The sequence below is a fragment of the Rhinolophus sinicus genome, linkage group LG17 (assembly GCF_036562045.2).
Source record: "Rhinolophus sinicus isolate RSC01 linkage group LG17, ASM3656204v1, whole genome shotgun sequence".
Classification (NCBI taxonomy): Eukaryota; Metazoa; Chordata; class Mammalia; order Chiroptera; family Rhinolophidae; genus Rhinolophus; species Rhinolophus sinicus.
The window spans coordinates 22,803,923-22,864,870 of NC_133766.1; the positions used below are offsets into that span (position 1 = coordinate 22,803,923).

Here is a 60,948-nt window from a genome sequence, read left to right on the forward strand (position 1 = left end):
ATGGCTTGGCTACTAGTCAGTAGGGACAACAGGACTTGGCTGGACTCAGCCAATTCTTAGTCCTCCTCTGAATAAATCCAGACCATTGTTTTCCAGGGGTTTATGGGAAGTGGGGATGAGTAGGAGAAAAATGTCATGTACCTGATACCAGGGTGATTCCACTTTATCACTGCACCAAGCATCACATCCTCTCTTTACTATTTGTGCCAAGTATGCAGGCATGTGTGTACTCATGCATGTATGTACACACACACACACACACACACACACACACACAACATGCATGACCACTCCAGACCTCAGGGGGCCAACAGCTGCATTTCCAGAAGGTTCTGGGACAAGATGGGCTCATAAACAGAGTCAGCCAATCACAGCCTTGTTGACCTTAGCAACCACCAAACCAATTAGAACCCCACCCCTGCATCCAGCAGTACTTCCCAAACATAATACACACACACACACACACACACACACACACACACACAACCTTTGCTGCATTGCCATGGCAATGAAACCACAACACAGAGCGGAAAAAATGGGAAAATGGCCCTTAGCAACAAGGCTGGACCAGTCATTGGGGTGAGGATGCACGCAACCCTGGCTGGGTTAGGTCACTGAGAGGGTCCCCACGCAGGCTGGGGGAGAAGAGAGTGAGCTGGTTCACCTGAGTTTTCTAAGTCCATTTTCTAGCCCTGGGCCTCAGTTTACTCACCAACACATGGGGCCAAAGACTCCTACTTGTATTATAGTATGTGCTCAGAGTATACAATTACTTTTCAACTAATAAATAAGGATAGGAACTCTAGATTTTCTTTTCAGAAAACCTTAAGAATTCTGAGACTTCTGGGTAAAAGAGAGTTGATTGATCCCCAGAAAGACCTAAAATCAAAGCCTAAAATCCAGCTCCTGAGTTCATTGTAGAGCTGGACCTCAGTTCAATTTGAAAACATTTACTTGGTTGGTATCTACCGTGTGCCAGAAACAGACACTGGTTTCAGTTGTGGCCAGGTGGACTGAGGGGCCTTTGGAACATGTTATGGAGACATCTGGAAATGTCCAGGATGCCTGTTGAGCAGGCCTGGAGGCCAGTGTTTATAGAGATGGCACACTGCCTCGGGGAGACTTTGCTCAGGGCCAAGGAAGAGTTCTGAAGCTTGAACCACGTGGGCCCCACTGGTGAACTAGCTTCAAGTTTCCATACCTCCTCATCCTCCCTTCAATCAGCTACCAGAGAGATCTTCATTTAAAATGAAAACCTGACAATGGGCTCCGCTGCCCAGCTGCTTCAGATATCTTCCCAACAGTGGACCTTTGGGGCCCCAAGACCTCCCTTCAGAATCTGAGGAAACCTGAGGAAGTCACTCACTAGTATCAAATATATATGCACAGTTCCCATTCCTTTTCAAGACCCATGGGCCTCTTCAAGCTCATTCATGGACTCACTTGTGGAGACAGGGCATATGAGGCCCTTGGGACCTGGCCTCAGCCTCCCTCATCAGCTGGTCTTGATTCCTGCCCCCGGTTGGTATATGCCTGGCCACATCAAACCACATGTACTGCCCTCATAAACACCAATGTATTTCACTGCTTCGTGCCTTTCACATGTTTTTCTAACCAACTGAAGAGGCTTCCTCCCTCACTTGGTAGGTGGTAAGCTCCTAGTCATTCTTCAAAGCCCAGCTCAGAAGGACAGACTCGATCACTCTGCAGCTGAAGCACCTCTGTTCTATCTACACACTTCTTTCGTGTCTCCCAATAAGTGTCTGCCTTCTGTACTGGGCTCTGAGTTTTCTGAGGCCAGAGACCACATCTTTAGCCTTTGTATCCACAGTACCCAGCATATAATAGGTCTGGAGAACCAAAATGGCAGAACTGAATTGGCAGAAGAAAGAACTGACAAGGAAGGAGGCCAACGAACAGACTGGAATACAGGACAGGAGCCAGGAGATGAGAGGGTATCAAGAAGGAAAGAGGCACCAGGAGGAGCCTAGAAGTCAAGATGGTTAAGTACTGAAAGACATCATTGAATCTGGCAACTAGGAAGCCATTGGTAGAGTGACCAACGGCTCCGGTTTTCCTGGGACTCTCCCAGTTCTAGAATTGAAAGTCCTAGGCAAACAGAGATGATGGGGCAGCTGAGATTGGTAGGCTTAACAAGGGCAGTTCTGGAGGTGGGGCTGGGGGCAGAAGCCTGGCTGTGTGGGGCTGAGGGCGGGGAACGTGGGAAAGGTGACTGGGAGTACCGGGCACCGCTGAGCGGTGTCGGCAAAAGGCAGAGCAGGCAGGAGCTTCAGGATTGTGCCAGCCTCCCAGATAGTCCTTCCTGCCCCCGCTGCCCTGGAGAGGAAGTGAACAAAGCTGGCATCAGTCACCTTGGTGACTTCTTCCTAAAGGCCTCCAAGCCTGCCACCTCTGTCACCTGCCTGGTCCTCTCACCACCCCAATCCCCGCGGCACCACTGGCCTTTCGTCCTCTGTGTATCTTGTCCAGTAAGCACAATGGGTTCTGCTCAAACTGGCAGCCGCTCTTCTCTTCTTTTGAGCTATTATTTAAGAGTCTTTTAGGGGCAGCCAGTTAGTTCAGTTGGTTCGAGCGTGGTGCTGGTAGCACCAAGGTTGCTGGTTCGATCCCCGCGTGGGCCACCTGTGAGCTGCTCCCTCCTTAAAAAAAAGTTTTTTAGCTTGCATATCTTGTCCAATTAATTAGATTCTGAACTTCTTGAAGGCAGGGATCATGTCCTGTCTCCCTCTTTCCCCATGCTTTCCTGGTCTTTTCGTCAGTAAACACGAATTAAGTGCTATTTATTCAGTGGTCATGATGGCAGGCACATTTCCTGCCCTCAGGTATCTCAGGTCTGGGTTCAGGCCTCTTAAACATGCGGGGGTTTATGCCCCTGAGCAGAGAGAGGGATTCAGCGAATCTGTGAAAACCCATAACATTATATGCCAATATTGACTCTGTGTGTGTGTGTGTGTGTGTGTGTGTGTGTGTGTGTGTGTGTGTGTGTGTGTGTGTGTGTGTGTGTGTGTGTGTGAGAGAGAGAGAGAGAGAGAGAGAGAGAGCATGTTTCTAAAGACAGAATCTCTACAAATGACAATGTTCAAGGGGCGTCAATCTGTTGGATTCATGTACTATCTGTGTGATATAGGCAAATTATCCACCACTCTGTGCCTCAATTTCGTAATCTATAAAATGGGGATAATATCGCACCTTCCTCATAAGGTCATGGTGAGGGTTAAGTATATGTAAATAACTTAGCACAGTGCTTGGAACATAATTAGAGGATAGTTAGTGTTAACTATTATTCTTTTTGAAAGAGACAGAGAGGGAGACGGACACAGAGACAAAGATAGATAGATGATAGATAGATAGATAGATAGATAGATAGATAGATAGACAGACAGACAGACAGATAGATAGATAGATAGACAGATGATAGATAGATAGATAGATAGATAGATGTGAGATTTTGTGAGATTTTCAAAGCGTTCTGCGATCCAGAGAAGATGGAGACCCACTGGCCCAGTGGGTGGGACTGAACTACACGCTGACCGGTAGTGTGCTGAGGCAGGTGCTGTAGGGGGGTTGGTCTGAGATGCAGTCCGGGCGCCTTGAAATTCCTCTCTGCATCTCCAAAGCACCAAGTGGATGAGGACCTTGTTCTAAACAGGTTGCTCAGGAGTAATGAGGATTTGAACGGGTCCCCCACGGCCACAGAGTAGCATGTCCAGTTTGGAACAGCATGTTAGGAGAGAGCAGAACTCCATTTCTCCCAGTTGGATGGATGGATGGATTCAAGAAAAAAAGGAGGAGGAGGAGGAGACAGCTTTTGCCCCTGATTGCATTAAAAAGCAATAGCCTCCACAGCAATTAGGCACCCGTAAATGACAGAGCCTGCGCTGTCGGCTGGCTCTGCACTACCTCATTAGTTAGGGTGCGGAGAGACACTGCACACCCTGCTGGGAGCTGCCTCATTGCCAAGTGCCTGCTCCATCATTAAACACGAAATCCCAGTCTCTTCAAGGTTCCCTCCTGCCCCTCCTTGGGGGATTGGGACACAGTGGGGAGGGCCAGAGCAAGGTAAGGCCGTGCTCTAGGCCCTTCTAGGGGGAAGAGAAACTATGAGTTGTGAGTGAGGAGCCCCAGAGCCCTCCCATGACCTTGGGAGGAGATTTGGGAAGCCCTTAGTAAAAGGGAATGCAATGAGAAGCGGGACCCCACCTTTTCCTCACCTTGACACTCAGGAGCTACTGAGAGCAAATGGTCCAAATTGGCTTCTACGGGAGATTCAAAACTATACTTCAGGAATTGAGGTCCTGGAAAGGGGAGTTATAAAGTCCTTGCCCCAGGTTTGTCTGAGAACATCTAAACATCCCCCCTTCCCTCCACACACACCATTAATTTGCAACCAGATGGGAGCTGACAGGGATGGATGGTGAGGTAGGGGAGCAGTCAGGGGGTTGGACAAGACCGCCCCCAGAAGCTCTTTTATTTTTTTTCATTCACCTATTATGTATTTATTTATTTATTTATTTAAATTTATTGGGGTGACAAATGTTAGTAAAATTACATAGATTTCAGGTGTACAATTCTGTATTACATCATCTATAAATCCCATTGTGTGTTCACCACCCAGAGTCAGTTCTCCTTCCATCACCATATATTTGACAGAGGCTCTTGTAGCCAGAATTTGAGTAAGGGTTGGGCTCGCTGGCAGGTGGAAATGTAAGGAGATGTGTGTAGGAGAAATTATTTGGCAAGTCTCTTAGGGGAAAAGTGAACTCCCTTCATGGTCAAGACTACTCTAGTGCCAAGATGGTGAGGTTGGTTAAACAGCAGAACTTTTGCTTTGTCAAGTGGGGAACACAAATCAATTGGGAAGGCTAGAGGGGCCGAGGCTGGCCCCAGCAGTTCTTCTCTGGCCACCCCACCAAAGCCCTTGACCACTCTTCTAAATCCACTTTGAACAAATACTGAAAAGATATCCTGCTGAAGAGGTGCCAAGTGACTGGCCTGCCCTGGATGCCCACATCCCTCCAGCCAACCATGACCACTGGCTGAAGGATAGAGAGGATGCCCCAGGGCGTCTTCTTCCTCTCTCCCTGCTGCTGCCCAGGGTCCAGGCTGAGGATGGAGCAGAAGAAGGGAGGAGATTAGAGAGCAGGCAGCTGGGGAGGTGCCGGAGGGGCCAAGAGGGGCATAGGACCGGAGTCGCCTATAGAGACACCACGCCATTCCAGAGTTCTCTGGTACCCCCACCCCTGTGTGAGCGGCTGAGGTCTGGATGATGCGATGCTCCCAGCTCCAGCTCCAGCAGCTGGATCTTGATGGAGGACAGAGCCATAGATAAGAAGACAAGTTCACTGGGGGCAGAGGCAGGGAGACCCAGAGCCTCTGAAACCGGGACACGGACAGAAGATGTGGATGCTGTTTGGTATACACTTGCAAGGCATTTTATATTAAAACTGAGCCGCTGGTTTGGTGGTCAGCTCCCTGCTAGAGCCCAGAATACTAGCTCTGCTGACCAAGTCAAGAAAGTACACAGAAACCGCTCTGGCTCCTGCCCCTCTCCCCTGATGGTTATCCTGGCCCTGATTGGCCCCAGGCCAACACTGCTCCCCCTCCAGCCTCCTCCAGTCCTGGGGAGGGAGGGAGGAGGGGTGAAGACAGCCTGGCAATGGTGACTCACAGCGCTGGCCTCTGAGGTTAGCACCGTCCTGAGAGATGCCTGGGCAGGCTGTGCTCCTCTCACCCTCTCTCAAAATCTCAGCTCTTCAGCAGCCCTTGGCCAAGCTTGGGATATGTGTCTAGGGCAGTGGGAAAGCAGCTGTCCCTCACCCACCTCAGCCTGGAAGGCGCAAGTTTCTGGGCCCAGATCTACGGCCTGTTGGGACCAGCAAGGAGCCCTGTGCCACCACGCCTTCTGAACTCAGCCCTGGGAACCATTGTTCCCTGGAGTCATGGCTAATTCCCTGGGGCCTCCTCCCAGACCAGCTTCCCCTTTTCCTGCAGCCTGCTGGGGCCCCAGAGCAGCCAGGTGTGGCCTGAGGGATGGAAGTGGGGCCTGGCGGGTAGGAGGGGTCAGGAATCAGAGCAATCTGAACAGGTCCAGGATCGGGGGACTTCTGGAGGGCTGAGGAAGAAGCAGGGGGGTATATTCACAATCCTTTTCTCCGAGGCGAGCCTGGGACCAGAATGGTGTGGATTACCAGGGCCTCCCAGGAACATACCCCATCTGAATGATGGGGCAGAGACCGGACCTACTCAGCTCAGACATACCTGAGTGATCAGCTAAGTCCAGGGACCCTACACCCGAATGAAAAGGTATCCCCAATTAAAATACATCTGAATGTGTCAGAGACTACTGGGCAAAAAGCACCTGAGCATCCAGGCAGTGGTGGTAGGTCTACCTGAGGGAACAGGTAGGGCCGGGTACAATTCCTGAATACACCAGACTGCCCCAAATCAGACCATCTTGCCAAATGGCCTGGCAAGAAAGACCCATTCCAGGGGACCAGCTACTCCGGGTGACAGCCCAGCCTCACAGGTTGTGAATGCCTGGTGTAGGCAGGGGAAGGAAGGGAACAGAGTCTGGACCCCAGGCGTACTGTTTGCCCAGGGAGCTTGCCCAGCGTCCCTCTGGGGCATTAATGCTGCTCAGCACTTCTTCCCCAGGATCTCAACCGTTCAGGAACCCATGGCTTCGCTCTTAGTTAAACAGCTGGTGACTGAACCTGATCCAATATTTACTCCTGGAGAGAGGGCAAAGGGGCATGCGTCACACCAGGCAGCCTGAAGCTGCAGTTGGCTGGGTTCTGGGGGAGGGGAAGAGAGGGGAAGGGAGAATTTGCTCTCTTTTCTCAGATACCACAGGGTTTCTCAGACCTTTGTTATCCCCCCAGCAACCATTTACCTCGGCTTTCTGGCATGGGCTGTGAGGGACTGGAAGGGGACTTTGTCCCCAGGGAACTGTCCCTGAGAGGGGTGAAAGTCGAGTAGAGGGACATCAGCCAGGAGTGGTGAGAAACCCACAGCCCTCCCTTGAAACAAGAAGGTAGCAGGTCCTGCCCAGACACCCCAGGGGCAGGAGGCCTTCCCGCAGGAAGGGATGAGAAAGCAGGAGGAACACGAGCGTCAGGGCCAGAGGCTGCCACCGCAGAGAGGAGTCAGACCCACCAGGCTCTGTAAGAATCCAGAAACTTTGTAATTTCCCCACATATGGCATCAAATTAGCAATAAACCTTGAAACCCAGTGTATCCTGCCACGTTATTTAAGGGAAAGGCAGCTGGAGGAGCTCCCTTACCAGCCAGGCCTGAAGGAGAAGCTGTAGGGAGAGAGGGAAATTGACTGATTTCAAAGAAAGGCAGAGAGCAGGTGGAGAGTGGGGCTTGCTGAAGAAGGGAGAACCCGTGCAGGGTGGGAGTGGACGTGCATGTTTTCCTGATGAGAATGGGCTCTGCTTGGCTTCTTCACTGTTATGTGTCAGACACTTTATATAGATCATAGTTAATCCTCATGATCAAATGAAGTAGATACTGTTATCCCAGTTTACAGATGAGGAAACTGAGGCTTACTGAGGTTAAGTGACTTTCAAGTCCAGGTCTGTCTGAGCCCGGAGCATGCGTGCTTTCTGCAACGCCTGGACGATCAAGGGGCTCCAGGCCCCTCCCCATGCCCAGCACAGTCAGGTCAAACTGGGGCGAGAGTCTCTGCTACACCCTCAGAGTGCCCACGCTCAGCTGCCATGTTTCCTGGCACCCCCTTGGACTGGAGATCAGAAACATTGGCCTCAAAAGAATCTGGATTCAGATACTATTCAGTAGAATACAAGGTCTGCCAATTAAGTTCCCGAACTTGTTGCCACGATGTTGCTCACCTTTTTTGCTATCAGAGGGATTATTCATTATGAATTTGTACCAACTGGACAAACAGTTAACCAAGTTTACTATTTGGAAGTGCTGAAAAGGCTGCATGAAAAAGTTAGACACGCTGAACTTTTCACCAACAATTCATGGCTCTTGCATCACGACAATGCACCAGCTCACGTGGCACTGTCTGTGAGGGAGTTTTTAGCCAGTAAATGAATAACTGTATTGGAACACCTCCCCAATGACTTCTTTCTCTACCTGAAGATAAAGAAAATATTGAAAGGAAGACATATGGATGACATTCAGGACATCAAGGGTAATACGATGACAGCTCTGATGGCCATTCCAGAAAAAGTTCCAAAATTGCTTTGAGGGGTGGACTAGGTGCTGGCATCGAACTTTGAAGGTGACATTCAGCAATGAGGTATGTAGCCCTTTTTCTAGGATGAATTCGCGAACTTAATTGTCAGACCTCATGCGACCTTGGGCAAGGGGCTTAACTACTTAAGGTTTCCTCATCCATAAAGAGAACCTAATCATGCCTACTTCATAGAGTTGTTCAAGAATTAAATGAGATAATGCACATAAAGTGTCTGGCCCACAGTGCGTGCTTAATAAACGATGGCTCTAGACGGGGCTGACTTCACGGGCATCCGATTGCACAGTCTCACAGGGCCTTGTGCTCGGAATGGCCCCACATTCAGAAGGCCCCACACTTCATTTAATGCTTTATTGTTGCCTTCTTGAAATTCTGAATACTTTTTGACCAGGAGCCCTGCGTTTTCATTTTGCACTGGGTCCTGCAAACTATCTCAGCAGTCCTGCTTATTGGTTCTGGTTCAGTTCCCTGACCAGAAAGGATTAACCGTGCCCTGCGGAACAAGCCACCATTTCATCATTTCATGATTTTCTATGCCCAGGAAATGTTCTCTGCCTGTCCATCCTGTACTTTGTTGCTTACAAGAAATCAGAGACAGCTAGACAGAGCCACAGCTCCCAGCACCTCCAGGGCGCGGGAGAGGGTCACACTCCTGCTGGTTCTGAGAAGACGCACTTTTGGGGGAGAACCGTGAGCCCCGGCTGTTGGCAATTTAGGGTGGTCTCCCTGATGACACCAGCTCCCTTAGGTATTCAATGCCTCACCAGGTTGGGAGCCTCCAATCCCTGCCTCCACTTCCTCCATCAGGGCCCAGCAGTGTCCTGACCACCTGCCCCCCCACTAGGGTGAGGGCGGCAGGCCAGAGCAGAGACAGGACTCTGAGCCCTGGTCAGGAAATGATGGCCAGGACAGGCGCTCCAGGTGCCATATGTCCCAGGACTGGAACCCGAGACGGAGCTGGACGCCATCCCCTCCCTCCCATGCAGACTGCTCGCAGGCATCTGACCTCCAGAGCGTCTGCCCCTTCACCATTTTTAGACTCCAGTTCCCAGGGGCCCAGCTGCTCACTAAATCGGTAGTCTGGGCCCACCTACTGAACCCTAAGAAGCATCCTGCAGGGGAAATGGAAACTGATAGGCTGGAAGGCTGTCTGTCTTCTCTTATTTACTGTTAAAAACAGACTTAACTCACTTCTAGGTCTAGGAGCCTTTTACAAGGAGGTTGGAGTGTGATGGGGGAAGATGAGGGAGAAGACAGTGGAACAGGGGTCTGGGGTACAGCTGCAGGATGGCAGAGAGGAATCACAAGCCTACCCAACGACCAAGAAATATCAGAGCGAGAAGCGACCTTTGAGAAACTGAGGTCAGAGAGGGAAATAAGTCAGGACTGGAACCTGAGTCACCTAAAGCCCAGCCCTGGGATCTTTCTATCTCATCATCTGAGTTCAGGGTCAGATACAAAATGAGGTAGTGGAGGAAAGAGACAGCTCTCCTCACTCCTCCCCACCTCTACACACACACACACACACACTCACACACACACACACACACACACACACACACACACTCACACACACACACACACACACACACACACACTCACACAGACACACACACACACTTGGATCTGTTCTAGCTCTGATTCATCTTGACACTGGTAAAGGGAGGTATTAGATCCCAGTCAGGTAAAAAGGGCCTCAGGGTAAGGAGGTATGTACCCTCTGACCCTAAAATTGGCATGGCTTCTGAAATCTGAGGCTCTTGGGATGGCAGGACGTGCTATACTCCTGCCAGGACCCTTTTCCCAATGGCTTAATATGGCGGCTACCTTTCTGAGTCCTCAGATTGAGATTTTGGGGCCTCTTCATGGGATGGAGGGACCTGGAGGGTTTCCCATTCAGTGTGGGATCTTAAAGATAGTAGCATTAATTGCTAACATTTATTAAGCACTTTCCATATGCCAAACACTGTTCTAAGAGCTTTCCATGTATCAATTCATACAATACTCACACAACCCTATGGAAGTAGATACTATCATTGTCCCTATTTTGTAGTTGAAGAAACTGAAACAGAGAGGTTAAGTAACTTGCCCAAGGTCACACAGCTAGTAAACAGTAGAGCTAGGATTTGAATCTAGGCATCTTGGGAGTGGGTAACTTGCGTTCCTCCACCTCTCCCTAAATCAGTGCTTCACTTTGGGCTCCTAGTTTAGTGCTCTTGGAAGTACAAAACATGCTTGATCCCTTCTAGTGAGCTTTTAGTTAGAGGATATATATATATATATATATATATCTCCACCCGTACCCATGTACCACCTGATTCAGCTCCCCTCCCCTCCCACACTTGGTGCCAGGCACTGTTCCCCAAGCAGGAGGTAATCTAAGGTTTGAAGAACTACCTTTCCTGAGCATCTTTCCTGCCCATCAGACAACCCCTGAATGGCCTGTGCTGCCACCTCCTGGCCACAGAGGCTTAACACTGGCCCTGTGGGTGTTCTGCAGGCCTCTTCCCCCTCTTACTCTACATTCCCTCTCTCAGCAGCATCATCATCCTTCCCCAAGGCGATGTGACCGTCAACATGCTGTTGATCCCTATGTGCATATTTTTGTTATTTCAGGTTTTTTTCCAGTTTTATTGAGAAGTAATTGAAATATAACAGTGTGTAAGTTTCAGGTGTACAATGTGAAGATCTGCTATACCAGGAGTGACAAAAAAAATACACTAGGGTGTATAAAAGTGGACACTTTGGTCAGCGTTGCTCAAGCAGTAGTTCGCCATAATCAGAAGTGTCTGGACGCTGATGGTAACCACTTTGAGCACCTCTTGTCATTGCAGAAGTCAAACGTGACTTGTATTCATCTTTTGTTACCAGTATATATTGAGTATTTTAATACAGTTTTTTTCCTTTCTTAAAATGTGTGTACATTTTTTTGGCACCCTCTGTATGTATATATTGTCAAATGATCACCACAATAAGTTTAGTTAACACATTCATCACCTAACATAGTTAGGTGGGGTTTTTTGGTGGTGATAAGTCTCTGTCCATCTTTATCTCTTCCGAGATCCAGGTCTGTGTATCCCCATGCAAATGGCTTTCACACCCCAGCACCGCAAAACTCCCATAAGTTCAGAGCTGGAACCAGAACCCAGGTGTCCTGGCTCCTAATTCACAATACAATGTGAATTCAGTTCTCATGTCACAGCAGCACCCTGCTTCCCCTATGACGTAGCGTAAAACATGGACCAAATGAATGTCTGGAGAAGGACGAGATACAGATCATGTGCTGGCCAGAGTCAGGATTTAGACCCCAGTTGGAGCGGCAGCAACCCCAGTGTGCTTTCTGGAGCACGGCATGTCCCTCCTGGGGTTTGGAGAAGGGAGGTGGCTTCTAAAACACACAGATAAGGGCTGGTGCGCCGTCTGGTGTGGCAGGACAAAGGCTTTGTGGCCGAGGAATGGTGTGAAGGGGGTACGTGCTGGGACTCCCTGCACCAGACTGGGGAAACTGGACAAATGAGCGCCCCGGGGTAGACAAGGTGGAAGAGGAGAAGACAGGGCTGAGGGTGCGAGCTTGGGTTCCGACCTCATTGAGGGCACTGGAAGAAGGAACAGAACAAGGGACAAAGAAGGAGCAGTCAGACCACGGACCTGGGGCTGGGCCATGACAGCACAGTGCCCACCTAGTTTTGTACTGTCCGCAATCTCAGAATGGTTTTTACACTTTTAAATGGCTGACAAATTCAAAAGAAGAGAATATTTTATGACATCTGAAAATCACATGCAATTCAAATGTCAATATCTGTAAATAAAGTTTTCTTGGCACCCACGCTCATTCTCTCATGCATTGTCTGACTGCTTCCTGCTGCAATGGCAGAGTCTGGTCGTTGCGACAGAGATCACACAAAGCTTCAAGTATGATCTGGCGCTTTGTGTAAAAGTGTGCAGACCCCTACCTTAGAGGAAAAGGGCCCTGGGCCACAGGATCAGTCCCCATGTGGGAGGGGAAGCAGCCCAGGGGAAGTTCAAAGGAGCAGGAGGGGGTGGGTTCTCCAGGGGCCTTCGCCAGAGCCAGCTGCCCTGGTTTTCCCACGACAAAACTCTCCCAACAATGAACCTCCATCTTTCCAGCCTTGAACTAGCTACCAGGGTTATCCTAAAGGGACCCAAACCCCTCCACACACTGTCTGGCCTTGGGAGTCCCTGCTCCACCATTATGAACTGTGTGAGCTTGTGCAATCCCATAACCTCTACACCTGAAGGTCACCATCTGTAAGCCGAGGATGCTAACACAGATCTTGAAGGACTGTTGAGAATTCTGTAAAATGACACACTTCATAGCACAGTTCTTGGTGCCCGATGGCATTCTGAAATCCTTGCTGCTGTTACAGAAGTGGGTGCACCTCCTAACTGTGCCCACTAGAGGGCAGGAAGGCCCTGCTGGAGGCCACAAGGGTGTCTGATGGAGTTGGTCTGCAGGTTCCCTCCAGGGAGGTACCGCCCTGCTGTTTACAACCCTGGCCTCTGATCAGCTCCTGTTCTCGCTGCAGCCTGCTGGGGGCCAGACTGGTGCAGAGCTTCCCGTTGGGAGAGGGCCAGGCTTCCTTTTTATCCTTTGCTGTCTCCCAGAGGCAGGCCAGGCTGAGTCCAGGTCACTGGGTACACATGCCTAGTCCATCAATTTGCACAAACCCCTCAAGTCATCCTCCAATGACCCTGGATGCTGGCAGAGCAGGTGGGATAATGGCCCTCGTCCTGGTGAGGGAACCAAAGCCCAGAGAGGTTAAGTGACTTGCCCTAGGTCCCACAGCTGGTTAGCATGGTGGCTGAGATTGTAGCTCGTATTCTATCTTCTGATGCCAGGTGCAGCTCTCTCCTGGTCCTTAACGACCCATCTCCCTGAGGCTCCACCTTCTGCAGCTTCTTTCAGCTTTCCTACCCCTGCCTTCCTGGCTCGTGAAATACCACCCCTCTATCCCTACAGAACTCACTGTTCCAAGTGCTTCCACACAGGCGAGCTCATTTCTACTGGGAACTGGCTTCCCCAGGATATCTGAGGGCAGCATCTGTTCTGTCCACAGGCTTTTGATGCAGTTGCGAACTCAAGGGCAGACAGGCACACACACATGCAGACATGACAGGGACAAAGAGGTTGCCAGGCAGAAGTGGTCAGGGAAGGCTGCAGAGAGGACGGCCTTTGGGAAGCTGCAGGAAGGAGAGTGAAGAGGCAGGAATGCTCAAAGTCTTTCGGGGTCTGTCTATAGAACCAGACAGGGGCCTGTAACAGACAGCAGAGCAGAGGGCAAAATGGGCGCCCGTCAAGTCAGAGGAGGCTGCTTCACCAGGATCGTCGAATGCCAGGCTCAGGGAGGGAGGTATGGGCAATGGACGGACAGCGAAGACTTTTGAGGGCGAGTGTGACAGGAAGCAATGGTGTCTCTTGCCCGTAGGAAGGCTGATAGGAAAGTGATGAGGAGACTGGGAGCGTGGGGAAGGAAGCAGAGGAGGATGTTCCACAGTCCAGGCTTAAGGCAAAAGCAGACACAATGGAGAGGGCGTGGGTCTGGAGGAACGGCGGGTGTCAGGCCTGACGTGATGTGAATGATAAAGCAGAGGGAGCAGCTCAGACTGGGGCGACCTGAAGAGTCCAGGGGTGTGTGTCTGTGCGAGACGGGTAATGTTAGGGAAAAGAGGACTAATTCTTTTTATATGAGGATGAATTTGAGGACATGAAGTAGAAATGCTCTGTGAATACATCAGGACACAGGGTGGGATGTTGGAAGAGAGTCAGAGTTTGAGATGTAGAAGAGGAGAAACTCAGCCACAAGGACATGATCTCTGAAGCCGCGAGAGGAAGTGTGGACGCCAGAGAGGGACTGAGATGAGGCAGGGAAAGGACTAGCAGGGGCGGGCCCAGGTGAGGGTGTGTAGAGGGGCCTCCCAAGGAGTCAAGCCTCTCCACCACCTAGAGGCTCCTGGGTGGAGCCCATGACACCCCCTAGCAACCATGATTGGTTCAGGGGGGACATTTGCCTCAATTCAGGCCAATCAAAGACTTACAGCACTTTTGATGGCCATACTGGGACACTCTTTCCATCAGATTGTGAACAAAGAGGCAGGTAGGGCTAAGAGCCTTTGACCCCCACCTGGGACCCCAAGGGGAGCCAGTCTTAGGCTGAGGAAGACACAGTGGGAGATGGAAAGAAACTTTGCTCTCACTGACATCCCAGAGTTGCTCCATAAATCCAGGAACCATTGTTTAAGGCAGGTAGGCAGAGTTTTCTGTTTCCTGCAGTGGAAGATTCTTAGCTCTTACCAAGGAAGAAGGAAAACCTGAAGAATGCCACTTTTTGGTAATTGAGGAAGAAGATTTCAAAATGGAGGGAGGGTTGAAGAGTATCAAGTGCTGAGAGTGTTGGGTCCAAGATGCTTTATTGTCCAAAAACTGTGTGACAGAAGAGGAAACAGTGGATCAGAGAGGTTCCTATAGTCACACAGCCCCACACCCAGGACTCAGAAGTCACAGCAAAATTCAGACTGAGGATTCACAAATTCATTACCTCAAAGGAGAAAGGGGAGCTGTGTCTTAGAGAGCGATTCCTGGGGGGGGGTGTCTCCCAGACCCATGGCTTTGGTGTAGTGCCCCCCTCCCCACCCCCACTCAACTCCTTTCCAGAAAGTTCTGGAGGTTTAAAACCCTCATGCCAAATCACTCATCTTATTTCTACCTCAGACAAGAAAATAGCTCATATTTTCAAAATTCTTTAGATAAAAAGAGACCACATTCCTTCTTCCTCAACCACCCAGCCCTGGAACGGTTCTTCCTAGTGTCTACCTTGATCCTTTCAGTTGAGAGTGACTCGCTAGCCCACTCATGGTCTGGAGCTGGTTGGTGGACACACTGGGCAAGGGAAGAGTCGGCGGCAGGCAGGTGGGAGCGGTGGCAGAGGCAGGAGGGTGCCCTGCCCCAAACCCAGCCCCTCAGGCTGAGGCAGGGCCCGGCTCTTCCTGAGCAGATTACCGTTGTGGCCTAAGTGACTGAAGCTGCCAAGAATGCTATTGTAGCAAGAGGCTTAGGAAATGTAGACACGCAGCCCTGGCCTGTCCTGACGCACACAGACGGGAGAAGGAGCAGAGTACGCTCCCAGCACTAAGCCGCTCTATTGTCCTGCTTGTTGCTAAAACACCTGCCTGAGTTTGCTGCCAAGTGTCCCTCCCTCCTCCAGAACTGCGCTCGATGGCCCTGTGGGCGTCTCCCCTCCCAATGCTGCCCTTCAGAAGGAGGAGGGCCGAAATGTCCCCCTGAAAGCTTGTGTCGTTCAGCCAAATATTACAGAGGAGACCCGTGCAAGTGAGTCAGTTGCCCAAGGTCACACAGCAAGTCAGCAGCAGGGCCAGGACCAGCGCCTAGGTCTCCTGACCCCCAGTGAGAGGTCACTCCTGTGCACCTTGCGTCCCCTCCCATCCCCCTCCCCCACCACAGACCTGGGGCTGCCCTCTGGGAGCCCCGATGGGTGACGTGCAGCTCCCTTGTGTGGATTGGTTTGGGGTCTTCTTCAATTTGGCGCTGGTTCATTTATCGGGGTGGAGTCATAGGTCAGGTCACATCAGATAGAGGGAGGTAACATCCCACACTTGGCAGGGGAAACCAGAGGGAAAAGCCCATCCTTCTGTAAGGGCAGGTTGGAAATCGGGAGGGTCTGTGATGGCCCATCCATAGGAGGCAAACCACTGCTGCATAGAGGGACCTGGGAGCCTCGGGCCTTGGGAATCCAGAGTGAGCATTGGAACTTTCCATTGGCTGGTGGCTCTGGGGTGATGGTGGAAGATGGGGCTGGGGGGAGGTTGGCTGGCTGAGAAGGCAGGATGGGCAGGAGCAAGTGGGACCTGCAGGCAGCCGCACTTCTCCATGTGGGTGTCCCACAGGCACCTCCAGGCAACATGTCCCAACCAGAGCTTATTTTCCCTCCCAGCAACCTTCTCTGGGTTCTGTACGCTGGCTGGTGAAGAACACGCCCCAAGCATGCAACCAGAAACTGGGAAGCCCCCCTTCATACCCCACTCTTTCCAACTTTTCACTTCCTGCCAGCCAGCACAGTTCTGCCAAGTTTACATTCTCAGTTTTTCCTCAAACCCACCTCCTCCTCTCCAACCAGCTCCTTCTGCCTTCTTCTCATCTGGGCTGCAATAACAGCCTCCTAACAGCTCTCCCTGCTTTGCCCCTGAAACCCATCCTCCATGGGGCCTCCAGGCTGGTCCTTCAAAAGGGCCAGTCTGAGTAGCGCTCTCCCATTTTATTAAATCTGCAGGGCTTCCCAATCTCTGTGGGATCATCTTGAGCTCCTGAGCAGGACCAAAAAGCTGTCTATGGTTTGACTCCTGCTTGCCAAGGCAGTGTAGTATGTAATCAGAAATACAGATGCTGGAGCCTGATGTCCTGGATTCACATCCTGCCTACAGCTACTTTCTAGCTGGGTGACCAAGGGCAAGTTAATGAACCTCTCTGTGCCACTATTTCCTCAACTATGAAATCAGAATTTTAAGAGTTCATGCTTCATACACTTGTGAGGATTAAATGAGTTTTTCTGTGCGAAGCAGTTAGAATTGGTATTGGTACTACCTCCTCTTCCTGCTTCCTCTCCTGCCCCACACATTTGTTTCAGCACCTTGACTTTTCTTGTGATTCCCCCCATCTCCTGCAAATTGTGCTATTTTTCACCTCAGTGTCTGGGCTCCTCAAAGAGGTAACGTCCTCTTACCCTTCTCATGTGCCCGACCATTATGGTGTATCCCTGGCTTGCGGCTGCCTGATTTCTTATCTGTCTCCCCAGCTAGGCTGAAAGCCCCTTAAGGGCAGGCCTGAGTCCCTGGTGCCTAGAACTCTGCATGGTACACAGCATTCCCTCGATAAAAGTGTTGAATGAATAAAGAATGAATGAATGTTTCCCCTGACAGTGCAGGGTTTGGGTCTTGACTGCCTTGGGGAGTGCTTATGTGGGAAGATTTTGTAGGTGTCACTATGGTCCCAGGGATAAATTAATATCCATGTCCCTCCCCCGGGCACATGTCTGGTCCCCCACAATAGGTATCAGCAACACAATGATGGCCAAGGCAGGGGAAGTGACTGGAGCTTCATGGGGTTGATGGACCCACTGCTGGAGGGGACCAGCAGAGGGGAGAGGCAAAGAGGAAGGAACATGGACCTGCTGTCGAGAAGTCTGCTGTTCCCCAGCTTTCCTTGGGTCTTCAGTGATTCTTGTGACCCTGGGGACCTGCCCCTATGTGACCCCACAAAGTTCCCTGGGCTGGATCTACTCCCATTGTTGTGCATGCCACCATCCTGAGCCCTGTAAGTGGGATAATAATACCTCTTCTACCTTCCCAGGGCGATTGTGAGGCTCAGATTCATCCACTTGCCCATCATTCACCCCTCCATCCATTCATTCAATAACTTTAGTAAGTGTCTCTCATGCCTGCATGGCACTGCTTGCAGGGGGCATGACCTTGGTTAAGACACACACAGCCCCTGTTCCCGGGGAACTTGGAGAGTTATGAGACACACAGACAATGAAGCCTGAAGTTGAAGTATGGGGCGTTATGACCAAGAAAGTGTAGAGTACAGTGCGAGTGAATGAAATAAAGGAGATACCGGCTTCACTGGGGCCCCTAGGACTGCGCTCTGCCCACGCAGTGGTCCCAGGTGCCAAAGACATGGGATCTTGTGGTCCCTTGTGGTCAGATTCCTGGCACCATGACCCCACTCTCTCCCTGCCAAGGACCGACATTGCTGCTCTGTGCACATCAAAGGGCTTTGACCATTAAGGAGGTAATAGTGAGGCTCGAAGACCCTCGCCAGTCCCTTGTGTTTAGAGCCAAGTTGAGGGTAGTTCAGTGTCTGGGAAGAGAAGGTGGACGGTCCAGCAATCCCTCACTACCCCTCCAAGCAGCTGCAAGGCGCTGGACCCTGCGTTTCTGTCTCCTGTACCCATCTGGAAGCAATCTAAGATTTCTCCTCAGCCCCTTTAGTAGCGGGGTGATTTTGGACAAGTTACCTAAACTTGCCGAACCTCAGCTACTATATTTGTAATGTCCACACTAGAGGGTTGTTGTGAGCTTACATGACTTAATATAAGTAAAGTGATTAAAACAGTAATTGCACAAAAGTAAACAAGCACACAGTGCTTGCACACGGGGAGCTCTCTTGTTTTATGAACACCATTCTTACTTTCCCCACTGTGCTGCTTCTCTGCCTCTCCCAGGGGGTCCTTGAGGGCAGCAACCCTCCGATTTCCTCATTCATCTTGGTGTCCCCAGGGCCTGGCACAGTGCCTGGCTCAGAGCAAACAGGCCAGAAATATTTGTTTAGTGACGACTAACTAAACGGTCAGTAGGAGCAGTGGGATGGACTGGGCCGACAGCCAACACTGCCCACACGTGGGTGGGGCTTTCTGTTTGGGAAGGGGTCTGAAGCGAGATGCCAGGCTTGCAGGAGGCAATATCAGGGGAATGCCTGGTACGGGTGCCATGCTTTTTCTTTTCCTGCTTGCAGCTCCCAAGGGCCCTGTAAGCGGGTAGGGCAGGTGACCAGGGAGGGTAGAGTCCAGAGCCAGCCCAGAGGATTTACTCTTCTGCCACGGAGCTCCGAGACTGGGAACAGCTGGTGGAAGGGTCCATGTGGCCCTGCAGAACGGATGGGACAGCTGGTCATGTACCCCCGAAGCTGCGGGGGTGTGAGGACAGAAGTGTGGTCCTGGTGGTCGACGAGATGGAAGAAATGGGGGTCCTGCTCAGGGGTCAGGGTAGTGCCAGGCCTCACACCCATCTCTAGTGTGTTTCCCACCCTTTGCACAGCCTCACAGGATGCACAAGGCGCCTTGAATCCCAACCCTTGAAGCTCCGCAGAAGCGGCAGAGCAGGTGGGGCAGGGGCCCTGGCACCCTCACTCACTTGAGTGGGATGATGAGTCGAGATAATGGGAAACACATTCTAACGGTGACTATGTTCTAAATCCTTAAGAACTGGTTTTATTGCTAGCGGACAAGCACAGGGCTTGAATGTCGGGTTACGTGAGGGGGCGTCCCTCTGCTCTCTAAATCCTCTTGGAGTTGGGCTCCTTTTCCTCCTGTCAGCCCTCCACCCTGTAGATGTGACCAGACACGCAATGAGCAGCTGAGAATGTTGGCCAAGCCACCACAGGTGGTAACATCAGGCAGAAGTGACAGTGATCTGCTGCAGGGACCCCAGTGGTCAGAGACCCCAATAAGAGGGGCTGCCTGGGCCAGAGGGAGACGTGAAGGGGGCTGGGAGGGGGCTGGCTGCTCTAAGATACCAGGAGGTGGTCTCCTGCCGCTCAGACACTGCCCTCACCGCCACCGACAGCTCTGTTGTTAGTTAGACTCCTGATGGTCCTGCATGGACACACAGACACCCTCACACACCACATATCCTCACACATACACAAACGCACCCCCCACTCACACACAAATACATACACACTCACATGCACACACACACACACACACACACACACACATACACACACCTTTCTCACCCTCACCATCTCTTTGATGCCTATACGCCACTGTGCTCCCTTCATACTCTAAGACAATTACAGAAAGACATGCCTATAATGTTTGTGATTTGTTTTTGGTGGGGAGTGAGGTGATGGCTGAAGACAAGCTTGGAGGAACGGTAGTTGTAGTTCTGCTTGAGGTTGTTTGTGTAACTATCATCAAGCCTGTGTTCGCAGTTATTTTCCATTCATTTAGTCATTCAACATATATTTCCATTTTGAACACTTACTATGTACTAGGCACAATTCTAGGTTCTGTGGATCTTAGTTTGCATTCCCTAAGAAGTGGATCCTGAGATAAGAGTTTTAAAAAATAAAGGTTTTGTTGAGATCTCATTCACATGCCATGCAATTCACCCGTTCAAAGTGTATAATTCGGTGATCCTTAGTATTTCACAGGGTTGTGCTGCCATCACCACCATCAACGTTACAACACTTTCCTCACCTATAAAGAAACCTATACCCATTAGAAGTCTTTCCCCATTTTTTCTCCCACCAGCAACCATGAATCTATTTTTTGCCTATAGATTTCTCTGTTCTAGACATTTTATATAAATGGAATCACACGCTATGTGCCCCTTTATGACTGGCTTCTCTCATTTAGCACAGTGTTTTCAAGCTTCACCCATGTTGTATCATCTAGCAGCACTTCATTCCTTTTTATGGCTGAATAATGCTCCATTGCATGGATGTACGAATTTTGCTTACCCCTTCATCAATCGATGGATATTTAGGTTGTTTCCACTTTTTGGCTGTCTCAAACTATGCTGCTATGAACATTCATGAACAAGTTTTTGTGTGGACATATGTTTTCAATTCTTTTGGATATTTACCTAGGAATGGAGTTGCTGGTCATATGGTAACTCTACGTTTACCATTTTGAGAAAATGCCAAACTGTTTTCTAAAGCAGCTGTGCCATTTTACATCCCCACCAGCAATGTCTGAGCGTTCCAACCTGAGATAAGATTTTAACTGTAGGATTTTATTCGGGAAACGATCCCAGGAAACACCAGTAGGAGAACAGGGGAGGGAGAAAGAGAAGGGAAAGCAGCCAATAAAGGACGATTACCAAGCAAATTACCATTGAGAGTAATTGCAGCTTAAGGCCATTCGTAACTCTGGGAGCCAGTGTAGCACTTGCACTTCAGAATCGTCTGTCCCACTTTAGGAGCAAGGGAGAAGGGGGATGCATGCACTCTGTGTGTGTGTGTGTGTGTGTGTGTGTGTGTGTGTGTGTGTTTGTGTGTGTGTGTGTGAATTTCCCATTACCTTTTTTGTTTGTTTTGCTTGATACAGTTGCAAGTAAAGCAGGCACAGCAGGAGAAAGCCATCATGAGAAGAAATGCAGATGCTGGCAGCTGGAGTCTGGCCTGTGTGTTCTGATTGCAAAAAGGTAGAGGAGGTGAGCCTGCGCACCAACAGCGCCTGCTACCTTGGGTGAACCAAAGTTCCTGCCCTCAGCGAGCTTACACTCTAATGAGAGAGAGAGAATATTCGTAGTATATAGTCAAGTAGTACCGTGAGGAGGATAAAGCAGAGAAAGGGGATGGAGGGACTGAGGGATGCCATTAGGGCAGACATTTGGAGGAGACAAATTTCCGCTGAGACGTGAATGAAGCAAGGGACAGGCTCTCTGAAGGCCAGCTGACTGTCCCATGGGAAACAGCATTGGACTCTGGGCCGTGGGGGCAGCGAGCGCTAAGGCCCTGAATGGGGATGACTTTGGTGCGCTGGAGGAACTAGAAGAGGTCTAGAGTGGCTTTAGTGAAGTGACTGAGGCAGACAGCAGTAGGAAGGAGCAGAGAGACAGCCAGGAGCCAAGCTGGAAATAAGTCTGGATCTTGTTCTAAGGAGTCCACTTGGCAGGTGGGAGCAGGGGAATTCCTATCTGATTTATACTTCTGTTTCTTGCTATCAAAGCCACTGCGTTCCAGAAGTACTGAAACTCCCTAACCCACCATTTAGTGAGCCCGTTAGGCCCTCAGAGGTGCTAACACCTTGCTGCTGGGCATTCAGTCCCGACCCCCCACATCATTCACTCCCAGGCACTTGTCTAAGCTCTGGGTGCAGCATTGAGCACATCTGATAGAAGCTCTGCCCTGAGGGAGCGCACATTCTCACAGGAGGAGGCAAGTAAACGACACAATATGTACTATGGATTATAAATGTATAACTCATATTAGGAAATGATTAATGCTTTACACTACAAAAAAAAAGAAGTTGACACAAGTAAGTACAGAGTGCTAGGGGATGCTTAGAAATTTCAAATAGAAGGGTCAGGTGGCTTCTCAAAGGGGCTGACAACACTGAGACGGCACCTGTCATCCTGACTGGCTCTGGGAAGCTGCCTCTCCCCCTCCAGGTAATGTGTGCAGGGACCCTGCAGCCAGGAAGAGGAGCGCAAGACCCCGGACTAGAGGCCTGGGGGTGCTCATCAGAGGGGCCAGGCACAGAGCCTGGGAGGAGGCGGAACGGGGTGGGGGCAGGGCTGGGTCTGCCAAGCCACAGGGGAATATTGATGAGTTTTCTGGCAAGAAGTGACGAAGGTGGTGGGGGTTGTGTAATGAAGACAGATGATCCCAGGCCGGCTCTGTTCATCTTCCTGCTGGAGGAGAGTCACAGTGGGGTGTGGGGGCGGGGGGCGGACCTGCCAAGTGCCTGGGTGTCTTCTGCTCTGGCACAAGGGCTCTCAGGCTGCTACTGGCGCCCCCAGCCTCTCTCCTTCTCTCTTGCCACCCCTCCTCCCTCCTCTTACCTTAGTCCTCCCTCTTCTCTCCTTCCCGCCCTCCTTTCTCTTGGGACAAGGCCCTTTCCCCTTTCTCTGCTTTTCTTTCTTCTCTCTTCCTCATTTCTCCCTTTGCTCCTTTCTGCAGCCCTCCCTTCTCATTTCTCTTTTTCTTTGCCCTTCTTCACCCCCAGCCATCCTGACTCTGACATCTAGAGCAGCAAACAGTCCTTCCTCTGGGGGATTTCCTGTCTTCTGGCAACTCTCGAAACAGCAGCCATGCCTTCTGCCCATTCTCTCAACAATTCATTGAATGCCCGCTGGAATTTACTTATTTATTTTTTGCCTGATTATTTCTTTCTCTCTAATTGTGGTAAAATACACATAACTTACAACTTACCATTAGGGACTTTTAGTACATTCACAAGATTGTGCACCATCACCACTATTTAGTCCTAGAACATGTCATCACCCCAAAAGGAAACCCCATACTCATTAACAATCACTCTCGCCTCCCCCCAGCCCCTGGCAACCATGAATCTGCTTTCTGTGGCTATAGACTTGCCTATTCTGAACACTGCATATAAACGGAATCATACACTATGTGGCTTTTTGTATCTGGCTTATTTCACTTAGCATAATGCTATAAAGGTTCATCTGTGTTGTAGCCTGTATCAGTACTTCATTCTTTTTCTGGCTGAATAATATTCCACCATATGGTTATACCACACCATGTTTATCCATTCATCAACTGATGGACGTTTGTGTAGGCACTGAATTTTGAAACAGAAGCCCTGGCACTGGGTTCCACAGCATTCTTACCTATGTGGCCTTGGGCATAAGGAAAATAAGCTATGCTCCTCCGGCTTGATAAATTGGAAATTGCCTCTCACCACTCTCTATACCGTCTTCCCATTTGCTACTGAATTTGGCATAAACATTCAATAAAAGATTCATATGCCAAAGCCAGGTAGACTGGTATATATTGTTGTATTCTCTGCCATTTATACCATTTCACCAAATTTAACACGCATTATTTTTCAAATTTTAGTGTCTTTGAAATTAGTACACATTGTACAACCCGTGATTGTGTAGTAATTGACAATGCACTTTGTAAAATGTTTGTGCTTATTACAATTAATGGTCCAAACTTTGTGTAGTACACTAGGCAGAGGGTAGTGAATATCAGTATGAACAATAAAAAAATAAATAAAACTAACCCCTAATGAAACATTTTTGACAGTGGGATCATGTGAACTAACCCATATCCTCGTGTGTGAACTCCCAGCTAAATGAGTTGGTTGAGATGGAAATACTGATTTACTTGAACTTAAATAATGTCAGCATCATTGTAAAAACAACGTAGGCACACCTTGCTGGCACAAACGGTTCTAAAATGCATGGTCCTGTGATAATGTGGTAAAATCGATGAGAAAATATATATGAACGGGCCTTGTGAACTGAGATGCTTGATGAAGTGTGACGTGAGGTTACTACTCTTTCATTCTCCCCAGAACTGTCTCCCAACCCTGCCCCCTCCAATCATCTCCAACACAGGAGAGGCCACATGAAAATACTGAATATGTTTGCCTTCATTAACATAGACTGGATATTGTAATTATGTCCCAGGGAGCAGGGCCTCTATCTGAAGGGAGGAGGGGGATGTGGGTGAAAAGTCAGTTAGACATGCAGAATTCATGAGCGTGGCCAGTTGAGCCCGTCTACAGTGGAGCGTAGCTTAGCTTCTGTGGAAGAAAAACTGTCTCTGGCTGTCCTCAAACCTTGCCTCCTCCCGGGAGTGTTCTCCGCCTGGCCCAGCCCTTGTCTGAACTCTCACAGCACGCCATCAGTCAGGACGCTAGCACTCAGCACTCCTCTGGACTCCTTCTTTCTCAGCTGGACTGTAAAATGTTTGAGGGCAGAGCATTTTGTAAGCTTCTTACGGTCTGCCCATAGGTCCAGGTGTACAGCAGATATGTAGAGACGGTCGCTAGTCAGAACAATATTTCTCAAAGTGTTGGCCCAGACCTTCTGCATGGACCATCACCTGCTGGAGCTGGTTACAAATGCCGTTCCCAGGTAGCTCAGAAATCTGCATGGAAGATGCCTTGTATGGATCATATTTCAGTGGGTCTGGGTGGGAGCCAGCAATCTGCATTTTAACAAGCTCTCCAAGTAACTGTGCTCAGTATAGTTAGAAAACTACTGAGGCTAAGGATTAAACTAGATAGTCCACAGGTGCTTTCCAATCCTGACAGCCTGTAATGTACATTCCCCCAATCATGAAAAGCTTACTGTGTGTCTCACTCTTGCCAGTATAAGAAATTGAAACACAGCCAAGGATCAGAGAAGTAGCCAAAGAAGAGACCAGCATCATTGGTCCTGCTCCCAGCCGGAAAGCAGGGAGGCGGAGGGAAGGCTGAGACGGGGCCATGGACAGGGGAGAGGGAGAGAGCAGGACGGGGGGGCTGCGTGGGCCAGCAGGAGATGCACTTAGAACGGGCAGTCACTGGGTCCCTGCTGGTCCCAGGCCTCCCACCGCCCTGCCCACTCAACCAGCCTGCCAGGGAAGAAGGGAATGCTGCTACGTAGACACCTCTCTGCTTTGATCACCAAGAGGGCTCCCCGGGCCACCAAGATGTTTGAGGTTTAACAGGACTAATGCCAGAGGATGGTCCCAGGGCCTTTGGATGCACTTCACAAAGCTAGAGGCTATGGACAGATTGATGACACGGAAAGCCCTGTCCTTGACCCTCCAGTGTGTCTCTGATGGCTCCCCTTATCTACGGTGATCTTGCTCAGCATTTAATAACAGCTACTGCAGTAATATGTATTGTGTCATGCCCTGAGCTAAGTACTTTACACACATTACCTCACTTATTCTTTATGCCAACTCTACTATTAAACCTCTTCTACAGATGAGGAAACTGAGACTGTCTAATATTGCATAAGTTGCACAAAGTCACCTAGTTCTTTCACCTGGCGAGTGTTTTACCTTTTCCCCAGGTGCCACTCTCTGTGTCCTCTGTAGCCTGTCCCTGCCCTTCTTATAGGAAGGGGCCTGGAACTTAATCCAACGTGGGGGGCCCCGGGGGATTCTCACCACTCTCACTCAAGGCACTGCCCTTCTGTTGACACAGCTCTGTGGTGGGCTTTTCTGGAAACCTCATCACACCTGTGACTCAACTTGAGCTTGCTGTCAGGTGAAACCCCTAGATGGATGCTTTTTGGTCTTAATGTCCCCATCCTATTCTATATAATGGGGATTCTGTGCCCAGGTATAGGAGTTTTCATTCATCTGATATTTTCACCAATGTGCTTTGTGGTTCTGTCTGCCACATTCCCTACAGACAGACACACACTCACATACACTTCTCTCCTCTGGAACACAGGCATACATTTTGGGCAGTTCACTCCTTGGGGACCATCTGTTTTCCATTCCTTTCCTACAAAGTGGAGAAAGAGGAGTTGTGACACGCTTCTTCCAGTGTTCTCCTGGTCACATGTCACAGTCAGGCAAGACGGTGTCATCCCCAAGAGGGCCGGCTGTGGGGCAGGCTTCCTGGGCTAGAATCCCAGCCTGAGCTCCTGGCTCTGTGACCTTGGGAAATTAATTTAGCCTCCGTGCCTCAGTGTTCTTCCCTGTCAAATGAGAATTACTTGTTCTTTTGAAGAGTAAATGTGACGATAATTGGTCAGTGAATGTCTTCTTCTCCTCCTTGCCTCCTTCTGGCTTCTCTGGGTCCCCCGATCCTACTTTCCTGCCCTGACATCTCTCACATCTGCTACATCACACTTGCCCTTTGTTACAAAGTAGAACCCAGAATTTCTGTGATGAAAGGGCCTTAGATTCAGTCTAATCTGGTCCCTTTGTTGTACAGATGAAAAAGCCAGAGTCCCTCCTGCCACCCCTCTGTTGCTTCATTTTGTTCCAAAGTGGTTGTATTTCTAGCACTCCAGTTACCACCCTTTCTCTCTCCAGCTCTCGTAGCAATCAAATCAGGCCGCTGTTTCCCCGGTGCAGTTAGTGAGCTCCCAGCCTCCAGCTGGCCGGATTTATGGCTCTCTGCCGTCTTGCGGGGTCCTCGGGGGTCTGTGTGGCTCAAGAGTTATGGTGCACAGGAACAGCGCTTTCAGTTCACTTGGCCAACTTGTCAGTCACCTCCTGGGACCAGTTGCATAGAAAAAAATAATAAAATATCAGGATCAATATGCTGGTTACATTTTTATACTCTTCACTCAAATCCAAAATTTCCCTCATGGGGTATGCTCAGAATTCTTCAGAGGAAAAAGGGACAGACCGTTATGGAACTGGCTGGGGAAGAAGGGCTGCTGGGAGGGCGCAGCACGCCCGAGCAATTGGGGTCCTTCTCATAAGAGGCTGCAGCTATGTGCTGGGACACTGCAATGACGGAGCTGGCTGGGCTGGGGTCCTACTGTCTCCAAAGTCTCCACTAATCCTTCCAAACCAAGGTTAATAGTCATGCAACCAGCTTCTCATCAATTCCTCAACCTCCTTCTTCCAACCAAACCTCCACCGTTAGCCCCGGTAACGCAGAAATCCTGGGGCCAGCCCTCTGCCAGAGGGGTAGCAGCCCATTGGGATAGTTGAGGCAGTTTTGTAACAGTGGGGATGGATGTTGTATAGTTAACTTTCTTTCCAGATGAGAAAAAAAATACATCATTTATTAAAATAAAGGACATTCTAACACTAAAGGAGAGAGAAAGACAAAGAGAACAAAATGTCAGACTGAATGAAGGGCAATCCTTTAACTTGAATTAATTTGGTTTTATTAAAAAGTCACTGGATTATATTTATGCTTCTTTTTTTGCAGCAGTGCAAGACGCCCTGGGCCTGGAGGCTGAGATCCGGGATTTAATTTGGGGTCTGCTACTCAGCAGGGTGTGACTTTGGGTAAATTAACCAGTAGACTTGAACGTCAGTAGACTTGCCTTCAGTTTTCCCATCTGTAAAACAGGGATGATGACACTTATAAGGTGGTGATGACAGAGAAGAGCAGGGGAGGGAATGAAACATTGACTGAGCATCCGTGAAAAGGCAGGCATGTGACATAGGGTATCTTGTTTAATTCTCAGGACAATCAAAGAGGGAAGTGTTATCATGGCCATTTTACAGACGAGGAAACTGAGACTCAGAAGTTAAGTAATTTGTCCAAAGTCACTCACAGACCCGGAGTTGGCACTCATGTCTGCCTGAATGCAAAGCCCACACTCTTCCCAGAAAGGTAGGCAGAAAGCACAAAAGGGAAGGGAAGAGGAGGAGGGGGCATGAGTTCCTGGTCTAGCCTCAGTTTTCTCTGTGAGATAAAGCAAAAGATCATCTACTGAGACAAGGAGGCCCGTGAGTGTCAGCAGTGGTGTACATTGGAAGAAGCTTCTTTGGGTAAAGAGGGGGGGGCCTACCCATCCTCAGAGAGAGTGTTGTCAAGAGTTGGTTATCTCTGTGACGTGCTCCTCAGGGGGAGGGTCACTGTCCAATTCATGAAGAAGGAACAGATTCTGTTTCCTGAATCCCCAGACCCTAGTAGAGTGCCTGGCATACAGCAGTAATGTTTATTTAACAAATATCCTGGAGCACCTACCATGCCCTGGCTCTGTTGTAGGTGCTGGGGATCCAGCAGTGACAAAGGCAAATTGAACCTTGCCCTTATGACATTCATGGTCTAATAGGAGAAACAGATTATAAACACAGAAATACATAAAACAAAACAATCTCAGCTAGCAATACATGTCGGAACAGAAAAAATAAGAGTCATGGGAGGGAGAGTGCCTATTGTAGTGGATGGTTTTTCTCAGGAGGCGACATTGAGGTATGACTGGGATGGGAGAAAAAGTTATTCATGCCAAGATGGGGGAGGCGTGGTGTAGGCAAAAGGAAGAACAAATGCAAAGCCCAGAAGCAGGAACAAGCTCAGAAAGTTCAAGGGGCACAGAAGGAAAGCTGTGCGATTGGTGAGAAGGTGAGTGTGGGGAGAGTTGTAGGAAATGAGACAAGAGGGGTTGGATCATATAAAACGTCATAAGACAAGTTAAGAAGCTTGGATTTTATTCTATTTCCAGTAAGAAGTCTTTGGAAGGTTTTAAGCAGTGCGAGGGATGTGATCTGATTTGTGCTCTAAAATGATCACTCTGGCTTTTAGATGGAACGTGACTGTAGTGGGAAGGGTGAGTGGAAACAGGGAGACCAGTTAAGAGGCTGGTGCAGTCAGATGTGAGATTACTAGACTCAAGTGGTGGCAGGGGAGGCGAGGAGAGAGGTTGGATTTGGGCGATGGGTCTTGCTGATGGATTCTATGCAGAGGGTGAGGAAAAGAGAGGAACCAACAATGTCCTCTAGGCTTTTGGACAGAGCTGATGATGCTGTTTACTGAGATGGGGGAAAAGTGGAAGAGGAACAGATTGGGGGCCAGAGGCATAGAAATGAAGGATTCCATGACGGACATGTTAGATTTGAAATACTGGGTTGGCTTGTGTCCCACAAAAAGATAAATTGAAATCCTAATCTCCAATACCTGTGAACGTGACCTTATTTGGAAATAACGTCTTTGCAGATATAATCAAGTTAAGATGAAGTCATTAGAATGGCCCTAATCCAATATTACTAGTGTCCTTAAAAGAAAAAGAAACTTGGGGACACATATATAAAGGGGAACGCCACAGAGAAGAACACCACATGAAAACACAGATACAGAGGGAAGACAACCATGTGAAGATGGAGGCAGAGATAGGAGTGGTGCTGCTACAAGCACCACAAGACAGAAGAGGCAAGGAAGGATCCTCCTCCAGAGGGGGCTGAGGGAGTGTGTCCCTGCCAACACCTTGATTTTGGACTTCTGGCCTCCAGACTAAGAGACAATAAAGTTCTGTTGTTTCAAGCCATCCAATTTGTGGTACTTTGTTATAGCAGTCCTAGGACACGGATGCAGCATCCAAACGGAGAGGTCACGTGGGCATTGGATATGCAGGCCTGAAGCTCAGGGGAGAGGTTGCTTTTTAAAGCCAAAGGACTAGATGAGCTGAACTAGACAGTGAGTCAGAATTGAGAGAAGAGAACCCATGGAGAGATGAGGGTGGCCAGTGAGGTATGGGTGGGATGCGTTTCTAGGGAAGAGAGTGTTTCAAGGAGGAGAGAATAGTCATTCCTGTCAAACACTGATGATAGATCAAATCACACCGGCTTTGTTTGGCCTTTCGATTTGGTAAGAGGGAGGCTTTAAAAAAAAAAAAAAAGAGGGGGCCAGCCCGGTGGCTCAGGCAGTTGGAGCTCCGTGCTCCTAACTCCGAAGACTGCCGGTTCGATTCCCACATGGGCCAGTGGGCTCTCAACCACAAGGTTTCCAGTTCGATTCCTCGAGTCCCTCAAGGGATGGTGGGCTCCACCCCCTGCAACTAAGATTGAACACAGCACCTTGAGCTGAGCTGCAGCTGAGCTCCAGGATGGCTCAGTTGGTTGGAGCGTGTCCTCTCAACCACAAGGTTGTCGGTTCAAGTCCCAACTCCTCGAGTCCCTCAAGGGATGGTGGGCTGTGCCCCCTGCAACTAGCAATGGCAACTGGACCTGGAGCTGAGCTGCGCCCTCCACAACTAAGATTGAAAGGACAACAACTTGACTTGAAAAAAAGTCCTGGAAATACACACTGTTCCCCAATAAAGTCCTGTTCCCCTTCCCCAATAAAATCTTAAATAAAAAAAAAGAGGGAAGTTACTGATGATCCTGATAAGAAGATGTCAGCAGGTGATGGAGACAGAAAGTCAAACTGGAGTGAGTTGAGGAGAGAAAGTAGGTAAGGAAGTGTAATTACAGAGAAACAGTCTTGAGTTTTGCTGTAAAATGACAGAGAAATGGGGCCTTCCCTAGAAAAAGATGTGAGGCCAAGGCATATTTCATGTTAGTGGGTATGACCTAAGGGGAGACCAGAAATTCAGAAGACAGAAGAATTGTAATCAGCAATATCATGGAAGAAGCAAGAGTGGATGGGGTTAGTACCCAAAAGGGGGAACTGGCCCCAGGTAGGAACAGAGCCCCTTCATCTGTTAGACGTTCAGGGACTGCAGAGAATGTGAGTAGAGACCATGCATATGGGTTGGTGGGAAGACGAAGTATTTCTCATTTGTTTGCATTTCTTTGTATTTCTTGTATCAGCGGAGTATGGGGTAGAGTCATACGGAGGGGTGGTGCTAGAGGTTTGAAGAGACAGAGAGAAAGGTATGAAATGGTCCTATGAGGGGAACACCATGGAAATACAGAAGGTTTGTGGGGTAAATCTGAGTGCTGTTTTGAGATTTAAAGTCATAGGTTTAGAGTGAGACCAGTCAATAAGCATGGTTGTGTGGTTTTCTTCAGTAATGTTCAGCTGCTTGGGTAGGTGTCTAGCTGGGTTTAAATAGGCTTGGAGTTTTGCCAGATAAGTACAACAAAGGAAAAGAGAGACAAAGAAGAGGGTGTTTGTAAAAGACAGATCATAGTAATGAAATATAAAAATTAAGCTAGAGAAGGGGAGATGTGGTCCCATGTAGGACATGGTGGACAATAAAAATGGGTTCAGGGGATTAGGTCCCTATGAGATCAAAGAATAGTTTAAATGGGGTCCCAAAGCAGTTAATTGGAAGGATAGAAGGCATCAGTGACTGAGATGCTTGAAAATAATATCATTGCAGGTGCAGATACTGGTGAGGAAAAAATTTAGGGTGTGATCATGTGAGTAGGTAGAGAAGACAGCAAAAAGGTAGCAAGAGATGGGGTCTAACCCAGTTCATATCAAAGAGGCTGGAGTTTTTTCAGAAGGAAGGAGAAATCGTTTGGAAGCCCATCTATAGACCCTGAGATCCGTGAGTCTTCACCCTTCATCTTTGCCTGTAGGCAGGGCTGCAGGGGAGGCAGTGTCTTCAGGGGACAGCCAATGTCAGTAGAGCAAGACAGTGAAGGGGATGCTTGGGGAAGGGCTTAAGGGTTTAAGGAGAGAGGGGCATTGGCTGGTGGCAGGTTGAGTCCCAGGGGCTACAGTGGAAAGGTTTGGAGGGAGGGGAGAGGTGGTAGATGAAGTTCAATTAGTAGCTGGATTGGAGTCTGTGGGATTGTGGATGATGTGTGTGGTAAGGATTTGTGATATGAGGCATGACGGGGCATGTCCTGACATTGTCATTGAGGAAGGTGGGTGGTTGGTTAAAGCTACACACAGTCCACAGTATTTAGCTGGCAAGTGCGAGAACTCCACCAAAGAAAAGGATGAATGAAATGAATCCTGTATCCTTGAGATGTCTAGTGCTCTGCCAGGCACGTGGCATATTCATTGATTGGTTAAAACTGCATATATTTGATGCTCTGATAAGTGTAATAGGAGCAAGCCATAACCCAGCACACGGCATACGACAGGTCTCAGAATTTGTATGATAATCTCTAACTACCTTTGATTGCTTAATATGGAACTATTTGTGCACTTTGTCCCATCTGATGAAGGTCCAGTCCAGGGACTGGACTGTACTTGTGTTCTGCCTTAATTAGGAAGAAGTAGACAGTAGGCAAAGGTGGGGGCCGGGAAGGCGACGTCTTCAAGTTGGAGTTGCAGGACATCCCTGTGCTCCAGCCCCTACCTCAGACTGAAAAGTCCCCACACCCTCATTCCAGGCCCTTCTCTGAAAACTCAGAGCAGGAAAAGGAGCAGCCACACCCTCCTTTAGACTGAAAGTGGCTACTCCAGCCCTGGTCTTTGACTTTCCTTCCTTTTCTCCTTTAGCTGCGGCTCCTCCAGAAGAAATGATTTCTATTTCTCTTGATTCCTATTTTTCTAAACTTTCTGATCCTGTTTGCCCTCCCCTTTGTTTCACTGAGGCTGGGGCCACTATCTCTGTCTTTTCCTCCGCAGAATCTCCCAGAAAATGCTTCCTGTCTCCACCCTTCCCCCAATACCACTAGATGTCCAAAGCTTTTTTAAAGAGGCCTCTAAAGTTCCAACTGATGTTATGCACCAGTGTCTGAGGTGACCTGGCCTGGTCTCTGTGTGGCTGAGAGAGTGTCTCTTTGTGCTGGCTGATGAATGGCTGCCCTGTCCTGTCCTGGACCTCAATACCTGGAGGGTAACAGGAGAAAGCCCACTCCCCTCCTTAGGCTCTGCACCTGCTGCTCTCAGCTTTCCTCGGGGGCCACAGGGCGCCCAGGCGGGCAGCTTGCTTGCTAAACCTTAGAAGAGAGACACTAAGGAAGTAGGCCCAGGAGTCCTTCCTGCCCTGTCTTCTCTGGACAGAATGGGGCCTGCTGAGGGGTTGCCCAGACCTCATGGCCTTTCCTCCCCATCACCTCTGCTCCATCCCCATCCATCTCATGTTACTTCTAGGGATTTGGTCTCTCAATAGAACAATGAGTCTGCGGGGATGCTGTTTCCCTCTGTGACAGAGGGTTTGAACTGTAAAATTTCTGGGCTGAAAAACATCTTCACCTTTGCCTGTAGACAGGGCAGTGTGCAAACCTTCAGGCCAGAGTCATTTCTGAAGGAGACTACCATTTTCTTTGATAACACATCCTGGTGTTTCAAACTGCAAAACTCAATTCAGTTCAAGAACTGTGTATAGAGTCCGTATTTGGTTGTTGTTGCTATGTTGCTACACACATTATCTCATTAAAATATTTCATTATTTTTTGGACAGGTAATACATGCACATGGTACAATATCACAACTACTAGAGGGTAAACCATGAAAAGTGAGTTTCTTTTTTTGACTCCAGTGCCCCATCCAATCAGTTCCCCTTCCCAGCCGTAATTGCTGTTACCAATGTCTTGCGTATTTTTCCACAGATATTCTACACACGTGTCATTTCACTTAATCTTCACAATAGCCTTCCCAGGTGGGTAATGTGAATCCTGTTTGGAAGATGAGAAAACTATGGCTCAGAATGTCTGAGTAAAGTGCACAGAATGTGTTAGTAGCCGTGACAGTTCCGATTGAGGTGTGTGTAAATCCAACGTCCATGCAGTTTCTGCCATTTAATCATTTCCTTCCCTTCCACCACAGCCACTCACTCAACCATTGGCTGGAGAACCTGGGTGTGCAGGGCCCTGTCCTAGGTGCTGAAGGCTTTCATAGAGGCAGGGGATGCTTTAGCCCCGACCCTCAGGGGGCTCACCAATGAGCTGGGGAGGACGGCAAATACTTGAAGTCTAGTAGAGAGAAGTCAGGGAGCCATAAACTCTGCTTGGCTAGGGAATTTGTATGTGGCACTAGGTAGGCCACACCCCCTTTCTGACTCTCAGTTTTCCCATCTGTTGGGTGGAGATAAACTTAACTTACAGGGTTGTTGTGAGAATCTAGGGATAATAAATGTGGAAGTGCTTGGAAAGCGTACAATCGCAGTATGTAGAAAGAAGTCTCGCCTGGTCCTAGGGACAGCTTCCCCATGTGAGGGCCAAGTGTCACTTAATGAAGACTTACACAGAGTGATGCGCTCCGCTGGGAAGTGATAAGATGAAGCAGGAATGTCATCAACTATGTTCTTTATTTTAGGGTTGTCTTTAGCAGGCACAGATTTGGTCTCGTTGCAACAGACAGTGACTAGAAGTAAAATGGGATAGGGTGTGGTGTTGGCCTCAAATAAGAGATAACAACACACAAGTGAGCCTCTTCCAAAATGTTAGGCTGCAGGACCTGGAAAAGTCTGCCTTGGGTTATACCTGTAAATACTACTCTGGGCAGTTCTTTTAGTTCCCCAGGTAGCAAGGGCCTGGACCTTCCCAGACCCACCTTGCTCCCTGCAAGGTAGGTGTTTACTTGTCTTCTAAAGCCAGTTACCAGCAGCTCAACAAACCTTTCTACAAGTTCCTTCTGCCCAGAACTCTTGTCTTGCCCTTCTCCAGTCCACCTTCACCAGCTGTCTCTTTTATATCCTTTAGGCCTCCTTAGATTTCCTTTCCTCAGAGAAGCCCTCCTGGGCCCCCAGAGTAGAACTCCTGCCAGTCCCCATCACTCCACGTCTACCCTTAGCTCTGTGCACACCAGTCAGTGTCCATCTTGTCCAGGGAAGTGGGCACTATGTCCACTGAGTCACCTATGTATCCTCAATACCCAGCACAGAGCCTGGCACCTAAGACATGCTAAACCATTTGTTGAATGAATTGCTCAAGTTAGTTACTCCTGCCTTCCCATTCAAAACTTACCTGCACCTTGGTGTAGGACCTGTCACACAGTTGTAATTTTACTTTATTGTATGTATTTCATGACTGCCTCATGTGAATCTTTTCCCTTTGTATTCCTGGTGCCCAGCCCAAGTCCTGGCATAAGGGTGGTCCTGCATATTACTTACTTACTTAATATACGAATGAATGAATTCTTGGCAGGAAGTTGTTTTGAACCCGAGGACATTTCCTTTGCAGGCAGTTAACTGAACGAGCTGTCTCCAGGTGGGCCATGGAAAGGCCCAGGAAATGGGGAATAGGATTGGGCTAGAGCTGACGGGGTCAGAGAAAGTAAAGAGCCTTAGTGCCAGCTACTCTTTGTTATCGCTGCTGTGTGGAGGGCAGGAGATGGTCCCGACGAAGGGGTCTTGGTCACTAAAGGGATCCTCTCCAAGGGCTCTCAAAGGTGGTATTGGCTCAGGGGACTGAACCCCAGCTGCCTCCCCAACCCCCACTACCCCCGCCTCCTTCTTGGAGAGTGGATGAAATGTGGGGGGTGGAGGGGAGGGAGTTTGAGATCTCCATTCTCTGGGGTCCATTTTCCCAGTCTCTTCTTCAAGATCAAGCCAGAATTGGGAGGGGCGAAGGGTGCGGCTGAGCCGGCCGGTGGGGGCGAGGGGCGGCGCGGGAAGCCGGCTGATGTCCTCTGGGGTCTGGAGCCAAGGCCCCGGGATCTCGGCCCTCGCGAAGCGAGGCGAGCCGGAGCTGTGCGGTGAATGCAAAGAGCCGGGCGGGCTCCCAGACGGCGGCTTCAGCCACAGCCCAATGAGAAGAGAGCAGATAATTTATTCTCTAATCCGGGTTCGGGTGCCCCGCGCGGGCGAGTGGTGGGGCTGGGGGCTGGGTCTCCTCTTCTGCTCTCCCCCTCCCGCCCGCCGCCCCCTCCCCGCCCCCCGGCTCCCGGCGCGCACACACACATTTCCTGACAATTAGCGAGCACACCTTGGCCGCGCGGCCTCTGGCGGCGCCGCAGCTTTTGTCTCCCGCCCGCCGGGCTGCGAGGCGCGGGCGCCTGGGCGCGAAGTTGCCTCTCCGACGCGCTGCTCTGGAATGCCGCCGCCCGCCGCGATCCGGGGGCGCGGAGGGCGGGGGCGGGCCGGGCACGCCCGCGCGGGGCTGGGGGGCTGCAAAAGAGAGGAGAAGAGAAAGAAAAGTAAGGCAGCGTTGGCCCCTCTTCCTTTGTTACAACCCTGAGTGTGTACGGGCGCGAGCGCGCGCGGGAGTGCCTGTGTGCAGATGTGTGTGCGCGCGTGTGCAAATGCGTGCCTGTGTGCGCGCCCGCGTGTGCAAATGCGTGCATGTGTGTGCGGGTCGGGACTGAGTGGGGGCGGCGGGATCCCCAGGCACCAGGCGGCTTTGCCTGCAGGGGAGTTGCATCGCGTCCCGGATCTTTCTCACTCTGCCCGGAACTCGGGCGCGCCAGCCGGTCGCCGTCCAGCTCTCGCCAGCTTCTCCAGGCACTGAGCTCGGAGTTTGTTCTCAGACCGGCACCGTGCGGGGGGCGCGGTGGCCCGGGCCCGGCCTGCGGGCTTGAGGAAAGTGGAAGCGCCGGCTGAGGGTCGGCCCCGACCGCAGGGGGCGCGCGAGGGGGTCTCGGGGCGCAGAGCTCCGCGCAGAAGCCGCCACACGGCCCTCTAACACCCCCATAAGGAGCTCGCAGTGGCCACTGCGACGCCGTGGAAGTGGCTCCGGGGGCTATGAAGGGAATGGCGGGCGGCGAGACAGTCTAAATGCCAAATCCCTAAAGTTCAACGGATCGGTTGTCATTTCATACGTTAATACATATTTTCACTGCGCCGAAATGGGCTTTGTAATTAATTCCCGGAGTCATCCGCAGAGGTTAAAGGGACCCCGAAGATTTGTGCATTGACTGGGTACCACCGCGGGGTGTGTGTGTGTGCGCGCGCGCGTGTGTGTGCGTGCGCCCCGTGCGAACCCATTGAGAAGAATAATTATTTTTCTCCACTGGAAGCTACTGCAGGGACTCAGACAAGGAGGGTAGAGAGAGGGAGAGAGATTGGAGAGGGAGAGAGGGAGAAAGAGACAAAGGAAGTGAGTGCGAGAGGAGCCGGCTCAGCATCCGAACTGTGAGTACTGAGCGAAAACAAATAGGCAGAAAGTGCTGCGCGTCTGGGGCCCCTAGGCCGGGATGAAGGCCGGGAGCGGCTGAGGAGGGCTCGCCTCTTAGCGGGAGGTTTGGCTGGGCGGTGAGGGGTCCTTGAAGCATGGGCGGACTCCAGGATGCGTTTCAGGCACTCACCTGAAAGCCGGCTCTGACCGGCCTCCGGCTGCATCAACCACCGCCCCTAATCGGCCAAAGGGAAGCCCCCACCCGGCCCCCATTGCCTTTGTTCCCTGTAAAGGTTTTTGCAGCCGGTGGGTTTCAGGGAGAATGTTAGAGGGACCTAAGGCCCTGGCTCAGGGTGTCGTACAGTCTCCCACTCCTGGCCAGGAGAGACTCCCTTTGGGTGCCTCCACCCTTCATCCTGTGGTGTGGGTGGGATGGGGAAGGCGCTATAAATGAGGGAGGGATCAGGACTTTGTGACACCTGTGCATGTGTCTGGCACTAAGAAGGGAAAAGCAGAAGTGTCTGGTACCCTTGGGGCAGACATCCTCAGGGGACTGAGCATGGGAGGCTGGAAGAAAGCACATCTCTGGGCAAAACCTCTGGGCAAAATCACCAACTCTTGGCCCTGAACCAGCCTCCCACCTCTCTCGCATACCTAAGAGGGGCTAGAGCTGGATGCCGGCCAAGGGAGCAGGAACCCTGGCCAGGGTGGGGCCGGGAGGTAGCTCTGGACAGAGAGTTGCTCCCTTTCCTGAGAAAGGGTCGGTGATAGAGTGACCATAGGAAACCGGGCTGCCTCTACCCAACTGGTCAAGAGAGGGCGCCTGGGGGCCCAAGGGCAGCCCTCTCCTCCTGACTGACATTCCACAGTCTTTCTTTGGAAGCACTAGTATCCTGTCCTCCTCCCCTCAACTCATTAACAAATTCTTCCTTAATCACTCTTTTCTGGTGATTTTTCAACGTACCTTCATCTGCTAGTGAACAACTTAGCCCAACTTAAGCCTTGAGAAGAGCTAACTTTGGAGGGAAATTCAGCTCTTTTGAGGCTGGGATGGAGCCCCAGGATCAGAGAGCTCTGAAGTGATTGTGCTCTAAGAATCCCCCATGGGGGGCGGTTTTGGTGGCCTGAAAACCCTGCTTACATCCTCCAGGAGGAGGACACAGCTGAGGCTCAAAGCTGGAAACAGTGTCTGTCTCTGTACTCAATTCCAGCTCCCCATCGCCCGGTCAGGCCCTGCCTTAGTCAGAAGAAAGAGGAAGATCTACATGCGTGCGCTCGCACACACACACACAGAGTATCTGGCTGAGGCCATTCTCCTAAAGGCGTGAAGAGGAAGGGGAGACCCTTCAATAGCGCCAAGTTCAGTTTACCCCCCCCCCCACACACACACACACACACAAAAAGAAAGCCTGAAAGCTCTGCTGCTTGGGGAGAACAGGGGTCAGGGTGGCAGGACTGCTCTGAATACAATCCTATGCCTCTGGGCCTGTCTTCCCACTGGACTCCTGGGGACCAAGCCTTACTGAGTGCTGTCTCCCTGTGCCTAGCACAGTGCCTGTGCTCAGTGTGTGTTTGCTAAATGAGTGGCTGCCCCTGCAAACCTCTCCCCACCCCCATCTCTGCCTGCCTCCTCCTCTGAGAGGTACTCCACAGGGGCCTGGGAGAGCTTAGCTGTGTCGTTCTTTAGGCTCCCAAGGCCCTATGTGGATTGAGGGGGCACTGGAGGAAAGGAGTTGGGGGAGGAATAGGGCCTGGGCAAATCGTTGGAACATTTTGATATTAATAATTTGCTCAGGTTGAAATGCATATGAGTTTGCCAATGACCCATTATTGTATTTTTCTTTAACAGCTTGGCTGCTCTGAAAGGCAAAACTGTGGCCTAGGTCCCATGCTTGGGGAGGCTGGATTCTGGTAATACAAGCACTTCCCTGTGTTCTCCTTTCCGTAGCCCAGCCCTGGAGCTTAGGAGAGATCAGATGCAGGTGCTGGAGGTGTCAAGGCTGTAAAGACACCCCTACACACCCCCGCTCTGCCTGTGCTCTCTCTGTCCCCTGCTCTCTCTCTGTCTTGATCGCTTGAACCTCTCCTTAGGTCTCCTTTCTCTCCGCTTTCCTAAGGGCCACGCTGGAAGCTCCCTCTGTTTGCCTGGGAAGGCTCATAACTGAGGATCCTAAGACAACTAGAGAAAGCCCTTGGGAAAAGGAAAATTCACGCCTGACCTCTCTGTGCTTTCTCTTGTTCAATGGAGAGCAGCTCCTCCTGGGGGCCCTGAAGCCAGTGACTGACAGGGAACCTGAGCTGATGGTGCTTTGCAGTAGAGAAGGAGCTGGGGAGCAGTGGGGGTTTGAGCCATGGGAAAGCTACCTAGGGATTCAGAAATAGGGTGGTCATCCTGTCCTTGGTAGCAAGTACACCGCTGGTCTGGTTCGTGTCTGGAGGACAATGTAGGGGAGACTGCCAGGTCTCTGGAACTAGTCTACTCGTGGTCAGTTCTGGGCCAGGGCCTGCACATACAGATCCATTCCAATGACAGCTCCAAATCTGGAGGCCTCTTTGGGGCAGAGGCAGCAGAATAAAATCCCGGAAGCTCCTCAGAAGTTTCAGCAATGCCTAGGCCCCCATCGTGAGTAGAGTCGGAGGCCAGGGTGTTTTCCCTGCCCCCACCCACAGCCACAGCCTGCTCCAGCACAGGGACCCTCCTCCCAGGCACAGGCATGAGGGAGCTCTAGGCACACACCAAGCCTGAAATATGGGAGAACCTACATCTTTTGCCCTTGTTTCCAAGTTTCATCAGCCATTGATTGATTGATTGATTCATTCATTCATTCATTCAAATATGTGCCTATATCATTCAACCAACATCCTTAGAATAATGTAGTATGCTTCCAGTTTAATCTCCTCCATGTTAGGGTTGTGGGGTTGTGAGATTGAGTGCCTTACCTTCCTAATTTAGTATCTTCTTAGTTCCAGTTTCCTGCCACCATGGGCAAAGAGGCAGGGCTGGTGGGCTCTGAGCCCCCCCAAAAGATACATAAGTCTTTCAAAGCTCTGAGAGGAGAAGTCGGCTACAATGTAGACTCATGAAATCTTGGAGGTGATGGGACCTTAGGCTTGATCTAACTTCTTTCCGTGTGTGAGAACCCCATCTGCACTAGCATACCATTTACTGAGCACCTACTGTGTGCCTGACAGTGAGTCTGCCGAGTGGCTGTGCACCCTGTTTGACTGATGGCAGGGAGCACACTTACTCCTTTGGGAGTGGTTCTCGTTCTTCAGTCCTTGCTCAGGCTCACCCCATCTGCACCTTTCACCCCCTTCCTTCCATGGTTTTCTGTCCTAAGAAGGATGACTGGCTCAATAGGCCCCTCCCTACTCCACTTCTTGCAAAGGTGTGCTCCCCAATCTGGCTTATCTTCAGCCGGAACCACCTCCAACCCCAGATGTAGGCTGAGGTTCAGGGTGTGTGTGTGCCCTCAGAAGGGAGTCGCTGTAGCCCATTCCGCAGTGAAACAGGCTTTAGTTTCCAGGCTGGACCTGGATTCTGTAGTGGGGGTGGGCATTAAGGGACTTGTTACTGGAGAGGGCATGGCACTGCTGGGCCCTTAGAGTGTGTACTGCCCAGTCAGTCTGCTGGATCCTGGGGAGAATGGCAGGAAGTCAGGGATCCCTGGAGTCCATTGATAGCCCTCTCTCTGCCTCTGCCTCTGCCTCCACATGCCCCTCATCTCATCTCTCTCTGCTTCCTCCTGTTCTGCTTGTTTTGCACGGCAGCCCTCCTCTTTCCTCGTCAGCATTCTTCCTTTTCCAGCTCTCCTTTTTCTCTCTCAGGCTTCTCCTGCCCTCTGCTCTAAGAGCAAAAATGCCCACCCAGCCTCTGTAATCCTCAGTGTTCTCATGTACAGCATGGGAATAATAATAATAGTGTCTGTTATTGAAGGGCTTAGTGCGTGCACGGCACATAGTTTTCACTGAATCAAATATCAGTTCCTTTCCCGTTCTCCCCTTCTCTTTTCTCCTATACAGTTTCTCTTACATTTCCATCTGTTATCACTTTCTTCTTTCACAATTTCTCTCTGTGTCTCCGTTCTGTCTCTCCCAGTTCCATCTCCTCCCCTCTGTTTTGTCTCCCACGTCCTTTTCCTCTCTCCATGTCGTCCCTGCCTCCCTCCCCCAACTTCTGCCACAGGCAGGCGGCTGGGCCCAGGCTATGCTGACTAGAGCCGGGTGGGAAGGGCGGGTGGCTGTCTCGGCTTCTCATTAGAGGCCCAAGAATGTGTAGAGTCATGAGGGACAATGAGAGCCAGCAGCAGGAAGAATGGGGCCTCTGTCGGGCAGAAGTTTCCCAAATCCTCAGCTCAGCTGAATGGAGTACCTGGGGGGCAGGGAGGGGTGGAAACTTCGGAGGTGGAGAGGAGGCCACAGGTGGGGCACGGGGGAGTTGGCAGGGCTTTTCTCAGGCTACCATGGGAACTCTTAGCATCTGTTGGCGTTTCTGGGGAGAGCTCAGACCTCAAAGACGATTGTCTCCCTAGAGCGGCCTGTCCTGGGAAACAGGGCCTGGGAATCCAGTATATACAGCTCCTCAAGCTGCCTGGGCCCCAGTTCTCACCTGCAGCAGAACTGCAAGAGGTTTGGGGAATGGCCCCAGCTTGAGGAGGGTGAGACTTTGGGGTTTTCACCAAGTGACGGCCTTTCACTAGAAAGCAGATTCTCAGGATTGGAGGAAGCAGGGCTTCCGCAGAAAAGGAGGTTGAAGCCTAGCTGAGCTGCCTCCCCTTCCTCCATATTAAAGGGAGGTCTGCGTAGGCCATTGCCTGAGACCTGATAGCTGTTCTTCCTCCTCACCCCACGCCCCCAGTCTTCTGGCCCCAGAAATACCTTGGAGAGAGACTGCCCCTTTCTGGAATTTACTAGGGGCTTGTCAGGTGGGCTGGGGCTGGCAGGCAGGCCACGGGCTGAGCCTTTCATGTGCCCAGGGCCGGGAAGCCAGGATCTCAGGGAAGGACCAGGTGAGGGTGGGTAGAGTGGCCAGACCTGAGCTGGTCTGGGGCTCTTCGAGGTAGAAGGACAGACAAGTGCAGGAGCAGAGGCTGTGGAGAGACACAGAATGGGGTCTGGGTGAGGAGAGGAACTGGGCTGCAGAGGTGGGGAGGGGCAGGCAGGCAGGAGAGGGGCCTCTGGGCAGCTGCCTCAGGTCTCCTGCCAAAAATCAAACCATAAAAAAGCTGGAGGGGAGCAGCAGGGGAAAGAAAGGAGATGAGGAGGGAGGGAGGGGACAAAACAGCCCCTCCACACCAATAGCCTGGCAGGGGGATGTGAGTAATACATGGCTGGTTCTGAGCGAGTGAGATCAAAAGCGAGCAGATACAAGAGGTTTGTGCTTCACCAACCAGACAGCCAGAGGCTCAATGAGACCTTTGTTACCCAGGCCCAAGTCAGGGTTGAAGGAGTACCTGACCCACCCCCTCTGCCCAGCCCACCCCCCACACCCACCAGGCTAGGGCAGGGGCACGTCAGGTCTTCACAAGTGAGTCAAGTTGAGTTGGGCACAGCTCAGACCAAGCAGTGTGTGGAAGAGGGAGGACGCCTGCCCCAGTTGCTGGGGCGTGGAGCTTCTGGGGGCAAATGGAGGAGTGAGTGGCTGCCTGGAAGGCAGAAAGTGGCTCTTCAGGAATTGTGCTGCAGACTGCGATGGAGAGGGCGCCTCACTGGGCCCACAAGGTGAGCAGCCCTTTGGACCCCAGCCCCTGGCCCAGTGTCTCTTGGAAGGGGACTGAGGGCATTCTGCTGAGCGCCCACGGTTTTTGCAGGTCCTAAGCCTGGGATTTGGTGGTGCATGAGAGAGGAAGGAAAGGAGGACCAAAACCCTTCTGGCGTTGGGGCCAATGACCCAAAGTTCAGGTGGGAAGTTGGAAGATGTCCAGTTTGGCCCTAAGATTAGGCAAGACTGGTATGTGTGTGCATGTCGGTGCGTATGCTCCCATGCTGTTGTGGGGGAGTGTGGGAAGCCAGCCAGGGTCCTGCAGAGCCAGTGAGCCTGCCCTTGAGGCTGGGAGTAGGGTTGAGGTGGGGGTTACAGCTGCACCCTGGCAGAGACAGGGCCTGATCTGTGCCTGAGGCCTCTTACCTTACCGTTCTGTTGGGAGTACCTGACAGAGGTCAAGGCCAGGCTTGGGGACCTGAATTCCCTGGGGCTTCCCTGAGCTCCTCTCCTCCAACGCTGATGCATACCCACAATTAACCCATCATGGGAGAGGGGAGGAGGAGACAGTCCTGTTTTTACAACGCATCTTTTCCAGGGTCCTGAAACCTTGGTTCTCCTTGACTCAGCTCTTCACCCTAGTGCTGGAGAGCCTGCCAGTGAGGGAGGCAGAACACCAAGCACCCCTCCTACAGCATCTCCCAGCGATGGCTCCAAAGTTAGTTTCCCTCAACTGGTGGGGATTTCAAGCTCTGGCCCTTTTCCTGCCTCTATCTAGGTCTGAAGACAGAGGTCCCACTCCCCTCTAAACCATGTAAGGATGAGTCTAGTTGGTGACTAGCTGGACTAGTCTAAGAAGTGTGGGCCACCCCCCAACCTCGAGGGTGCTCAAGAAACTTGTTCACCCCTCTAAAGAAAAAGCAGGCCCTTTTGTCTCTGCTCTCCCTTACCCAGACTCTCCTTTGCCCTCTGCTTCCTGTGGCTGGACTAGAAAGGGTTAAGCTTTGTAAGGTGAAAGCCTAATATGGGGCTGATCCTGGGCCCTGGCAGCAGTAGCATTGAAAAGATCCGGTCTATTCTCTAGGGGAGGGGGTAGTTAAGGACCCTGGGTAGGGGGCTGGAGGCTAATTAAGGGAATCTGAGGAGGTCCTTTATGGCCAGGAAGCCACCCCCCCTCATACCCGGAGTGAGGCCCATTGTGTGGGAGCTTTTGTAGGCCAAGAAGTGGAAACTCATTACTGAGATGGCTTTAGTACTTCTGGGGCCAGGGCAGGTGGTGTGGGGTGGTGAAAATGTAACCTGGGGGCCCAGAACCTCACTGGAGGCAGGGTGGGTGGGTGGGTGGGATTGTTGGGAAGGGGAATGAGCCTGTGCAAGGTGCCTGCAGCAGCCTGTGTCCTTTTGAGATTCCCGCCGCTGGACCCCCTCAGCTCTGCTATGGCCTATGGCTTTTCATTCCTATGTGATTGCTGTTCCAAACTCATGTAGGGCTAAAAGCCATGGGCTACAGTAAGGGGCTTACTCCTTCTGCAGCACGTGTGACTCCCCCAGAACCAGGCCAGGAGCCAGCCTCAAAGGGGACTGCAGCTGGGGCTCTGCTTGGAGGTGGGGTGTACAGGGGACCTGGTCACCCAGGGTCTAGGGCTAGGCTGTGCTGCTTTGGCCAAGTCACTTCCCCTCTCTGGACCTGGTGTCTCACTCTGAAATGAAGAGGCTGGACAGGTGATTCCAGAGGGAGATTCCCTATGAGGATGGTCTCTGAGTTGGTTCCTTCCCCTTTGCCAAGTTACTGAGGCCGGTCCCGTGCTCAGGGATTGGGGGGCTGGAGTCAGGAGCATTGGGCCACGCAGCACTTGGACCTTTGCTCAATACCTCTGGGATAGCCTCTGCTTCTTGGCCTCAGCTCACTTTTCTATGGTCAGCTCAAATCCTCAGCCTTTTCCCCAGAGACCTCCTCAGGACCTCTCACGGGCTGAAATGGGAGAGCTTAGGCCGTCCGCTTGGGGAGAGGAGGTTCATCAGAGTGAAAGTAGGAAGGCAGTTACTCCCTGTCGTCTGCTAGTTGAAGTTCAGAGTCCCTAGCTCCTGGTCCACTACCATGCTCAGGCATTTTCTCCCTCCTTCCTGGGTCTGCGAAAGCCCTGCTCTCCCTGTTTCTTCCCGCCTGGCTCGCCATGCCTAGTCTTCTCCCACATGCCCCCCTCCCCCAATTTAAAACTGCCTAACTCCATCCCAGCCATCCTGGAAGGCTCCAACAGATAGAAATAAGGTGGGCAGAGGAAGCACCCTCACCTCCCCTTCCCTTCCAGCCCCCAGTCTGCTTAAGACAGACCACCGAAGAATCAGTACTCTGTTTGGTATTGAGACTCAGAAGGCAAGTTACTTGTGTCTCAGAGCCCTTAATTTCTCCAGCCAACATCTACCTAGTGCCTGCTATGTGCTAGGCGTGTGTCTCTCCATCTGACTTGTACTAACTCATTTACTTACAGAAACAACCCTTAAAAAAGGTATTGTTATTATCCCACTTTACTTATGGAAAACTGACACACAAGAGGCCTAAGAAACTGGCCCAAGTTCACAGGGCTAGTAAGAGGCAGAGCTGGGATTGAAGCTGTGCTCTTACCACACCCACCACACCGTGCTGCAGGTTGGGAGCTGCAACCAGCCAGGGAACTGGAAAGTGCTGTTCTCCTCCTAGGAGTTCACACCCAGTCCCTATAGGATGCAGGTCTGCAAATTGGCCCCAGGGCCCAGCTCAAATCACCCTTTGTCCTTCACTGGTGTGTGTGTTGGGGGGGGTGGGGGGGTGCAAAACAATAGGAGAAGCAAAGAGAAAGCCCAAGTCAGCTGGGTTTTTGCTGGGGCTGATCCAAGCCACTTCCCCTCTCACCCCAGCTCAGAGCAGGGTGGAGAACGTGCCAGGGTTTCTCACTTGCTTTCTGGGTTCTCAGACCCAGAGATGAGAGGTGGCTAGCAGCTTCTCCCACCTCCCTCCTTGTGCAGCTGCCGGTGCTCAGAATGAGCCTGTCCTATTCCTCACCTGCTCTGAGGCCTCCCAAGCTCCTGCTTTGCCTACCTTAGCTCCCGATTTCCTGGTTGGGAAGTAAGGTTACAGCAGTGCCCCTTTCTGACACTGCAACTGGAATCCTATTGCACAGTTTGCTGGGAAGGCTGCAGCACTGGGCTGGGCCTGGGACCAAGGGGACAGATGACCATTCCAGAGATTAAAGTTCAGCAGGGCAAGGCTTTGAGTAGGGGTTGCTGGATAGAGGTTTACTGAAGGAATTGTGAACTGGGAGAAAAGGAAGGTAGGGTACAAGTAAGTTGCCACAAATGGACAGAGCAAGCCCACAGCTGAGCAACTCACCTGAGACAGTCCCACCCTGCTGGGCCTAAGCCTGGGGGTGCTTCTGTGGTTGTAGAGTTGCAGTTCCTTTCTAGTCTTTGTCTCTTGGCCACTGCCAGTGGGGCAGGCCTGGAAGAGATATGCAATTATCTAGTTCACACAGTTGCCGAATTGAATAGGCAAGCTGGCCTCATGCCCTCTTTCCCCACACAGAGCAGAGGGCTGCCTCTGTCCTGCTCCCTGCATGTACATAGATGAAACCTAAAATATTCTGAGCAATCTACGTCTTTTTTCACAGTCCCCAGAGATAGCCTGCAGAAGTCCTCCCTTGGGAAAGGGGGCCCGTGTTTAACAACACTGAGATTCAAGTGAATCTCTCTGGTTATATTTGTTCTATTTTTCATGGAAATGGAGTTTGACTGCTAAAACTCCAGCCCTTCCTAAAGGCAAAGACTATTGTGGAAAAACAATCTCTGTTCCATCTTTAGAAGGGAATAACACTAAAGTTTGACCTCTGGGGCGCTTCTGGCACTGACAGTCCAGACCACTGGGTTCCGGCTGCTGACACCCTCAGTCATGCTTGTGATGACTCTTAGGGGCGGGCCAGCCTCTGCCAAGCTGGCCTGGAAGACCTTGGAAGCCAGGGCTTAGGACATTTCAAGACTATTGGTGTTCTTACCCCTCCAGCTCCCATGCGTGATCCCCAAGTCCCTCAGGACCACTAGTAAATATGTGACTGCCCTTGTAGTCTTGACAAGTAGAGGGCGCTTCCCCTCTCTGCATAGGTGGGCAAGCAAGAAATAAGGGGCTTCTTTCTTGGGCAAGCCATCGAAGGCAGAGAGGACATTGGCTGCAGATTTCAGGGCTCTCAGTAAGCCAGAGACAGGAACTGAGTCTCAAGCAGGCCAAAAATGAGTTAATTTCCAAGGAGAACTGGGGCTTCTCCCAGACTGGAGGCTTGTGCCCAGCCTTGCTGCTGCCAACACTGGGAAGAAGTCCTGGGATCTGTAGTTTGTGCCACCACCCACCCCTGGCCTGTCTGTTTATTAACACAATCGTGGAGACTACAGTTCCCAGAAACCTACAGAGGCCAGGCTCTGGGGGAAGGGCTGGGTGTGAGGCTCAGTGGCGGCAGGAGGGAGAGGGAGAGGGAGGAGGTGGGGAGAGAAAACCCAATTCACCCCCTTTCTTTCTAATTCCTCCTCTTGGTGTGTCTGCTCCAGCGCCCGAGCTAATCCCCCAAATCCGGTCTCCCAGGCCGCAGCTGCTTCCCTTCGCAGTGATGAATGGCTCAGGGAGGGAAGGTGAATTCATATTTTAATTACTGAGGCGCGGTGCTAAGGGAGCTGGGGAGGAGGCGGAGGTCTCATTATTGTTCTAGAGGCTGAGGGTGCCCCTCCTCACTGGGTCACTTCTCTTTGGCCCTTTACCTGTGGTAGGAGGTGGGGCGGATTGAAGGGGGGGTTGCCTTGCTGGAAGCTACTCTGCTTCTGCTTTGGGAGGTGAGGGGATGGGGGGTGGGAGGGACAATATCTTTTTCTTGTTTGTCAGAGAATTCCTGGCATGTACCAACACTTGTAAATATTTTCCTACCCTTCCAACCCCACTGCTGCCCAATTTGATAGAGGACATTGGCAAAATTTGAGACATCCAGGAGTTTGTGGCCTGCAAGCCTGGAGCCCTGGCTTTCTCCTCACCTGCTCTGAGTCCCTTCTTCCTCCTGGTTCTTCCATGTGTTCAAATTGACTCTGACCCACTGCCCCATTTTCACTAGAGGTGCTATGGTTGGAGGACCCCGGAGGGTGTCTGGCAGAGAGACCAGATGTGGGGTGAGGACCAAGGGACGGGGGCAGCAGGGAGGCCGGGGAACCTGGTGGCTTGAGATGGTGATCTGTGGGTTGGCAGCTCTTCTGCTTGGCTTCCTCCAAGCTGGCTGGGCAGAGGCTCCTCCAAGGCCCACACTCCAGGCCATCTTGGACCTGAGCTGGGGAAAAGCCAGAGGAGAGAATAGGGAAGAAATCGGAACAACAGCTTGCAGCCAGAGGCAGCCAACTGTGGGATAGCAGAGGTTTGTCCAGCGTCCACCTCCCTTTCCTTTCTCTCCTGGGTTTCTGGAGGGCTGTTTTCCATTCCTTGTCCCCTCCTGAAAGTTGAAGTTGGAGGGGAAAGCTGCAGGGTAGCAGGGCGGGAGGGTAAGTTTCCATTGTGAGCACAGATGAGTGGGGAGTGCACCAAGGTGCTGGTCCACTTGCTTAATTGAGACTCCGGGACTCTGTCCATTTCAACATTCAGACCCTTTTCCCCTCAAGTAGAGACAGTAAGAGTAGGTTCATAGGGACCCAACTTCCACAGGGAGCCCTCCAGCTGGTGCTGAAGCACTCTGCCAAATGAAAGGACAGGCAGAGGAGCAGAGACCACAGCCCTGGCAATGGGGCTCCCCAGATACCTACTGCTGGGACAGAGGGATTCTAAGGGGAGGAGGGGCCCGCAGGGGAGGCACTCTGAAATGGGAAGGGATTCCCTGCTCCGTGTCTGCCCACTTCTGGGGCTGGCCAGGGAGCTGTGTGCCATGAACGCAGCCCAGATGGCACCCAGGACTCGGAGGCGTGCACCTTTCAGTGAGAACCTGTCAGGCCCTGATGGAGACGTGAGGGACAACCAGAGCATTTTGGATCAAAGACCTGAGCAGAGTAACCAGGCTCTCCTACTCTCTATCCTTAGAAACAAGGGCCCAGGCAGTCAGCACTGGGAGATTGCAGACCTGAGCCCCGCTCTGAGCGACCTAACAAGCCTTTCCTCTGCTGTATAGGTCCTGGCTCCTCCTCCCCTGCCCCAGACTTCTCTACAGGGAGACCAAACCTCAGGATTTTCTCCCCTTCCCAAAAGGAGCCCAGGAGGAACGGTCATGTCGGGGGCACATTTTGCTGTTTTAAAGAAAGAGCAGGCCTTGGAGGGGAGGTCGGGTGAAGGGCGAGAGATCTGCGTCCTGGAGCCAGACACCCTGAGCTGCACTGAGACGAGGGGTGGGTGGGAGTGGAGGAGCGATGGTCTGGGCCTGGCTTGTTTTCCTCATGACTTCCTTCCCCAGATCTGCTTTGTGCATTTCTCGCCAGATATTTCTCTGTAATCTGGGATAGTACCCTTGGCACACATCCCCCAGCAAAGAAAGTGTACACATTATAATTACTCGTTACAAGGAAACCCACCTGTTCTCCGTCCTTTCTGATCAGGCTAGGATTCCCAGTGCCCTTCCAGCCCTTAGGTTTGGAGTCTAATAAACCTTGATTAACCTGCTACAATGCAAGGAGGAAATGAAGAGCCAGAGGTGTCCAGCCACTTGCCCTCTGTGACACAGTATGCCAGCGTCAGAGCCAAGAATAGAGCCCAGGCCACCTAAGCCCAGTTTAGATCCCTGTCTCTCTAGGTTTGTCACGGGAGGGATCCAGAGATAGCTGCAGTAGATAGATCTAGAAATATAGTAGTTGTGTCTCAGCTCTGTCTATATATATCCTGGAGAGTGTGCCTCTCTATGTATTCCAGGAGAGTGGGTGTGTGGGTGGTGCTGGAAACTGGGTGATTAAATAACCAGTCTACCCACCCATGCTGACTCAAGATGGGCCTCCTGCCCACCCAGCTGGCCATTAGAAATGCATTGCACCTATAAATTACAGTCATTAGCGGTATTACCAGGACACTGAGAGGGTGAGAGAGGAGAAAATCCTGACAGGACCCGGCTTCACTGTTGGCACTGTGCCTGGAGAGGACCTGCCAGCTGGGCCTCTGCTCCACCTGGATGGACGTGAAGGAAGTTTGTCCAAAGGAGCAAGGTTGGCCAGAGAGCCACCACCTGGGTCATGCCAGGTTCCTCAAAGATGGTGGAAATATTTTGCAGGTGTGCCTAGCATTTGGGGCCTGGGACATCAAAAACAATCTCTGTTGCAAGAGGGTTTGAGTCAGGCACATGCCTTATGCTTCCTTATTCCACAGCCCTCTGCCTCCTTCCTTCCTCACAGTCCCCAGTGTTCTTCCTAGAGAGAGAGGTGATTCAAACCAGGCCCAAGACGCAGGCCTGAGTTCCATGCAGGGGGCTTTCCTTTGGGCCCAGCTACTCTGCTTGAGCTGATGGGAATGCACTTCTGCTCCCTCCAGGGAAGGCCCAGGGGCAGAGGAAGGGCAGAGAAGTGAGCTGGAGGAATCTGCAGATAGCTGAGGCTGGGGAGACCTAATGAGTGTTTGGAGAAAGGGATACTGTCACAGCCTGAGAGTGGATCTCCTGAAGCCCCTCCCCTCCCCAGTCAGACTGCCGCAGATACCGGAGGGCTCACTGCATCCTGCGCTGAGGAGCCATGTCAGCCAGAGGTGGGGGGCAACATACCCAGGGGGGCAAATCCAGCTTCAGTCTCTACCTCACACTCATGCCAGGAAAGAAGCTACACTATTATCCTTATGTCCCTAGCTTCCTACCCCTTTGCCCAGCATAGGTGCTCAATAAAATAGCCAGTTGGCAAAGGAACACTCTGCTACTTTTGAGGAGGTAGCACTGCAATGTGTGTTGCCCTAGGCAGTCAAAGAAAGTGTATTATGTTCTCTATAAACTTCCCGAAGGGTATCAGACAAACAGGCTGCTAGGGAAGGGAGGAACCCCCACTCAGTTCCAGGTGTCAGGGTCAAGGCTATGCTGGACAAGGGACTTAGGTCCACAAAGTCCCGCATTCGGATCATCAGACCATGGGACCTAAAGGAATGAGTGCAACGCCCACCCCAACCTGTGGCACAAGCCAGAGCTTATTTTGAGTCAGCTGACTTCCTGTTCCCCAAACACAGGTGTGTGATGGTGAAGTGAGGCAGAGGCGGGTGGGAGGGAAACAAAGATGGGTCGGCTGGGACGTTCTCTTCCCGAGCCTGGACTCACCCAGGCTCCAATTTGAGGAATGACATCAGCCCCACACACATCAGGAAACACTGAGGTTTCAGAGACAGTGTTTGGTGACAGGAGTCCTCCCCCAGTGGGTGTAAGAGGTCCAACGGCCTGGGCAGCCCCAGAGCGTGGCAGCGATTCCCGTCAGGCCTGGAGGGCCTCTGCGTTCTCTTTAACCCCAGCTTGCTTCTCTTTCTTGCCTTTCTCCCACCCCCTCTACCTCCCTGCTTTTCCCTGCAGATCTTCTCTGGCGGTGAGGAGCCCCAGCCTGGCCTAGGGCATGCCCCAGTTCACTTTTGCCTGCTTCTGTGGCCTCCACGGCTTCTGCAAGATGAAGAGAAAGAAGGAGGACGTTCACAGACAGCGGGAAACAGCAGTGTGAGCAGGACCAGGGCCCCTCCTGCAGCCCCCAGCAGGTTCCAGACCTCAGGAGCCCACTTCTGGCTGAATCTTGGAGCAGAAGTTTCGATTTGGCCGCTGCTTTTCTCAGCTTGACCTGAGGGCATCAACCTCTGTGTGTCTGAGTCTCCTCATGCCTACGTCTGTGGGCTTCTAATACCTGGAGACCTCCCTGGTGAGAGGTCCCAGCCACTCCCGGGGAAGCCCAGGACCTACCATTTGCTTTCCAGAGACTGAGAAGCCCCAGGGAGGCCCCAGGAGTAAAACTTCTTGCCCTGAGGGCTCCAGGACTCTGGTCAGGGTAACTCCTCCCCTGAGAGACATACTGCCTTGCTGTTGCTAAAAAGGAAACGGGCTTTCCTTTCCTGCCAGAGAACCTTCCAACAGTCCTGACCCTGGGGGAGGCCACGGGGAGGCTAGACCTGTTGGAGGTGAAGACGAGCCTCCGTCAAGCCCAGATAATCTCTCCTGGGACCCCAGGACCTGAGGCAGGAGCCTCATAGCTGTGGGAGATGAGTCCCTTCCTAGCCTCAGCATCCCCCTGGGCCAGGTAGAGCCAGGCCTCAGGGAGGCAGGCTGGTTGTGAGTAGGATGAGAGATGGGCTGTGAGAAGCAGGTGGCAGGCTGCGTCTTCCTCTCCCTGCTTTCCCCACACGCCAGGGAGCAGCCAGCCTTCCAGCCCTGGCCTCCCTGACCCATTCAGTTCCTCCATGCCTCTTTGGCCGCAGCACAGACGTAGGGGGGCCGGTTCCCCAGGCCCTGACTCCCCTCCTCAGGGCCAGACGAAGGGGCTCTTTTCTGGACGAAGCCATGCCCTCCATGTATTCTGTCTCTTTGCCTCACCCACCTGCCTCTTCTCTCAGAAGCCACAGAGGGAAATGCTTGCGTGTGGTGCCTTTAGGGGAACCTGGGGGGAGGGGTCCCTCTAAGACTTTCCCTGACTTTCCCCCTAATCTCCCCATCAACCTTCAGGGTCAGTCTCTGCCCCCACTCCCAGTCTATTTCCAGGAGGTAGGAAGCAAACAAAAGCCTATTTTCTTCTTTCCTCCCTCCCTTCCCCCATTTTGCTATAACTTAGCCTTCTGTCACCATGCCTGGACCCCTCAGATAGGTGCTAAGGGGTCATGCAGACAGCAGTGCCAGCTGCAGACATGAGCAGATTCTGTAGCGTTAGCAAGTCTGCTCTCTATTTCATCACAGGAACAGTACAGCCCAGGAGCAAAGTCAGGTCCCCTCTAGCATCCAGGCCAGACAACAGGACCTGGGTAGAGGAGGTCAGGACCCTAGGACAGAAAGAGGGACTGTGCACCCCTTTCCTTGGAATGTGGGGTTCTCAGGGCAGTTAGGGAGGGCAGGCGACCTCTCCTGTTGATTCATCCAGAACCTGGGCGAAGCAAGGACATTCTATCCCAGCGGCCTTGGCCTGTCCAGCTCATGCGCCACACTCAGGGCATTTCCTGGGTGTCTGCTGGATTTTGGGATCCAGGTCACCTTTCTGAAGCTGGAGCACAGCTCAAGATTTCTGTCCTCCTGTCCTTGGTCCTACCCTCCAGCCCCAGCCTTCTACAATCTGTTATTTCCTTTTTTATCCAAAGAATTATAAATAGAAGTCATTCCCTCAAGCAAACAGCAATAAAGGAAAGTGGGGTCACGAGGGACAGAAGAAAACTCCCTGGTTCTTCAGCCTCTTGTCCAGCAGAGGCCTTGGATAAGGCAGCGATGTGCAGAAAGGCCTTGAAGGGTACCTTGGTATAAAGTGGGCGAGTCCACCTCGTGGGCTCGTGTGTCCCTAGTGGTCTCCTGGGAGGCCACAGCCCCAGAGAAGTCACTCCTGTGGTGGAGGATGAAATTGAATCCCCGAGACTCGGAGGTGTTGGATGTTATGTCCTGACCACACAGGCTCACCTGGAGGAAAGGTCAGGAGAGGGGAACATACGCGGGAGGGGTGGCGAACGAGAGCTTTCCCCCAGTGGCCTTGGCAGGGATGTCAGCTGCAGGGGTTTGGCAGTGAGCCTGTTCAGAGAGTTTCTTCCCCTGGGAGAACTCCCTTGGCTCTGGAGGGATACTGGATATCTTGAGCCCCAGCTATGGGAACATGGAAGAGGTCCCAAGGTCAAGGTATTTCTGAGCGGAGGCCTGGCTGTGTCTGCAGACAGCTACCCTTGGCCTCCAAGCTGGTGGTCCTATCTTCATCCAAGGATGAGGCTGGGGCCAACACTGCAGCTGACGCGGCCTGAGGAGGAAGCAGCAGCAGCTGCTAGCCAGATACCCCACGTTCTGTTGTCCCTGTTTCCTTCTCAAGGAAATGGGGACTTGGCCCCTCAGCATGTCAGGAAGCAGTCTGGAGACCTGTTCACACCTCTCTGCCCCTGGCTGAGCCCGGGCAGAGGTTTAATCCCAAAAGGCAGATGTGGCCCCAGTGTCTAAAGATCATGTGCCCCAGGGCCTCTGACTTGTAGTCCAGGTTTTTCTTCCTCCTGTTCTGCTGAAGGGGGTGGGTCTGATCTCCTTGTTTCCTGCCCTGCTTGAGTCTCACTCCTTCCTTAGAGGTCAGGTCAGATCATCTTGCCCTCCCTGTTTCTAATTCTCTTTAGGGTTCCTTCCCAGACCCTTGAGGTGGTAACCGGGAGCTCTGGGTGAAGCAGGGGACACTTGAATCGGTGATTCTGAAGAGGGGTTCAGGCCTCTTGTTGTCGCTGCCTGGTACTGAGTCACCCGTATAGAGGGAGAGAGGGCTTAGCCTCTTGGGCCTCAGTTTTCTCACCTATAAAGGGGAGAGTGCTCCACACCCATTTCCCCTCTTGTGTGATGGGCTGTTAAATGAGGGATAAAGAGATGTGAAGGGTACTGGAGGCTCTTGTGACTTGAGTGTTGTCTGGGACCCTGGCCCACAGGACCCCCAGGGGCTTCTTGTCTCAGGTTAAAGTCTTTTTTTATTAGAATATCATTTCCTTCTTCATTCCCAGGGAGGACTTTTTGAATGTAACATATAGGTCAATAGAAATATATAGGGAGATTATTTTTGAAAAAAAAAAAAAAAAAAAAGCAATAATTTAACTAACTGAAATAGGATAACATAGTGGGATGCAAAGAGCCTTGAGCCAGGAACCGGGTCTCCCGGGCTCTAGCCCTGCTCAGACACTGACGACATGTGACCTCTGGGACTCACTTTTCTCAAGTAGAAAGAGTGGATTGAACTTCTGTCCTCTAAGTCCCCCCAGAGACCAGGGCTTTGAGGGTCTGGGAAGTTGAACCTCATTGTGTGTGTGGGACGGGGGGGTTGAGGGCTGTGGAACAGAGAGGTTGCAGGTTTCCTGGGTCCCACCTGGTATGCTCTGTTTGTGCAGCACATGTGTGCGGAAGATGGATGGGAGTGATACGGTAAATTGAAGAAATGGGGGATAGTGAGAGGGAAAGCCAAAGCCCCCAGAGCTCCTGCTAGAATCCTCCCCAGCACTCCTTGCACTTCCGCCTCCCCTCCTTCCTACAAGGGGTGTGAGTCTCTTGGCCTGGACTCCAACTCCAGGCCCTGTCTAGGCCATCACAAGTGCCACGTTTGTGTTCTCTCTCTCACACACACACACACACCACCCCTTGCAGATGGGATTTCCAGGGCCAAGTCCTTGCCCCAGTTATATAACCCATGGGCTTCCCTTTGCACAGAGGCTGGTGAGCCCATCTCCAAGCTGACTGACCTGCCCCACCTCATTACCTTGCCTTCTGCAAGGGAAAGTGCCTCAGGCTGCAAATGTGCATTTTGCCAGTGGTTTGGGATGTGCTGGTGGTAGGATGGACCGTCTTTGGGTGAAGAGCTGCAGCCCCCGGTTTCCCAGTGCTCCACCTTGGCTGACTCCTGACCTTGGCAGCTTGCTTCCTCTCTTCCAGCCTCTATAAAATGTGACGAGACCCATTCCCTCCTCACAGAAAAGCATGCATTGCAAGGGCACATTGTATCAGGTGTGCCACATGTGGCTTGAATTTTTGGAGACACTCAGTTTACAACAATGAAGATGGGCTTTCACCAGAGAAGGAAATCTCTGGCTGCTGCATTTGGTGGGTTCCTTGCAGACTGGTCCAAAAAACCTGGTGTTCACCCTGAAGGTGGCTGCTGTGCCCAACAGGTGATGGGGCTGACAACACCACCAGAACCAAGAATCAGAATCTGTCTCCAAAGAATGAATGCTCTGACACGAAAGCAAGAACAAGAGATAGCCCTCTCCCACCATCACCCTGTCCCTAATACAAACAGGCCCTAAGGCCATGTTGCTAAACAGCCTAGGATCAGGGAGTGTGGCTTGTCAGAGTGAATCCCCCCACCCCCACACACATATATCCGCCCCAGGTCCGTGCCCACTGTGTTGGGCTGTCTGGCCAGTCCTGCCTGGGCTCCCTTCTCTAAATTCCTGTGGAATCAGACCGTGAAGAGGAAACAGAAGACTTGACCGTTCACACATGAGCCCTGGAGGTCAGGACCACACACAAGGATGGTGAGGCGAGGGGCTTGGGACATCCCTGGAGAAACTCATGCTGAGGAAGACATTCCAAAAAGCCAGGAACCCCCAAAATTGGGCAGCCCAGGCTCTGGAGTTCCAGAGTTTCCTAATGGGCAGGCTTCCTTCTTTCCTCAACTCAGTCCTGTGTTCAAAGAAGGAAGAAGCAGAGGAAAACGAGGGGGAGATGGCAGGACCCAGAGAAATCCTCAGGACTCTCCCAGCCTTCGTTGCCATGGCAACATTGCTATTTTTATCCTGTTGTTCATGGTGCTCAAAGCTCTGACTTTCTCTCTTCCAAAGAGGCCAGGCTGGCTTCTGCCCTCATCTTTCAGTGCAGTACCTTCTCCAAGAGGCTGAGAAGGAAAAAGAGTAATAGAGGAAAGGGGAACCCACTGCATCACCCCTCAACCAGGGGAACTGTTTGACAGTGGTTTGCCTCTGCACTTTTGAGCTTTTGGTTTTCCAGTTGGCTTAGGTACTCAGTTTCATATATTCAAGGAGATCACAACTCCCCGTGGTCTCCCTGAGAGGCTGCTCCAGAGAAAAAAGGAAGAGGTACCACTCGACATGAGTTTTCTCACGCAGCTATGATACGAGGTGCCGCCCTTGGTTCTAAAGAATGTCCTACTGGTACAAGCCAACCTGGTCCCTTGAAGGGAGATAGACAGCTAAGTTTGGTTAACAATCAGATACACTTAACACCACTGGGGAGTCTAGACTAGTACGTCCCGTTCTTCTGCCCCTCCACCAAACAACTGGGGCAACTGGCTTCATGTATTTTTCCGGTCTTTATGCTCAAAGCAAGTTAGCATTCTCCAGGCTGGAGCGCAGACTCCTGGGTTCCTCTCCTTTCCTAACCCCTATACAGCCATGTTTCTCTGCAGGGGCCTGAGGTGAAGATGGTTTAATGAAAGGATTTCTTCGAGCTGGTCCTTTTCTGTCCCAGACTCTGGTCCTCTCCCTATGTCCCCACCTCCACTTCAGTAGCAAGGAACCCCTGAGAGGCAATGGTGCTAACATTCCCCACCTATATGCTCTGATGGTCAGTGAGATTTGAACTCAGCAGCTGTGGTGGTTCAGTTGGGGTGTAGTATTCCAGGCATGTCCTCGAGACCATGACCCTGGAGACAGGTCCAGCTCAACCCAGTAAAGTAGCAATCATTGTGTTGGTCTCCTGCATTGAGCTTCTACCTTAGCTGAACTGACTCCCGGATGGCTAATTTTTCAAGGGTGGCTGGGACCCATGTATTAAGCCTCCACTTGGTTTCACTTTGGCTCAAGTTGCACGGTTTCCCAAATCTATGCACCTGGAGAAAGCACTTTTCTGGTTGCCTCTGAAAAGCATGCCGGCAAACGCTGCTCTGTTAATTGCTGTAATAAACAGACTTTATTATATCCCTTTGCAGTAAACGAATTATGTTGTCAGGGTAGATGGGGCATTCGTGTTATTTTGCACTGTGATACACTGCAGCAGCAGAAGCTAAACATTTCCACTAAACGACGAGGAAGAATGAGACTGGGAGGAAGAGTCAGGAGCAGGAACATAAGTGAGGTGATGGGGCCTAGGAGGATGCTTCTGGAGACACACTGAGCCCTGGAGCTGTGAGCCTCACCTGTGCTATCTGTAAGTTGGGGAAGGCTGGCCTCCTGCCTCCTGGCATCACAGAGAAATAGTGGGATAAAGCTGGCTGGAGGAGACAGGGTGGGGAACACGGAAAGTGGTTTAGGACTACAATATAATCATATAGCCTTAAAGGTACTTTTATTTTTTACAGAAAGAAGCCCAACCTTTAGCAAGGCTTCTCGGGACTATGGAGAGAACAAATGGGAATTTTCAGACTTAAAAGTAGGAAAAGATGCAATAAGATGGCATAATATTAAAGACAAGAATTATTCTATCACATGGTATGTGAATTATCAATGAAACGCTTTAAAAAGCATTCTAACTCCACTTTGATTGGAGGGACAGAGATTCCACATTATCACCAAGGGGCTAGAGAGCTAGGGCCATCAGGTCTAGCCCCAGGGCCAGCCTCCTGTGAGACGGAGTGGTTTGGGGCAGGACGAGACTAACATGCCACACACTGCTCTATAGTTGAGAGCAGTGGATTGACTGCTCCTGAGGGGCAGTGCCCCTTTTCCCAATTCAGCCACCATGGTGCCTAGCACATAAGCACTCGATAAGACTTCATTAAATGGTCTAGGGCAGATAAGTGCTCCACACTTTTCAGTCTTCAGGAGTCGGTTGGGATGCCGGCCCCTAGCCCTTCTGCTGTCAGCTTCAGTCCTCACGTTCTCATGTGGGGGAAATGTGTGCTGTGTACTGCTGTCAACTCAATCCGTTCTGTGAATATTGAGTCCTGATTGTGCAAAGCCCTATGGGAGGAGCTGCGGGAAAAACACAGGGAAATCAAATATTGATTTCCCCTTGAGCTCACAATTTAATAAAAAGCAACATGCCAAGGCTCAAAAGACGCAAGATGCCTTAGATAGAGAACAAGCAAAGTGCTTTGAAGCTCGAGGGGCCTGAGAGCACAACTGGAAAGTGGGGAGGGATCATTGAAGGCTTCACAGAGGAGATGGAATTTGAGCTGAGCCTTGAAGGACACGGAGGAAAGTATGTTCAAAGCACAGATCCCAGGGACCCCTCCCTCCTCTTTTCCAACATCTACAGACAGATGCCAGACAGAACCAGTAGTGACCTTTCAAGCAGGTGCTATATGCAACCTATTCTGTCACATGGGGTCCTCTGGCTTCCAACTTCCTCTGTCCAGGGGTCCGACACCTGAAATTTCATTAGTGCTTCCTCTCTTTTACTTTAGGCTTTGACCCCCTGAGGCTTGTCACCCAGGAGGGAGGCAAACACTGGGAAATTTCCAGGCATTTGCCCCCAGAGCATCCATGACTACATCAGATTCCCTCCCGGTAGCAGGTTTCATTAGTGTGGAGGGGGAAAGCATGAGTGCATTAGTGGGCCTCGGGGTGGGAGGCACCTTCTAAGGAAAGGAGGCAAAGAAAGGTGTAGCTGGGAGCTCTGGCAATGAACTTCCCCTGGCTCACAGCTCTGCCTGGCCAGAACAGTGCGTACATACTTATGCTCCTTCACGCTCCACACCTCCTCCCTCCTGTGTCCTTCCCCTTCCTTTCTCCAACTACCTTTTCCCCTCCCCTCCTTCCAAAGTGAAGACTGTCTTCCAAAGAGACAGCCAGGTAACCTCAAAGACATCCTATGATGTGCCACCATGTCCCAGTGCACTGCCTGGGTCCATAAGATGGGGGACAGAGGCACAGGCTGGCACTCCTAAAGCTGCTGTGTTTCTGTCCCAGCTTTGCCCCAGCTAAGATACTGGCTGCTGTCCAGATAGACAAGTGACTTTGTCTGTCTGGATCTCAGTTTCCCTACTTGTAGAATGGATGGATCTCCACCTCTACGTCCCTTCCTCTCCACTGGCTGTGGAGAGCACAAGACTTGGGTTCTGATCTCACTTCTCTCATTAGCTGTGGCAGCCTGGAGAACTCACTTATCTCCCCAAACCTCTGTCTCCATATGTGAAGTGCAGATAATAATGCCCACACACTAGTTTTTGTGAGGATCAAATAAGATAGTATGTGCTGAAGTGCTTACTTTGCTCAGTGCCTGGCACAAAACAGGGCGTCAATATGAGTTCATCGAAAGGGTTACAAATGGCAAGAAATTCTGCATATCTGATATATTGCACTGCCTCTAGCACAGTGTTGTGTACATGATAGAGATTCAGAAAACAAGTCAAACTGAATTGAAGACAGGTATGGAGATGCCAGGAATTGTTCAATTAGCTCACCTGTGTCCTAGACACCTTTTCCTTTCTCAGGTAACAGACAAGATGTAGTGCGTAGATATGTTTGTCCCTGAATGCACTGTTGTGTGGTGCGGTGCAAGTGAGCGGGGGTTCCTCTAACTTCCGATTCTCCTCGCCATCTTTCCCCCCTCCCTGGCCCCAGCCCACCTGGCCAACTGGCTGAGCGCTTTAGGACAAGTCACTTCCGTCTGCTTCGTTTTGGAGAACATCCTGCAGGCGGCGCTCTCCCAACATCTCAGCCTCCGCAGAGTTGAGCGAGGGGGGGAAGGGAAGTGTGAAGGAAAAACAGGCCCACGCATCGCTCACATATTTACATCGGAACTGTCAAAACAGTTATTTTAAGTCTGCTTCCGTCTGCTGTGCTGCGGGTTTACAATCGGCAGGGTGCGGGCGGCGCGGGGGCTCCCAGAGCAGTGGGTGTACACCGTCTGTGCTTGCGTGGGCCACTGCCTCTTCCTATTGCCACTTTGTACCTAGCTTTGGGAGCTGCGGGAACCATTGGCGCCGGCCTGCGCTACCATTCCTGGCTCTCTCTGTCGCCAGGGCAACGTGCATCCCATCCCAGCCAAGATGGAGAGGTCCTGTTATCAACGTACACGGGAAACGAGATTCCATGACTGGTCCCATGCCCCATCGCTCTCAGTCTGGAAGTTCTCTGTAGCCTACCTCCACACCTCCTAGCTACAACGTCTGTCCATTCCATCTCTAAAGCAAGATTTCATGGGCTCCAGATCTGGGTCTGACTTTGAGGACCAGCTCCTCACCCCACACAGCTATCCACACCGGCAGCCCTTCCCGGAAGTGCAGGAGCCGGGCATTCTTCAGGAACTGGTCAACGTTGGGGTAGGCCTGAAGCTGAGGACCCTTGGGTCTGCAAACAGTGGAGAGAATGAACAGCTCTAAATATCAGGAGTGGCAAGAATGAACTTTTCCCTGCGAGATGAGGGGCCCGAGGGTTTGACACTCATGACGCTTCTTTCTGGCTCTCTTGCTGGCTCTCTCAGGGGCAGTGGGATTTGAGACAGACGCTGGCTGGCTCTGCTGCCATTAATATGTGTCCCAGCCCTGTCCAATGTCTGCTCTGTAACGAGTAGTGTTTCGGAATGTCACCTCTGTTAATGGGGAATCGGCACCTGTGCACCGCCGGAACCACCTTTCTGTCTTCATTAGGCAGTCCACAGCCTGGCTGCCCGCCACCCTCGCTGGGTGACAGATGACGGGGACAAGGAGCGAGAGCAGCAGCCTCCTGCTGTCCAGGATTCATTCCCAGACAATGACTCCGAATGCCCATCCCTCCCCCCACCTAATGGACAGCTGAAAAAAGATGCCCTTCTAGAGCAAGGTGCTGCAAGGGCAGATGATAGCTAAAAATTGGGCAAAGGAGAGCGGAGGAGACATTTCTGGAAACAGCCACCTGTCCTAGCCACTGTGGTCTCCTGTCTAGATTGCATTTGG

At 51.4% G+C, this 60,948-nt stretch overlaps 1 protein-coding gene and 1 long non-coding RNA gene across 3 annotated transcripts; one reads left to right on the forward strand and one right to left on the reverse strand.

Moving 5' to 3' along the window:
- Window positions 1-35,657: 35,657 nt before the first annotated feature.
- LOC141569334 (uncharacterized) lies at window positions 35,658-46,794 on the reverse strand. Its single transcript, XR_012492861.1, has 3 exons — window positions 46,524-46,794; window positions 45,866-45,973; window positions 35,658-35,851 (listed from the first exon to the last, which is right to left on the reverse strand). It is a non-coding gene; the product is annotated as an uncharacterized LOC141569334 (long non-coding RNA).
- Window positions 36,511-57,049, forward strand: BLACAT1 (BLACAT1 overlapping LEMD1 locus). Of its 2 annotated transcripts, none has more exons than XM_074322189.1 (2): window positions 36,511-36,814; window positions 51,003-57,049. In XM_074322189.1, the coding sequence occupies exon 2, from the start codon at window positions 51,043-51,045 to the stop codon at window positions 51,142-51,144; it is 102 nt and encodes a 33-aa protein (XP_074178290.1). In that variant the 5' UTR covers window positions 36,511-36,814; window positions 51,003-51,042; the 3' UTR covers window positions 51,145-57,049. The 2 variants fall into 2 exon arrangements, with proteins under 2 accessions (XP_074178290.1, XP_074178289.1); XM_074322188.1 differs by lacking the exon at window positions 36,511-36,814 and adding an exon at window positions 46,774-47,148.
- The last annotated feature ends 3,899 nt before the right edge of the window (window positions 57,050-60,948 follow it).

What these genes read in the sequence shown, in the direction of transcription:
- BLACAT1 (XM_074322189.1), top strand. Translation starts at nt 51,043, where the DNA reads ATGCCCCAGTTCACTTTTGCCTGCTTCTGTGGCCTCCACGGCTTCTGC.